Raw genomic sequence first — 55,703 nt, forward strand, 5'->3', positions numbered from 1 at the left:
GAAAAGGTAGTTGCCCTCTTCATTTGGAAAAATGGGAAAAAGATAGGAAACAGTTGCAAAGGACTTCCACTGTCACTCGTTGTGGTTTGAGGAGTTTTGGCCAAGTCCCAACACACACGAGAATTTTGGGAATACATAGAGGAAAACTTAAATGCAATTGTCAATTTAGAGGATGGTCAACATTGCCTTAAGATATTATAATGAGCTATAAATAAATGCCAGTTTATTTGAAACCATGTTTTCTCTATATGAAATTTTTTCGTGAAGTTGAGGAGATACGTCTCTCAAAGCTCATCAAATTATGGGTTGCTGAATGATTTATCAAACCAGTAAGTGGGAAAAGTTTGAAAGACATAGCGAAAGAGTACTTGGAGGATCTTATTGGTAGAAATCTCATTATGGGCATGAGTTGAGTGGTATTGGAAACATAAAAAAGTGCAAAATTCATGTCTTGTTGAGAGACTTGTGGTTGAGAGAAGCTCAAAAGGAAAGGTTTTATACTCTTACTCTTCAATGGATAGTAAATGTTGCCCAACGTCGCATTGTTATTTCAAACAATGAAGATATGAGTGCTTTGTCGTCTATGTCAGCATTAGAGTAGCTAACGTTGTTAGTTTGTTATATTGTTGAAATAGTTAGTTAAGCAGTTAGTTGCTGACGTGTAAGTTAAAATCTCAACCTTTGTAATCTCTATAAATAGAGAAGATCATAAAATAATAAGATTTGATTTTCCTTCGCATATCTTCTCTCTTATTATGCTTTGCTTGCTTCTCTCTCATCCAGACGTCTGAGAAACAAAGTGTCGTTTCTCGAAGCTCCACTGAAGCAGAGTACCACTCGTTGGCTGACACTTGAATGGAAATAGTTTGGATCAGATCGCTATTAACTGAACTTGGCTACTCTCTTCCTCAGCCACCCATCATCTGGTGTGATAATCAAAGCGCGGCTACCATGGCTTCAAATCCTGTACTTCATGCAAGGACGAAGCATATCGAGATTGACGTTCATTTCATCCGCGATAAAGTCATAAAGAAAGAAATGGATGTCCAACATATTTCCTCAAATGATCAACTTGCTGACATATTAATTAAACCAGTTTCCATTTCAAAGATTTCAGCTGCTGGCCCAAAAGCCACCGTTTGAGAAAGGATAGAACTTCTTTTTGGGGGGTTGTATTAGAGTATTGTATATTGTGATAATTAAAAGAAAAAATTATTGATTTGATGTGTGTTTTTAGGCAGTATAGTATGGTGGTTTGATGTGGTCTTGCAGTTGTACCAATTCCCTCGTAACAATATGGGGAAAAGTTTCCTGTTTTGAGGGAGTGGAAGAAAATGAAGACATTTAATTATTGATTTTGAGTTCTGATTCCATTGAAGTCATGATTTGTGTCCTTGAGTTTTCTAATTTCACTGCTTAATTATTGTTATTGATATGTATTCACTCTAGATTATGAATTTCTTATTAAACCTATTGTTTAAGTTTAATACCACATCAAAACAACATCGTTTTGCTGTCATTTTATTTTATTTTTTGCTTAGCTTTTGGCTTGCTACGTATTCTTTTCATGCCAGATTTTGATTAGCGTAACATAATTATCAAAATTTTGATAATTTGAGTATTGAATATTGTAATTTTCTTTATGTCAGTACATTTATGTTCAACTACGACGGTAGGTTAAAAATAGTTTTTTTCTTCTTCTGAAAAGATAAAGATGTGCCTTGGTTTTGAAATTTGAATTATCATAATTTTCATAATTAGATTTCGCAATTAAAATTATTAAATAAAAAATTGAATTTAATGAAGTCAACTTGTAGCAGAAGGAGGCCGACACTCACACGTGCAAATACGCTCACCCGTACACTAACTCGTTTGGTACGAGGTATGAGATAATGCGTGATATGTTTGTCTCAAATATTTTTTACTATATATCATATTAATATCATGTTTGATAGAATTCATTAAAATATCTGTAAAATGTAATATGTTGTTCGGTATGAGGTATTAAGATTATATAAAGTTAATAGTAGTTATAATTAAAATTTATATTACACATACCACCCACGAAGATGGTATACAAAATCCCTCAAATCAGTATAATGTTTCGGGCTTCTAATTTATAAAGAGTTGTATGTTTCGTATTATTTCTTACCAAACAAAATATTAGGGTGTCATACGCATATTATACACCTGAATCACCCGTAACAAACGACTTCTTAGATGATTGCTTAAGATAATATTAGTAGAGTAATAATTAGAGTTGAAAGATTCTTAGTTTTGTTTCAAGCTTTTATTTATTATCAATAATAAAAGAGTGAAAGACATAAGAACTTAAGAAGTCCATTTGAAATAGCAGGACTGTTATATAATCTACAACATAGAAAAAGGAGTTTTATGAAACATAATGTTTATACTAGTTGAATATGCAATCGCTACTATGAAATTCTAAACTTCCTTCTATATTTTGGTATTGTTTACTTAATAGCATACAATGGATTGATGGAAGACATTTTATAAATATAAAAAATCAATCAAAAACTTACAAAATACAAGCAATAGTATTTATACGTAAAAAAAATACACGCTTTTGGTAGAGAAATTGTTCAACTAGGAATTTCAGTCGAAAAATAAGAATGAATACATTAACACATATGTAATCAAAAAATAAATAAAAACTAAACCATAGTACTTAGAAGTAACAGCAGACTCCACAGTGTTTGCCAATTATTTAACATAAAATGATAAAATGAGGGTCGCCTTTAATAAGACTTCACCAATTTCCAGTGATCTACAAATGAGTATTCCTCCACAAATCTAAATACTATATGAGAGCCACAGCTTCATGTATGTATGTAGGTATCACTTTGATAACACATAGGCAGCTACAACAGCCCAAAAAAGGAGACATAAATAAAATAAACTCACATGGTTCCTCTGAAAGTATTGGAGACAAAACAGTGGCGATCATGGACGACAAAGCAAGAAAAAAATATGTGACCTGCACCCTCGGTTCAAGCAGCCGATGATTCATCCTAGAAATTTCAACAAGACTCCATCGTTCCCTAGTACAAATCCTTGTTTGTCGTTTATGAACCTGCATAAATAGAATCATTAACTCGTGAACTGATCCAAGCACAATCGATAACCAAGATAGCAGAATTAATATCGTTTAATGGAAAGTCTCCCTCCCTCCCTCCCTTTCTCTGTTATCTTTCTCATATGTGAAGGTTAGTTCATGAAGACATTATATAAATACTGAATATAAGTCAATAACTTAATAAAATAATCGAACTTACTTTACAGAGTAAAGATTGGCAGCAATGTTGTCAGCTGCTTTGTCACGGATCCATGTCTTCCCGCTGTTCGTGGTTTTCAGCAGAATACCACTGCCACCGGCAGCCCAAGCCTCATCCTGCAAGTTGCATTATCAAGTCTTAAATTCAGTGAGCTGAATTTTGCAAGAAGTTTGGAAGGCCTAGAAATCCTTTTGCCTATAGTGTACTCAACATGAATTCAGGTACATGAGACCAAATATTGGTTTATCCTTTACTGGAAAATCGGAGTTTATCTCAAAGATATATATCAAGCATACAACATTATATTCCATCATAAATGCAAAAAACACAAAGAAAAAGTTCTCAACAGGATTCAGATATACCTCTGATCGGTACCCAACATCAAGAATCCCAAATCCACGACTTTGCACTGGAATTTCCTCAAATTCCTCAGTTACCTGACAACATTGAGATTCATTACAATCGATAAAAACAAATGTCAAATCAAAGAAAACAGGGTCAACGGATACACAAGGCAGTAAGACCTAACTTGATAATATGATGTAATTATTCATTCAAGGAAAATAAACAGGCAGAAAAATTTGGTACGGCATATTAAATATTTAATCTCATTGGATTAGAAAGTTGAAACAATAGCTTCTAAGTTTAAATTTTACTATATATTGAATAGAAATAGACAAATTCAGAATTAAAATGGATTAAAGCAATATTTTGTGCTTAGTGAGAGACAAAAGTTATTATGCAGACAAATAAACTTATTTTCACTTGTGCAAATCAAAGTAATATTTACTTTAAATTTAATATTATACATAGTTAAGTGCATGAAAAATGAAAAATAAGAGGGTGAGGAAAGGAAGGCGAGTAGCTCCATCTCATGAATAAATTACGGAATTTACCAATAAATAATATCCCAACTTTCCAGCATGTCTGGTAGAAAAAGAACAAAATATGATCAAAAGCCACTTACCCCAGTGCCCTTGCTGAGATAAAGTCCCCCACCACGTGCTAGAAGCCAAAGACCACCGTCAGCTCTCCAGCCCATGTTCTGAATTCTTCTTGCAACAGCCCTATTATGAGGCTGCCAGTATGCCTGAGATGTTGCATACACATCAACAACATCATAAGTTTTTCTGGATTTTCTGAATTGGTATCCGAATGCAAAAGCCGTAGAAATATGAGCTTGGCAATAGAGTTGAATATCAGGATGAAGAAAGATAAAGAAAATCATTTTGGTGCATAGAGAAGCTAAGGGGCCTTTTAAAAGAAGCTTAATCACAGATTTAAGAAGTTACAGTTAATGCTGTTAGAAAATCTTACCTGACCTGGTTCCCATGTCAGGTAGAAGTTACCACGACTTGAAACAGCAACATATTTTCCTTCAGGTGAGCGATTCACAGTGCTAAATGTTCCTGTATAGTAGCTGGCACCACTGATACCACTAGAAACTGTTCTGCAACAGCAAGGGTGCACACTAGTAACTAGTACGCATGAAACCAAAATGAGGCATAGAATCTTGAGACAGTAATACAAATAACAGCTGTTCTGCTTCTGCCAGAGACTCAGGAAACCCCAAATCCTTTTTAAAATTTTTGGCATGATAACCAGATACATCTCATGACAATGTTAGCTCCATTAATCAACTAGTAAAGCTGCTCACTATACACAACACAGAGAAAGAAAATGCCCCACACAATGCAAAAGAATGAACACCAGATAGGGAAGGGGGGGGGGGGGGGGGGAGAGAGAGAGAGAGAGAGAGAACATGTAGTTGGTGAACCTGAGTAGGGCTTTAGCAAACCCTTTCACTTTAACCAGATATCTAGAGAAAATGACTATGGAAACACCACATCCATTAAGAGGTATTGGAGAAAGTTGCTATTACATGAGCACACAGGTAGCGGTCCTGAGAAGGATAGTAGCTACCAACCTATCACTTTATTAAATGACTTGGCCAAAGAAAACAGAGATAAGATAAAAGTAGGAATGCAAAAAAAGATAGCCTAGATTCACCGTTATTCAACCATATCAATAATTTAGGAGCACTTAATGTGCATGCTAGAATATGAACTTGGCTTCAAAAAAGTTATATGAAAACAGAAAAAGTGCGAATACTGTAGATTTTTGTAGCAGAAGATGGAATAATGACAGTTTTAGATGTAATAATGTAGTATATTTTTCCCGAATAAATGGGCTTTCTGGGAAAGTTACTTTTCCTGCCAAAAATGGAGAGAAAAAGTTGAGCACAAATGCCCATGGGAGTTCTTCATAGGTATTACTGTATAGATTTGGGTAGATTCAGTTACTTAGCCTAAATACGACTACATGATAACTGTCTTATATATAGAAAAAGTAAAAAAACACCTAAACCTAAGGATAGTAACACAAGTAATTCTCATATCGAGTAAAAAAGGTTAGGGTAGATTTATTTGAAAAAACAAGAAGGTACTTATATTAGAAGAAGGCAGGAGGTTTCAGGAGAGTGGAAAAATGTACTAAGAGCGCGAAGCTTATAGCATCTCTCCCTGAAAGGCCACCTCTAGAGAAATTAGAATCTCAGATGAAACTAACCTATTTAAAGTAGCTGAAACAGTCTCCTGAATAGCAGCCTTCCAGTTGTATCCTCCGTTTGATGTGACATAAATTGCACCCTGATCAGTTACCAATTCGGCACCCTTTTCTCCACTAGCCTTTATATATACCTGAAACAATCAACCAGTACAACCACCTTGTTTAGATTGAGGCATGCTTTCAAGGTTAAATTTAATACTTCTTATATACAATTTATTCTTAACAAGGTCCATTTGCAAAAAGAGGAAAAGAATGGTCATAGTAATTAATGATGACTATGATTTATTTATTTTTTACCAGAGATGAATTCCATCCTGTATCTTAAATTAATCTAGTTATAGTACACATTGAACACACTACTGAATCTAGCAATAAAATATAGGTCCATCCCTGCCTAATCTTGGTAATTTGGTAGTGCCCCCTCCTTGCACAGGCATAAGAGTGGACGGACCCAGTATCTAGGTTCCATCCTGGTGCTTGGACTTTTGGTATCTCACTAATCTGATGTCCATTATAGCATAGTTTCCAGATTTTTAAATGAAAGGACATGATCAGAAACAGAAAGAGTTCAAGGAGTTTTCACTTCTAAATATAACCTTCAATCACACAATTTCCGCTACGCCTATGTCTAGTCCTTCTGTCTCGTAAATGGTCCTTCACAGAAATGCATCTACCGAGATCTAGTAAATAATGCTTAATGGCGAGCTACCAACAGACTGGATACATCCAGATGAATGTAAATCCATTAACATAATTGCAGATCAAACCAGGGCATCAGAAGAGTAAATGAAATAAGAATTTTTCCATACACAAAACTAAAATTTACAAGAACCAAAACAAGAATATTACACACTTTATTAAGGCATAAGTTGTGGCTTATTGAATCAAATACATAATTAAAATGTGGTCTTGATCATTTATTCATTTTGTGCGTAGTTGCATGAGATCATATGATCTCTAGAGCTGTATTTCCCAATCAATGAACTAATACTTCCAACAATGCACTGCCTCCCTGGCCGAATAACACTGCCATAAACGGCCATTTCAATTATATCAAGTTGTTCCTCACTGAATTTAATGTCACAAGAGTAACCTTCCAGCAAGCTCTGGTTAGTACCATTCTTGTCAGACTTCAACCTATTTACCCTGGTTTGAAGAATTTGACAATTCTCGGCCACAGACTCACCACCTTTCGAAAAAGGGATAATATGATCATACTCATAGCAGAGGCAACCATTACAGGTGTGGAGACGTTTGCAGACAATATTACCGGCTGCATCTATTCGCCATCTTTCAGGGTCTCGACCTGGAAACTTTTTTGCATTGTCCCAGCAAATTTTCTTGGCCTTTGAGTCAAAGAATCGAGGTCTCTCCTCTTTGTTGCTGCTTCTGCTATAGCGAACCCAGTGATGCTGAATTTTAAAAAAATACAGTAAGCACCCTCCCTGCCATGTGTTTTCTTTGAGACTTTTCCTTTCTGTTATTTGTTTTGGTCATATTTATAGTTATTGCACTAGGTTGTGGAGTGGAAGTGGATAATCAGGACATAAATATAAGAAAAGCAATTTTTACATCTCTCAGATCCTCAAACATGCTCAATAGTAGTCAAGTTAGGCATCATGACATGAGAACTGGAAACAGAGGCATCTACAAATAAAATGTAGTAACAACTTGTAACGCAAGCATAGACACCAATGTGCATGAGATGTAACCACAGAGAAGAAATGCCATACATTACAGATCAGAAGACCCAAACTTGTATGCTTTAATCATACCTGGAAAATACATAAACACATTGAGGAAAAGAAATAAAGTGGGGCAAGCTAGAGAGCTGATGGTTACCATATCACCAGGAAGTTGAGAACTTAACGGTATGCGCTTCCAGGTGTCTCCAGCATCTGGAGTGTACAAAAGAATAGCTGGCTTGCCTATAATCCAACCTTCCTTTCCCTTGAAGCTGATGCAATTAAACCTATAGTTAAAATCCTCGTCTTCAGCAGACGGTATGGAACGTGGAGCCCAAGTGCTTCCTCCGTCTTTCGTCTCTAATAAAGTTTGTCTAGTCCCCAGTAGGAAACCTGCCAAACAATATCCAAATCAAAAGGGGTTAGTACTTTGCTGCATTTGCCACCACCTTAATTAGCTATTTCTTCGATCAGTGTGCAAATTAAACCAGCATGATTTCAATCTACTCGCACATATTCATCATCGCATAAAATCACATAAGCAATCTAACTAATTTTGACTTCAATTCCACGAAATCAGTAAGTAATATAAGTCTACTACAGAAAGCAACCGTGAGAGGGATCATCGGGGACGAAAGCAATATCGAGAAGGACGACGCCGGGGTCAATCGGAAGGAAAACTCTCTCCCACTCGGACAGCGGGTCCTCCGCGGCCAACGCCTTGCGGCCGAGCGGAGAGAGCGAAAATGCGGCTGCTGCTTGGAGTCCACCTATCAATTGACGGCGGGTAATAGCATTATCAGTTTGGTCGGGGTGAGGAGCGGCGGAGGCGGAAGGGAGGAGGCGGCAGCAGCGGCGGCGGAGATTGAAACGAGAGCGGAGCTGCGACGGCAGGGGAGCGATAATAGAGGAGGACAGGTGCTGAAGAGCCGCCATGGTTGAGCGTGTGGGTGGTGAAGGCGATGATGTGTCTATTCTCTCTCTCTAGATTGCGCGCAGTTGGGTTGTGCTGCGTCTTATCCGAAGGAATTTCAAATTGCGGTTGGCAATATCTCATCCAACGGTTGCCTGTCTCCCCCTTAACTAAACTATATTTCTATTTTCTTCCAATATTATTTTCAAAGATTAAATAATTAAAGTATATCCTAAATGTCTACTTACTATTAAAAGCTTAGAAACGTTGACATGTGCGTAGGATCTTTTTAACCTCACAGCGGAATAAGCCTCCGATTGATTTTATTTTACTTGTAATGATATACTAGTAATTAAATTTTACAAAAATACTCTGTATCTTAACACACTGTGACAATTTGACTACTAGAAAATAGTAAAATCAATAGTTAAAATTTAGAAAATAGTATATATATTTTCAATAGTTAAAAATATGTAATTAATAGTGTAAAAATAATTTGAGGTCTAAAATGATTTTTTATTTTTTTTAGAATAGCTCTAAAATGATACTTATTCTCAATAAAAAGTAAGTGTATATATACTGCACGCAATTACGATCTCTTGATTATTACCCTAAAAAAGAATGATAATTTAATTTACGTTTCATCTATTGCACTCGATTTATTGTCTTATAAATAACAAACCAAACATCAACGGCTGCGAATTTACCTCGTCATTCTATTGGTATTCTTCGTCGGACAAAGAGGATGATTAATATTTGTAAAGTAGATTCAGAATCTCAATAATGTATATATAATACCCGATATTTTTAAATTAAAACACTGCCCCTGTTAAGTTTTAACTTCATAAACTGCCATAAGATTGTTGTGAAGCAGAAAGAATATAAATGTATATATAAATATGTAAGTACAAATATATTTTTCTTTTCTTCTTCTTGTCGTCAAAACATAGGTCAGTATCCAATCCAATATACATGCTATCTATGAATGTTCAATAAAAGCATGTACACATGCTGCAGCAATTAACCAAAACCACAGCAAAATAAACCTTTTTTGTTCCCCATTCCTCAGTTGAATGAAGATCAACTTCTAGGGACGAATCCGTATCATTTCACCAAAACTGCTACGAATCCGTATCCGATGTCGTAAACATCTATACACATCTTTACTGATCTCAGTGTTGAATAATGCTTCTGCAAGATGTATGAAAGAATAGAGTGAGGAATAAGGGACTCACTAATCAAGCGCGGCTTTGCTTTTTCGACTCATTGGCTTAGGCAGACCATCAAAGATAGGCATGGCAGCAGCAGCGGAAGAAAGAGCCTGAAAATCTGGCTTCAAACTCCACTTGGATGTTGGCCATAATGATAATAATGCACTGCTATCTGGATCCATCAGACTCGATGTACTTGATGACTTCCGTACCCCAGTGACAGGGTCAGTTTGAGGTGATTCGCCCAAATTTAGAGGAATTGGGTTCAGCCCACCTGACTCAGCATCGACTCCGCTTGAGAAAGCTCGGGTGGCTGCTTTGGACCTGAGAGCCAAGCCTCCACTTGAAATGCCACTGCTACTACTGCTTTCCTCCTTAAGAAGCTTTTCTGGGGGACAAGAAGTTAATTCGGTTTCAGACTTTTGACGCCTCCCTAAAAGCTTCTCGATCCATTTGTTAGTACCACCATCTTCAGATTCTGGTGACAAGAGCGGATCATGCAGCCCACCATTTGCGTACATTAAATTATTAGCAACACTTCTCGATTTTCTTTGATGACTCAATGGATGTTTTGACGGTGTGTAAAATGACCCATCCTCGAGATATTTAGCTTTTCCATTCTGGTCTCCGGAGGTAGCCTTTTGATCTGGTTGCCTGAGACCATAATAACCTTGTAAGCTGTTCATGGCTGGCGAGACTTTATGCTCTGAAGAAGAACATAATTTTAAAGACTGAAACGAATCAAATAAATCAGAATGCTGACGGTTGGACGGGTCCTGCTCAGAGCTGCTTGGCCTGCAAAAAGCATTATAATCAGCCACCCATAGTCCCCCTAATTTAATGTCAGTACAACTATTTTGTCTAGTCTAGACAGTGGGATTTTGACTTGCACAAAATCAGGACACTAAGAAATTAGCCTGTCCTCAACAATATTAACTGGAGGAATGAAGCACAGCTATATCATATACAGATATGGCATCATAAGTCATAACTGAAAATCCCTGCCTGAAGAAAACTAAGTATTTGACTTTGAAGCAAGTAGATACATTTCCAACTCTACACTGCACCTTTGACGCAAGGATATGGTATGGAAACACCGACATGGTTCAACCATAAACACAACAGCCTGGTATTTCACATTAAAGTATTGTCCTGAGATAAGTGTTCAATGTTTAAAATTATAAATCTAATGTAGATGTTATTAGGAAGCAACCTGTAAGAACAATTCAGATAGTTTTCTTGGTAAACCTCCCTGAAGTTATTTGTATAATGTGTAGACTTCAATGTAATCCAGGGTAAGAAAGAGAGATTTTTGGCTTCCATAAGGAAATGCAAAGATGGGGTGATTTTGTGTGACACAAAGTTAACATTTTCCAGGTTTTCAGAAAAATATAAGTTTCAGTTGAAAACTTAATGTATCAGAATCATCATAGATAATCAGTCAAGGTTGTATTCGACAAGCCATCTGATCCGTCAAATGTTATTATTTTTGTTTAATTTATGAGAAAACCAAGTTGCATGTCACGCATTATCTGACAAGACAAATTATTTCCTATGGGGCATCACAAAATTTCACACAATCATGCATCATGGAGTAGTAATTATTTACATGTCTTGTATAACACCACCAGACAACCTCAAAAGTCTGAATCAGTAAACCAATTGATTGATGGTCAATTTGGAAACTCTAAATGAAAGTTGCCCACATGCAATTACTGCCTTTAGTTTCCAGATTAGCAGTATCTAACCACATGGAAGCACTCAATCCATGCAATTTCCTACAGTGCTTGAAAGTAAGTAGCACAAAGAAAGACAACTAAAATGAAGGCAGCAGCCATATTCAAAGGACATTTATCTGTTAGCATAAAACAATTATCCGCTAGTTTAATAATGAGAAATGAAGAAATGAGAGCGCAGGTATATCCTTCAGTTTTATCAGACAACAGTACTATACACATTCAAGATTTGATTTACAGCAGCATCAAAAGATTTAGTTAATCATAAATGACACCTGAACTTAGAACTCAATCCTCACCCTACATCAACTACTACTAGTTTCATTTGCATACACTAAAAGCTAGAAGACTTCAGTTTGTGATACCTATGTCCCAAGTCAACCGATCACTATTATAATACTGAAACCAGCCCTAAAATATGACTAACACTGACCGACCTTGAAATCAAAGCTAATATCAATAATCTCAAAGGTACCGACTACTTAAACATAGATGCTATGGTATCCCCAAATAAACAGGTTAGTTAGACTTGCTAAACAAATAAAGGAGCTTGGGAATGATAAGTAGCCTAAATCTCAACAGGTGCTAACATAGCCCAAACAAAAAAATGTGCATATTGAAGAGCACTGAGTAAGCAGCACGAAATAATAAGGTCATATCAGGTTTTATATATCAGACTTGGAAAAGGGACAAATGCCAACCAGCTGCTTCCTAACTTTTAGATTCATCTCCGACATAAAACAGAAAACTAATTTCAAGGATTTTCAATCTTATCAACCAACAATGACAAAACTAATAAATCAAATTGAGGGCACAAAGTACAAAATTTCAATGAATATCCTTTTGACATAATCCCATTCAGCACTTCTATCAAAGGAATGCTCAGAAGCATAATGCAGATGAGAATCAAAGCCAAGTACCGTTGAGTCTCTTGACCATTGCACAAGGTGGGGGATGGGGGATGCTTCCCTGGCAATGGTATTTTAAGGGTCTTCAAAGCAAACATTTGGAGATCAGTCACCAATCCATTTAACCTCTTAATATCTGCCACCTATCCCATTCCAAAATCAAGTAATCAGACACCAACTATCACATAACCCCAGAAGCTATAAAGTAAAAGACAAGCAGGTCCCGTTAACAGAAAACTATATGCACGATTTTACGTGCACCATCACAGATGATATGCAGACACAAATTTTGAACAAGTGAAGGCAATTAGCTAAGGTATAAGTATCGTATCATCTTCCTAATTTATAAACTGTTCTACACTAACGCAATAACAGAGAATAAAGTTCTCGAAATAAATGTGCATTACCCCAGCGAACTAGTAATATCTTCAGCTCATTTCTAAAATATAAATGGAATTGAAAACATATTATCAGCGTTATTCTTAGATAAATTAACCGACAATAGCGAATGGAATGCACAAAAACACAATAGAATAGGCTGGTAATACAATACTGAATTCTAAATGAGCACAACCAACTACAGAGAATTTAAATAAGATCAAAACAAATGCTTATCCAATCTCAACGGGTAAAATATCTGAAGTATTCTACCTCGACACCATATTTTATGGCAACGCCGGCGAGGGTGTCGTATTTGCCAACGGGGTGTATTATGTAATTATGCCCACCGTTTAGGCCTACACCGGCGGCATCGGACGGCGGCGTCGAAATCGGCAGTGATCTCGAGGGCGATGATGATCCCACCATTAATCTGGATTCAAATTCCACTTCGCCATTATCATAATCCAATATCCTGTATCTTTCCATCCGCGACCAAAGGAAAAATCAGAACCCCAAATTGATGAAGAAATTCATAGAAATGCGTTCAATTTAATAATTGCTAGTCAGAGAAGCTTTGATGGTGGGGTAACAGGACTGGCGGATCTGGGAGGGATTCCTCTCTCTCTCTCTCTCTAATTGGCATCTGCTAATCGACTGCAAAATTCTGCCCTTTTATATGTGCTTTGCAGTAATTTTAAAAGTAATTACCAAAATGTTTTTTCTTTTAGTTGGTAATTACTGAAATGTTAAGTTGGTTTTTATTTTCAATTCATTTATTATAACGAAAATCAGATTTCATCAAATAATAATAATAATAATAAAAACAGCAACAACCAGATTTTCATAAGAGGTACAATGCAGTAGAAAAACAAAACAAAAGGAGTAATCAACAACAATTCATGTATAGTTCCCAAGGGAGACATCTGTGCAAGCTTCTGTCATTAAATAGTGAAATTTAGAGTTTAAATTTCACCGCTCCTTCTTTTCAACTAAAATAAATAAATAAATAATTCATGTCATTTATGACAACGGTCTTGGATAAATTAATAATTGAATATTTTTAATATAATTTTTCATGTATAAAATGAAAATTTATTGATAATACAATATTTTATATATAATTAATCATTTTGAATAATGCACGCAATAGTAAATTGTTCGTTTTTTAACTGATGTTTGTTGTATTGCCTAATACCATTCAATTGAACAAATAATAGCGTTACACTTGTTTGATGTGGATGTTTGAAAATGGATTGATTAATAAAAATAAGATAAATAATACAGTGAATAATTACTGTTTCATTAAGATTAATTTTCTCAATGATGTTGTTTTTCAAAGACAAATAGTGAAATAAGATAAGAAATTGATTTCAACCCGGGCCCTCTTGATTAATAATTTGGAATATGAAGCACATAAACAATCCCATATTATTTAGCTATTCAAACTTATAAGTTCTACCAAACATAATACATTTTTTATCAGTAAATTTATTTTCAACCTTTAGTCCCCTGCCCAGTTATTTCATTTTTTTTTTTTTTTGATCGGGCAAAGTCATGTTAGATGTTAGTAATTAGTTCCCCATCCACTCCAAGAACCACCTTATCTCTCCCATTCACCAAAATCCACCTTATATCTCCAATCTCCAAATTCGCTCCCAAGAGGGATCGAACCCGGGTCACTTCACTTAAGTGAGGACCCGGTGGCCAGTGGGCTAAGCCCATTCAGACTTATTTTCCATCTTAGTCTAAAGATATATTTTTGTTGACATAATACTTAAATATGAATTTTTTTTTATGCAAAATTTGTTCCACAATTAATCTTAGCGAGTAAGAATAAGCAGCAATTTTGAGTTTGTTAGCAGATCGACATTTATCATTAGAAAATATTGATTTTCTGTAATACAGTGTTTCACTTCGGAAATATACTTTTGATTATTTCAAGGTATGATTTATTACTATTTTGTTTTGTCCAAGCTGACTTACGCCTAACTTTGTTTATTTAGAAGACTTTGATACCAGCAGGAGTAGCAACTACAAACTGTTTGACATTTTCTTCTTAACAACATTGCTATGTAAAAATTACCACTTTAAAGTTGAAAAAGTCTCCATCCAGAAAACCTAACTACAACCATTAATAATTAATACAGGATACTAGTCAACGAGAAGCCTATACAGCATATATATATATATATATATATATATATATATATATATATGGTGTGATTCTAGAGAGAACTACATTATTTGTGAGAACGGGAGAACCATCAAATCTAATGCATCCGCTGTTAAAATTAATGCACTAAAAAAAAATACTCCATTCAGGATTCGAACCCAGGATCTGCATTCATCCAACAAGATGATGCATCCACCGTAGATCTTGATGATCGAATGGCTGAAAATGGTTCTCCGGTCTTCTTTTATTTATGGTTCTTTCTTGAACCTCTCCCTATATATATATATATATATATATATAGGGAACCATAAATAAAAGAAGACCGGAGAACCATTTTCAGCCATTCGATCATCAAGATCTACGGTGGATGCATCATCTTGTTGGATGAATGCAGATCCTGGGTTCGAATCCTGAAGGGAGCATTTTTTTTAAATTTTTTTAGTGCATTAATTTTAACAGCGGATGCATTAATTTTTACAGTTGATGCATTAGATTTGATGGTTCTCCCGTTCTCACAAATAATGTAGTTCTCTCTAGAACCACACCCTATATATATATATATATATATATATATATACACAGAAATTCCAAAATTGTGGATAGTTTTCCTCATTTGTCATCACACGTTACAAGTTCCCAAAAGTATTGAAATCTCACTTGCAATGTTTATTCTGAATAAGTAACGATGGGATAGCAACGGATTCAACCGAGCCAGACTGCTTCAATTTCAAACAGTGTGCAAAACATAAATAAATATTTTTTCTTTTATTATGTAAAATATTACTCTATATTTGATTCGATTTTAAAATTAAAAGATAAAGAGCTTGTAGATAATACAAAGCTTAAAAAATAGACCTAAAGCTAAGATTTTTATGCCCTTAATTTATGGTTCGGAAATGCATAACGACCAAAAGACTTCCAATTTCAGGTGAAGCTTGCCACTATTTCTTTCAAAAAGGCAGAAACAGAATTTTCCAAATAAAAACAATCTTGCCACTATATTTTATACCCTGCACTATTTATATGTTCGGTTAATTACAGCAACAAATGCTACTAAAAAGGAATTGACTGACAACAATTTCCTTCAGACCAACGAAAAAAAGGAAACAAAAGTAACTTTTTACCTGCACTAATTAGAACATGATTTGAATCACCGGTCCCTGAAACAGAGATAACATGTTTCTAGTTCCTAAATTGAAATATATACACCTCAAATTTGATTGTCGTGAACCAATTCAACCAAATAAAAGACGAAATAGGATTTTTTTTATGTGGTATAAACATGGTTATAATAATGCAAAAGCACATAACAAACCGTAATTACTGCAAATAAAGTGAAGCTTACAATTGACACTTAAATGCACCAAAAACTAGTTCAAGAAAAACTCATGCCTAGACGTTATGTAGCAGATAGTGTGTTATATAGTACTATGAAACATGATGCCGTGTTTCACCTTCATGATGTATCCAAACCGGATATAATATGACATTAGTTGATGGATAGGAGACTGCACTACATCAGTTTTGTTCCAAAAGGTATATTTATCCATGAAATGTATTTTCACGATATTTCTAATGGTTGATCGCATCACATCAAATTGATTTTACTGTTAAAAATGTCAAGGATAATCATTTTGGAAAATATGCATGCCTTTTCCAAATACATAGAACCAAATGGAAGGAAAAAAATTCCAAGGACCTACGTTTAACTTTCCAAAAAGTTTAAGGTCATCAAGGGGAGTAAATACTCAACTTGCATCAATATATTCATATCTATAATGGTAGAAAATAGAAATGATTATATCGACCAATAAAGTACAAGATGTGTTGCAGAGAGCATATCCAGCAAAATTAAAGATCATAGCCTCGTTCTGTGATCCATAGAGGAGCAATCTCAAATCGATCAAGATGGTAAATGTATGTTCTTTCTTGTCGAACTTAAATTCACTCTATATATGCAAGAAAGAACAAAGCTTTTCCTCAAGGCTATCGGAAATCAAAGAAATAAAGACCAAATAAGACTGCAACTTAAAGAATGCTCATGTTATAAAACTTGTTTCCAAAAGAGTGTAAGATAGGCAACAAAGACATGATTTACAAATTGAATGTTGGATATGCTCTACTTGGTATGCACAAGTGCATCAGAAACAAAATACATGCACTCAAGATCTCTGTCAAAGAGATTAGAAATGTGATTGCAGGAAAAAAAGAAGAAAAAAAGTCAGAATTAGCAGGCTCTTTTAACTGTACTAGCCACTAACTTACTTCATGAGATGTATTGTATAATTACAAGCATTTGGTATAGCAAGCAAAAAAAGGGCTTACAGTTTAGTTGTGCACCCTTGAATGTATGTTGTCAGGAAATTTTCTAGTATACAGTCCCGTTGACAACTGCCCCACCAATTCCATTCTAACCCGATCAAAAGCCACCTCTCTGTTGGAGCACATTAGTGCCCATCGCACATTTATGTATGACTTGAAAATACCTGAAAGACAAGCAACAATTAATAACTGAACTATGAAAAAATCAGAAAAGTCGAATAGCATGCCGACAGTCTAACAAGTAAGTTTGAATCAGTTGTTTAAGACATGGATATGTGCGTGCACTGTTTTACTTTTACAAAATGGGATGTGAAAATGTTCAAAACTTTTGGCAGGCCGATTATGAGTAGAGCAAAAACTGCTAATAATCTCTACACCAATTGGCCTTTTGACTTTTACAGAAAGTAACAAGGAATTTCGAAACCAGTAACGAGACCAAAATCCATTTATTTGAAAGGCCAGTAATATTCAATGTCCTGGATTAGTATAGATATTCTTCAGACCTGCACCTACACCTGAAGCAACTAACAAGTACATTGTGATTATTAATCCATATGTTTAGTTCGTCAAATCCAACTATTTTGCCTGTACCTTAAGTAAACCTTCTTCTATGGTACCACAAATTTTCTGCTGATGATGGCTAGAACTACTTCCTCCAGCAACAATAGTTCTCAATCCTTTGCTCCTTCGAGGATTTTCCAGGATGATGCATCTTTCTGTGCTGTCAGACTTCAACCAATTTACTTGTACTTCCATTTGCTACAGACTCCAAATGACACAATAGTCTGCAAAGGTTCTCTATTAATTTTGACATCATGTGCTGAAAGTAAAGCTAGTTTATGCAATTCAGCATCCTCTCTCTGTCTCTCTCTGTCTCTCTCTCTCTCTCTCTCTCGCTCTCTCTCTCTCTAATAGATCTTTTCTGAACCAAATATATTTAGTATATTAGATAAATACTCTCAGCCAAATAAATTATTCCCACATAATAATTTAAAGATCATGATATCGTCCCATTAAATAGCTAAAAAATGAGATAAGAAAAAGTTCAAAACCTCACCATAAACCTTGAATTGGAATTCTATGTTGGCCTCCAGTTGGTGGACATGTTTGGTCTAGACGCCATTATTGGAACACCATGAACTAAAACAATCAGAGCACCAAATTATAATAACATAAGATAGAGAGTTATTCTAACAAAAATTATGTGATAACATATAAAAGTGATGTTATATGCAGCAAAAGGATCACCTGGCACTTGACCAGACGAAGGTAGAGTATTTGGGGCAGAGTGCTGATAACTTATGGTACTTGCAGGAGGCCTTTCGTGGTAACCTTCAAGAGATGACACCTTGTTACTGTTTAGAAAATGTGTTCTCACCCACTAAGTTCTTGGTGATACATAGCATCAGAACCAAGACTCCAACCATTTGGTTACTGAATTGAATAAGCATAGTGATGCCCTCATGCATGACTTACATATGCATTAGATGCCCTCATGCATGACTTACATATGCATTTGCTGAAATCCATCACTACACCAATTAATACTACAAACCCCCACATGCACAGACAAAGATTGAAATAGCCTAGCACTTGTCCATCAACACATACAATAAAATCAATTGAAGAAATTGCTTTTCGGTACACCACATCAACGGGTGCTCAGGAAAGCCACATAGACCACCTACTTCACCTCGCCAGTTAGAGTGACCTAAATCAGCCAGTTAACGATGTCTTAGAACTGAGCTAATTACGGGATATCTTGGATTGCCCTTACGTTTTTCATTTGAAATTATTGTTACGTACTATTTCGATTATTTTTTAATTGACTCAATCAGACTAAAACCCAAATATAATTTTATCAACACATTATGCATTAAACACATTATTTTAATTTGTACGAAAAGGGGAAGGGGACTACGATTTAGGGAGGGACCTAAACAAAATTGTTTACGGATTAAACACCTCTGCAGCACAGTTGACCACACACAATGCATATCATGTGCCTGCTGTAGCTGCTGCTCATGTGTAATTCATATTAGCCACCAGCAACAGACATAATGAAGATTTTAACAGCAATGCTTGAATATTACAATACTGGCTGAACTGGTCTAAAAGCCACAACTAGTACTGTAATTACACAGAAATCCTCCGCCCTATGTTTCACAAAGCAAGTTATACTAGAAGCATTTGTGGAGATGTACAAATAAAAAAAAAAAAACTCCGAAACACATATAATAGCACATAAATGACTCCTAGCTTAAAACGGTTGATTTGGCATTAGAAACAACAATAATGATTCGCACCTTCTTGTGAAAAAGATGGACCTGAACACGGCCTTCCTCCTGGCATCCACCCACCACGAGGATGATCCACTTTAAAGTCATTTCCTTGCTTCCGCCAGTGCTCATCAGCTATATATCTCCTTGGACCATCGGCAAAGTTTGGTAATGAATAAGAGGGGTATTGATGTTGTTGAGCTGAATTTGGATAAGGGAAATGGCTAGGTGGTCGTTGAGATGGGAGTTCAGGAAGCACAGGCCTTTGTGTGAAAGGCACACTACCAGGCAGATACTGCTGCCTATGCTGTGAAGCTTGGGGATTTATATAAGCATCATCCTCTCCATATTCCACATGCCTCGACGAATTATAGCCAACATGTTCGCGTGCAATGCTGACCCCAGACGGAGGAAAACAAGATGATTGTTTTGGCGGTACTTCACCTCTAGCAGATGGATCCATATGAGACCCATGAGTAGTAGAAACCATATGGGTCTGTTGATTTCCCTAAAAATCCAGGAGTTCCAATCTTCATATTCGACATGATAACAATGGTGTATATGCAAATTCACAAACATTTGGAACAGACAAGCTAGACAACTTACAGTGGGTGTGGCACCAACTTCATGTGGTAAAGGATGAGGTTGATAAGATGATCTTGGGGATAGTGGCAGTGACGGAAGTGGAGTCTTGTTATGAGAAACCAATGGAGGTTGAGAAGGAAATGATTGCTGGGAAATTACTGGTGCAGGAGGACCCAGATGGGGAGGAGGACCAAAAGGTGGAGGATGAGGTCCAAGAGGTGGTGGAGGAGGACGAAGATGTGGGGGAGGAGGTACAACAGGTGGAGAAGGACCGGCAGGTCTAAGTGGAGGTCCAATAGGAGGAGAAGGACCAGCAGGTCTCGGTGGAGGTCCAACAGGTGGAATTGGACCAGCTTGTGGTGGAGGACCAACAGGTGTCTGAGGTGGACCAACAGGTGCTTGTGGAAAAGGATGTTGGTATATGGTGGGTGGTGGAGGTGGAGGTGGGGGGGAAGATGGAGGTGGAGGTGGAGGTGGTGATGATGGAGGTGGTGAAGTTGGAAGCTGTGGAGTCAGAGGTGGAGATCCAGGTGGTAGTGGAGGAGAGCCGTCAGGAGATGGAAGCCACTCGGTGGAGGTGTTTGAAGATGATTCATGCATACTATCTGGATTGAGCTCCAATGAAGGAAGCTCAACAGAGCCATTGGTCATCACTGGTCTCTCATCCTTCTGGTGTCCAGAAACATCTTCCATTTCAAGCTCACCATCAACTTCCTCCAATATGCAATGGCGCCGATCACTAGGAGTAACAGAATGATTCTCAGGATCTCTGCTACCAGGTGTATGCTTGGAAGGTGACACATCATCATCTTTCAGGCATAAATTTATATTAGTAGCATCCTCATCTTCCTCTTCTTCAAACACACTTGCTGACAGAAATCCAGGTAACTGAAACATAGCATTGCTGAAACCAACACAAAACAAAAAGATGCAGGCATATGAGATCAAAGAAAACATAAAGTTCACAAAGTATGCCAGAAATGATTTACAATTCAGAGGCAAAGTGCCCAGATGTCAATTCCCACATTCACCACACAGGCCAGGCCCCAGACTGATGCACTTAAATACACTTCAAGAAATATGTCATTTTAATTACCACAAGTCGCAAAAACCTACGTTCAAAACAGATACCAACATAATAGACAAAGACCAAAAAATAAAAGGAAAAAAAGGATATAAGATTGTCCTCTTAAACACATTAAATATTGTGATGAGAAACCTAAAGCAACTCAAAGTCATATAAGCGTGCATTACAAACATATTGATTCTCACAATTATTTCTATTTTTCATTAAATGACAACCGACTAGCCATTAGCAACACAAATAGAAAGAGTTCTAGACCATGTACGAAACATAGCACAAGAGATTGCTATAACAGCTGTGGTTTTCAACAATCAGAGAGTCAAATTTGGGCAGATCAAAACATACAAAGCATGTTAGGCAATACAGAATTACCCATTTAGATCCTGTTATACAGGTTTAAGTTACAGAAAGAATAAAAAATATCACAGTAATCAGGTTATACATTAGCATTTAAATTAATGCTTCCAACTCAAGTCAGATAACTTATACTGGTTTTGCAGACAATGTCAGAATAGTTGTCAAAGTGTTACACCGGGTAAAACAGCAAAAAAAAAAAAAAAAGAACAAAAAATATCTACATTCTACTTTTTGATTAAATTTGTACTTTTTAGTGTGTTAAATGGTGGGCAAACCATGCTGAGTTGTTCCGTGTTGGAGCCTATGATGTCTAAAATCAGTAGAAACCAGTCTCCTGACTGCAGGCAGTTTATAGAACATGCCTAGCAACACTAACCACCACAACATTCAATTAGCTCTTTGGTCATCAGGTGCTAAAGGGACAGAATATGCCAAAGCTACCTACATAATAACCAGATCAGGCTAAAGAACAATTAAAAGAAAAAACAAAAGAACACATTACTTAAGGGAGCAACTAGTAAGTTCTAGACCTTCCATATTCATCAACAACCATGCCTTCCATTTCTCTAATAGGATCATCAATAGCTCGTTCAGCTCGGGAAGGCCGTCTTAGTGGGATTGATGTATCATCATTTACCACTCCAAAGTCATCCATGTAGCGGCGAAGAACGGATTCCGGCAAGATTTTCCTCTCGAGCCACAAGCGCAAGACCTGAAGGAAAATACTCAGTACTTTGTAACAAAGTCAGACGACTCACTTCTAGTTATAGTATAGTCACCTTACGACACTGACGACGATTTTCCTGAGCACCTGCACCAGTAGGAGCAGCAGCCCCAATGAGGCGGGGTAATGCAGCTTGAACAGTAGAGACGTATGAGGCCCCTGCAATTCATAAAGCGGATTCAGTAGAAAACAGGTTCATCAGAAAGAAACCCACCGTGACAATGATGAGTAGAAATGTAAAGGGAAATGGCCCCATATGTTTATTTTGATGTAAGGCTGGAGCAGGGTAGATCAGGGAAATAATAACAAAATATGAATTAAGATAGTTAGACAAATTCATATAGACGAGATATTTTAGAGGGCATCATTGTACAGAAGTGATCCGAGTCCCCCATATAAACTAGATAAAGCATCCACATAAACTAAACAATTCCTTTTTCTCTTTTGGTGCCCCCACCCCCGGGTCTCTGTGTGCGAGTGAGAGAGTATTCTGTGAACAGTTCAATTTCTAACTTCCTGTACCTCTCTGAGTGTGAGAGCACTGGGTTATTGAGTCAACAAGGAAAAAGAGATCCACTCTGCGATGTAAACTTGGCTCATTTTCTAATTTCTGTATAAGAAGCTCCACAACCTGCATGAGAATCAGGATTTCAGAATTTCTATTTACAAGGAAAATAACAGGTAAATTAATGGTGTAGAAAGTAAAAGATGCACATTCAGTAACTAAGCATAGACAAGTTAATTGCAAAGTACCTAAAATCAAGATTAGCAAACTTAAATAGTTGAAGCCCAAAAAAAGTTATAGTATAATATATTTCTAAAGGTGCAGATTTGCACCTGAATTATTGCATCCATACCGTAGCGGTGCACATGACATCTTGAACAAGTAGCATTTCATTTAGCATGGTATGGCTACTCAAAATGCTAAACATATATGTAGAGTGTAAGGGAAACCCGCAACCGCTAGGTCTTGGTCCACTACCTGAGGGTGTGTTCTTGGTAACTGCATTTGCGCAAAAGCACACGAACCACACAAAGGGTAAATTACACCAGGAAACTATGTGCAGTGGGCTTGGCCTATTTGTTATTTATCATTATAGTAGCAAAATGTTGTTATTTGGTAGTGCCTCATGCATCTTGAAACCAGTAGATAATTTTTTTCACTCTAAATAGCCACATGAACTGGCCATCTCAATTAGGAAATGGTATTATTTGTATTTTCGTCTGGGGCTTGAACGAGGTTATGCAAGGTATTCTTTGGAATTGGACCTAGTAGGAAATTTAATAAGTAATAAGTTCCAGAACATTCAGCAGCATGTGACATCCATAGGGTTGTGTTTCTGATTAAAGGATGGACCTCAAATGCATGGTAGAAAGTAAATTGGCGGCCATTTCATATGAACTTCAAATACATAAAGTCAGAAATCCCATTTTAAACTAATTTTTTAGTGACTTGGGTGGAGAGTGGAATCCTCTTCTGAGTGGATTTTTTAATATATTCATTTCAAATCCTTAAATCCAAACACAACCTAAAAGAATAAGCATGAGGATCTGGAAATTTTGATTTCACAGTATGGAACAAAGAAAAGGAAATTGCCTATAAATTACTGAATTTTCATCAAATTCTGGTATTGCGTGCAAACCTTAGTGCTTGACGTGGTGATTACTAGACTATTCATTTAATTTGATTTTCAATACCAACTTCAAAGTTTGGCGTGTTAATTACTGAAGTAGTGATTTAATCTGATTTTGCTACCAATTAGGATTCCGGCCAAACTTACTACTGACATCGCTAGCCGAATAAGAAACGGTGTCGTTACTACCAACAGATTACCACGCGATAACGATTATGCCACGTCAATTATTTTGCTAGTCATGTCAGCAGTAAATTTTGTCGGAATCCCAATTGGTAGCAAAATCAGATTAAATCAATAGTTCAATAATTACCACGCCAAACATTAAAGTTTGTATGCAAAACCAGAACTTGATGAAAAGGCAATTAACCCTAATAATTATGTCTTTCAACAAATATTAGATGACTCCTAAGCTGAAAAAAGTAAAACCGCCTGCAGCTACTAAGTGCACTTCTCAAATCATTTTATACACAACCTTTAAATTGGAATGCAACTTACAAGTATTTCAACAAAGTTTGACACATATACATGACTTCAAAGAAGAAACTCAAGGACAACATAAGAATGATTTACCACAAAAAAAAAACTCACACAACATATAAATGGGAATAGCATGACACAAAAAAAGGAGATAGAAAATACTTAAAATAAAACCAAAAGAATAATTGGATCAATTGAATAAAGTTGCCAGTTAGCTACCTCATTGGCGAGCCCATACTTTGCACAATCAATTGCAAGTCGAGTTGCACGTGCAATACTTTCTTTGGTCCTTGACAGTGTCTCTATCATCCCTTCAAATGCGTCACGAGCAACAGCTGCCTCAGTACCCCCGCTGAGAGAGCTCCCAGTGCCCTGATGACCAGAGCTTACCCTCCTCTCCTCAAGTTCATCATTCTCATGTTGATTATTAGGTGGGATTTGATGAAGATTAGAGCAAGGAGAAGTGGGATGAGCTCCTAGAACATCCAGTTGGAGTGTGTTGCTTGCTTCATACGCCAGCAGAGCAGGTGCAGGACTCGGTACCCGACCAGCCATGTCAATGTCAGGAATTGAGAAAAGAAAAGGGTTTCCATAAGTATTCTGAAAGTGTGTCTGTTTCTTTCTTGCCTGAGCGGCAGCAATAAGATGTTTCATTGACATCACGGAGTCTGAAGTTTTTGAGTCAACTGTGTGACTTGTTTTGTTGTCTTTGCTAGCACTCAGCCTGAGCAATGGGAAAAATAAACCATAAGAAATAAAGAAACACAATTACTAATCTCCATGATAACAAGCAATTTCATTACCTTTCCCGAACTGATGTGATGTTTTCATTTGAAGCCACAGCCACAGAGTCATTGATCCGTGAATCTAATTTTGGAGTTGTTTTCTTTTTATCTCCAGAAGATGGTTGCTTGCTTCTTTCACTTAGTGTTTGATTAGGAAATAAGTTTGACCTATCAGACGATGCTGAATTCTTGCTGTCTCCTACTGGAGTTTTTTTCCTAAAATCATTACTAGGTGCCTTGTTGGATTGCTTGCTTTCCAGTTCTCTCGACACTCTCCCACCACCAACAGATTGGGGGGACCTTTTAGGAGAAACTGAAACTGGTTTAACCTCCATTGAGGCTAACTTCTCAGAGTCCAACTGCCGTGGACTAGGAGATACATGTGCAGCTGATGATTCCCGCATCCTCTTCTCTATACCTTGTTGAGCAGCAGGAGATAACAGCTTATTCATCACTCGATTAGACTGTACCTGTTCTTTTAACCCATTATTATCAACTTCTCCTGGATTTCTTAACACCTGTGGATCATAGACAGATTTATCGCCATGCGTTATAGATTTCTTTTTTGAATCTGACACGCGTGGAATCGCAGACACCTTACTGGTAGTTCCTCCGTGAACTGGAGTTTTAGGCAACTCATCATCATCATCATCACATATGCGGACAGATCTACGCTTCATTGGCAACTGCGCAACTGGAGATATGACTTTACTAGGAAGTACCGAGTCGGTCTTATGTGATACAGAAATTCCCAATCTATTTTCAGAAATCAAGGCAGAGCCGGACATTGTTTCCAGTTCCCGGCGATGACGCTTTATTGGGGGAAGATCGTCCTCGTCGGATTCCGAGTTATTAATAATTGGTGGCCTAATGGGCTGTAAGACCTCAGGCTTCCCAACTGTTGTAAACCTTTTAGGCTCTTTACTAGCCATTTTGTCATCAAGACTATTAGGACTTCTAGAATCACTTTTGCAGTTTATTTGAGCTTTTATCATGTTAGTGTCCTTTCCAGTATCAGCGGTTTTTGATATTTTGGCAGGAGGAGATGATGCTCCATTTGTCCGAGACCCTGTCTTTTCACACCCATGGTGAACCTTCATCTTTTTCCGGGACATAGCATCATTTTGGGACTCAAAATGCACTTTAGCATCCTGTTGACCATCATGGGCTGCCTCAGAGTGCCTTTTTTCTTTCATCAACCTTTTTTCCCCCTTTTGACTACTAACATCTACACGTAACTTTGGAATATCAGGCGATGAAAGCTTCATGCTGCCACCTGAAGCAAATTTTCTTTTCATCACTTCACCATGATCATAAGAAACAGCTGATCCACCACTTCCAAGTCCTGCACCCGGAGATTTTTTCTTTGACCCCATTGCCAGCTTCGATCTGTGTCCATTTGTCAATTCATTCTGGCTACCATCAGAATATCTGCCCTTCACTTTGATATCAAGAGGATCTTCCTTCTTAAGGGAATGGTGTGAAGGGCTAGACACTGATAGTGAATCCTTGACAACATTGTTGTGGTCTGAAGAGAACTTATTCCTCTTTCGCAAAGATACAGGAGGGGACAACCTACGATTCACGTCATCTGACAAATAAGGCTTCACGTCTTGACATTCCACCTCATCTTGTTTGTGCGGACAATGCTCTAAGCCAGAGCCCAGATCATCAGACTCTTTCATCTCCAACTTGCATTCTGGCACAATCCCGTTGTTTTGATTAATATCCAAGGCCTCGTCTACCATTGGATCAACAGAATGTGCCTCGGGTGGATGAGTTTGTGTACAGTTATCATCTCTCACACCACTTGATCTTTTTTGCTGCAACTCTTCAAATTCCTCACATATTTCTTTCACCGCTTGGGCAAAGTATTTAACTGTCTTACCCAGGCATCGAGCTGACAATTTATTTTTCGCTTCATTCGTGAATGTCTGAATATCCCCAGGTGCAACAAAAGCTCTATAGATGGAGAAAAAACACCAAAAAAACATTTTTTTTATTCCCCAGCCAGTATGCCAGAAAAATATAATTAAGAACAAAATTGATCAAAAGAAGAAATAGCATTACTGAAATCACTTAAAAAAAATTGGTAAAATCTCTTTGGTCTTTCTTGAGTGTTCTTCTGCTGCAAACAAGTCAAGTGAATGTCTTTACATATCATATCAAATTTCTTTGATATGGTAATACTTTCAAGGGTTGCTAAAGATGCAAACCACATTCATACATATTATTGCAATCAGGAACACCCACCCACAGCACAACCAGCCAGTAACAACTTTCTAAATATGAGATGTCTAACCTTCCACATACAGACATGCTTATTAATGAATTTAAATTTTTTAATTAAGATACCTAAAAGAACCTACTTGCAGGACATGAAGCAAAACTTTTTGAACTTCTATGCTTACAGAAGAGTTGATCAAGGCAGCATGGGAAACCATTTCAAATTTTCAAGCATGGAGAAAGAATGTAGAAGCTGCCATGTTATTCTTCAATTTTTATTATTAGTATTATTTTACTTTTTTGTCATCTACTGTAAAATTGCAAAGCATAGACAATATTTTTCAAAGCACTATAACAACTCAAAAGGGTACCACGTACTCGGTACTCCCCCCATAGTAGTAACAGCTTTCTTTATGTTCTTAGCAGGCTAATAACAACTTTACCCACATACAAACAATGGCAATAAGTCCGTTCACCACTAGTAAAAGTAAGGGAAAAGATGGAAAGGAAGCACTCACATTTCTGCTGTACCAAAGAACTGGACGAAGCATTTTCTAGGATCAGGCACACGCTGCCAATCTTCAGGTCTGCTTATCTGAATTTTGAAACCATTAGAGGTTATGCATAAGTGAACAACTCACATGAGGTAAAAAAAAAAATCAATAAGAAACAAAGACATTATCATCATTCAGCCAACTTAAGCCAACTGAGGAACAATTAACCAAACATTGGAAAAGCAAGATAAGAGGCACCAAATTCTGATATCGTAGCTGCCAAGATTAATATTAATATGTTTGTTTGCCTTTAACAACTCTGTATCAGCAATCTGTCATTATGGGTGCGTCATAAGGGCACTAATGAAACCTTGAAATGGTGGCAGGACCAACAATTGGACACTAGTATATAACACATGTGGCTGTTTGAATTACTATGTATGCAAGACATATACAAGCCTGCCTAAACGTATAAATGCATGAAAATGGGGTATCCTTAATTATTGATCAAAAATGACCTAAAAGGTCCCATTCTAAACTAATACACAAGTCTCTAAACTGCCACCCCGCCCCCAAACCCCAACAAGATGGCTCGGGAATTGGATCTTTTACTAAGAGCCTACTTATCAGCAACAACAAGAAAATCAGATTCATCTTGTAGTTAAGAGTTAAAGATGCAAGGTTCTCGAAATAATAACCAGTTCAAATCAAACTTAGCAACTGAATGCAACTCCATGGAGCGACGACTTCCAGTCGATGCCAAACAAACAATTTGAATTTCCAAGAGTAGAGAAATTGACCACTCGCGGTAGCAGATAACGACTCCACAAGAAATCAAGCGAAAGCGGGCGAAGAAAAAAAGAGAGAACACGAATCAAGCAAAGCATCAAAGTGAAGAAGAATGTACCTTGGCAGGCCAAGCGGGGAAACCCTTAACTTTGGCGAGAACGAGCTCGCCCAAGCTCAACTCGGTCTTCGTCTTAACCCCCTTCGCTCCGCGCCTGCGCCCCGGAGCCATGCCCCTCCAATTCCAACTTATTTCCACCTATGGTTGAGCAATGGAAAAATCGGAAGAACCCTAGCGAAAACAACAGATGTCCGGGGGCAACAGGCCCCCTGAAACGGCGTCAGTCCGCGGCGGTCGGTAGCTGCGGCGATCACGGAGATAGAGCAGAAGAGAAGGCCAATTTGCATGCAGGATGCTGAGGCGGTGGTGGTGGTGGTGGAGGAGGTAGATGAGAGAGAGAGAGACGAATACAGTGCGCGCAAGCATGTATGTATTCTGTAATATCTCCTCTCAAAAATAAAAGAGAAAATATTTCTCCATGTGATGGGTACAATGGTACTTTCACTTGCTACTCCCTCGTCATCCCTCTTTTCAGCATCACTTAATTTTTACAAAAATCATAAACATTATAAACGAGTAACAACTATCCAGAGAATTCCAATAATACCCTTATCCCAAACCATACGAACCCCAAAATCCCTAGTAATTCACGCATTACTTTTTCTGCCCAAATATATTTAAATTTTAGGTCTTCTAACTCTCTCCGAAGAATAATGGTAGGAAGAAGTAAGAAATTGAGAGTTTGCAATGGATCCAAGCCTCCAAAAACATCAAAGCAATCAGCCCATTGAAAAAGGCCCAATTGATTAGCATTATTAGCACGAGTCCAGAGCTCATCACATAAAAAATAAAGGACAAACTCCGGAAAACACAGGGATGAGCCCATGAGGGATGACGTCTCATTACTAATATCTCACTACTTATAAAATTTAGAAAAAAAAAATAAAGTTAATGTATCTATTATATAATAGGATTAAGCCTTAACCTATGTGGCATATCTAAAATCTCACCATTTCAAAATTTACCATATATAATCTTCATCATTTATTAATTAATTAACTATTACATTCTATATAAAGATTCATTAATCGTAATAAATATAATTAATAATATATATATATATAATATTAACATTACATATAATCTAAATTAATAAATTTTATTATTTATTTTTTCTAGATAATAATTAGATTTACGTGTCTGATAAGAAAAAAAATTATAATCTTTATACGATAAATTATTTTAATTGGATGTTAGTGATTAGATGTATATTTGTTATTAATTTTATATTTCTCAATAGCGTACATATTATATGTATATGTTGCAATATATTATATTATATGAATATATATATATATATATATATATATATTCTTAATTTTCAATAAAATTAATTTTAAATTAAGTTTGAATTGAGACATGCACGTATATGTAAATTATAAACGGGTCCGGTCATTGATTTACATGTTTGCATAATAAGGCACAAATTCTATAAACTGATTACTTTAAAACAAAATCTTATTTTATGTCTATCAAAATAATTAAAATTTTATTTTTATTTTTTATAAAATAAATCCATACATTTTATTTATATAGGGAAGAAAAATATATTTTTCATTTCTGCAAACTTTATTTGTTTCTGTTCGCCCATTACTACAATAATAATAATAATAATAATAATAATAATAATAATAATAATAATAATAATAATAATAATAATAATAATAATAATAATAATAATAATAATAATAATAATAATAATAATAATAATAATAATAATAATAATAATAATAATAATAAAAATAATAGATAAATTATGAAATTAGTAATGCATAAATGAAGAATTTAGATAAAGAACAATAGAGGATATGATGTTAAAATATATTAGAAATCTTTAATCATGTATCAAATTTATAATAATCTCAATCGAGTGAAGAATTCATATAAATCACCTCATTTCACATTGAGTATTTTTATAAGATTTCACTAAAATAAAACTTATACAAGAATAAGCTCTTGCTCTCCAAATTAAAAATTTACATTTAATAGGCGGAATGATTGAGACTAATACAATTTGAATTGTTTTGTCAATTTAATTTGATAAAATTTATTTAATTAAATACACGGTCTAATTATTTTAATTTGAAAAAATAAATTGGTTCGATTAAGTAAATTACTTCTTCAATTTAATTTTATTATAAAATAATATGTTTTGTATAAAATTTTAAAAATAAAATTTGGATTCAACATAGATTTTTTTATGAAAATTTATCAATTAAATTACTAAATAAATTAATACAATTTGAATCTCATGTCAACTTTCTTAAGCTACACACGGGATGATTTTCAAAACTTAGTTATGGTCTTTCAAACTTCAAACAAGATAATGTTCACGAGTCAATTTTATTCTTTCAATTTTCAGACAGAATGATGCTCGAAACTCAAGATTTGAAGATAATTAATGTTCACGAGTCCATTTTATTCTTTCAAATTTCAAACGAAATGATGCTCGAAACTCAGTTATGATATTTCAAGCTCCAAATGAAATAATGCACAAAAAATTGTCAAGATTTTTCAAGCTGCATACAAGATGATGTTTAGAAGTTAGTTATGATCTTACTAGCTAAAGATGATAATGATCTTTAAAGCTATACACAAGATATAATTCTTGTAACTTAATTGTGGTCATTCAAAGTTCAAATGAGATGATACTCACAAGTTAAATTTATTTTTTTTAACTCCGAACGAGATGATTCTTGTAACCCAATTATAATATTTAGAACTAATAATGCATAAAAGTTTGTCAAAAAAATTTCAAGTTCCATACAAAATGATGTTTACAAGTTAGTTATGATGTTAGAAGCTCCAAATCATACAATTTCACAAGTCAACTTTGATTTTTAAAGCTTCAGATAGTGATGTTAAAAAAACTTGACGCATAAAAGTTCATTTTTTGTATTTTAAGGTCTAGACGAGATGATACTCAAAAGTCTGATGTTCAAACGTTAGTTGTCGTCTTCCGAAATTTAGATTATGATATGATCCTACAAGGTTCAGACGAGATGATGCTCAAATGAAATAAAATTTTCAATATCGATATATTTTTCAAAATATTATTAAATAAAAATCTACATAAAAAGAATATTTATTATTCTAACAAAAGGTTAATATTTAATTAAGAAATATGATTCAAATTAATATAATTTCAACTATATTATTTTAAATTAAATAAATTTAAAAATAATTTATATAATAAGTTGAAATAATTTCCCGTCGAATTTCGACGGGTTGCGCACTAGTAAAGTGAATTGATGAAAGATATTTAACAATTATTTTAAATGAGTTGTTGTATAAAGTAAAGTGAATCCACTATTAATAAAATTTAAATGATTAATTTTTTATTAAAAATAGTATGAGATATTACTAATGTAACTTCCCAATATAATAATTGAGATATTACTAATGGACATATATAGAATTATTTTCTCATTTAATAACTTAATTTCTTATATACCTAGTGGTACAAGATTGTGTGTATATCAAAACAATCCGAGGATTTTATTTTTGTATTTTAATTAAAACAATGATTAAATCCTAATCTATGATTACTAAATTCTAAATGTAAATTATTTTTAACAATAGACTACTTTCATATTAAAAATGATTAAAAATAATTAGTAAATTCTAGTTATAAGTTTCTAAATATTAGTTAAGAAATAATAAAAAAAAATTAATATTTCAAATTTGAGCTGCAGACTTTTGTACTACAAATATCACACATGCACACGATGAGGATTTATCCATACAAGGGGTACATACGATGAAAATCTCGTTATATATATATGAGAAATTAGAATAAATCTAAGCTCTTCATTTATCTTAATCTAATGTATGGAATTGAATAAGAATTAATAAAGATTAAAATGTTAGTATGGCCATTTTTCATAAGAATATAAGTTATATAGTCATCCTTTATATTCCTTTAGTTACTAGATTTTTTAATTCAAGCTCTCTCTCTCTCTCTCTCTCTCTCTCTCTCTCTCTCTCTATATATATATATATATATATATATATAGGGCTAGGATGAAAACACTCTTAAGTGTATAAATTATGGATGAAATCCATCCATCCATCACTCTTAAATCAACGGACGAGATCGTGAGTTTAATAGATTGTTGATTCTTAAGGTTTATACTTGTGATTCGTAGTGATAACTACAATAAGGGTATAATTGTCACAGCACAAATTTGGCCTTCCGTTTATCAGTGTCTTTTCCGATTCTGTCGCCGATTGATATGGTAAGATTTTATTTCAATATCTTAAATGATTTCTGATGGAATTGTGAAGATCGGATCTTTTAAATTAGGGGAAGATAAATTTGGTATACATTTACTCTAGTGTATTATGAATTTGCAATTATGTCATTGATATTATCAAAGTTCTCTCTCTCCCTTCAAAACTAGATTTGCGAAAATACAAAACTTTCATTCTTGCATTCACAGAGCTCTTCCATTAACGGCGCTCATCTATTCACGGCGCATAGTGAACGCGACGAACCGAGGGTTTTTGTGTGTCGTCATGGCGAAGACGAAGGGTGGTTCGGGAGGTTCGTAACTGTGAATTCTTTATGCTTAAAATTCTTTAAGATTGATGTGAAGAATTTGATTATTATGTCAAGAATCAGTTAGATATATGAAAGTTCCACTTTTAGTTATTCGATTCTGGGGTTTCTTATGTGTGTGTCGAATTTGGGTTTTTTTTTTTATTTGGGGGTATAGGTTTATATTGATGTAGGATTTATTTTTGCCATTGTGGTTGCGAATTGTTTTGGGGAGTAGTCGTGTGGAGAAAGACAGATTGGTTGGTTGCGATTGGTTACGATTTTTTTTGGCATGTGTCGTTTTTTCCATGTTGGGTGCGATTGGTTACGAATTTTTTTAGGATGTGTCGTTTTTTCCAATGTTGGGTTGCGATTATGTTACAAATAGTTCTGGGATTTGGCTTGTGGAGAAGGTCTTAAATTTTTATGAAATGTCTTTCGTTGTTAGTTCCTAGCACGTGCAAAATCTAATTTTAAATCGATAATGGCAGGAAACTTGAAGTCAAAGGGTAAAGAAAAACAAGGAGACCAACCAAATGAAGGTATCGTTTATGTTACGAATTTTATCAAATAGAATTTGTTACGAATTTTTTAAATACTGTTACGAATCTTTAAATTTTTCATACTTAATAGTTTTTCTTTGAATGTTGAACAGCGAACAAACTTAAAAGGAAAGCTCATGAAATTGGTGGTTCATCGGCTAATTTGCCTACTGTTGGAGGAATTCAGAGCGAATTACCTGCCGGTGCTGGATCACCTGTCGTCGTCGACGCGAAGGAGTTACGTAAGGTGAAAAGGAAGGCTGCATTGTTGAATTATAAACAACTTGAAGTGAAGCCTGCAGAGGATTACACATCCCTCTTTACGAGGAGCACGCCGTGTGTGTTGTACAAGGCTGTGGGGGAGATGAGTGATCTGCAATACTTTGGCGTTGCGCAGATGGGGTTTGACGACCTTCTTGAAATACTTATAAAAGATATGCCCGGGAAACTGAACTATTGGTTGCTCGATTGCTTCAATTACAAGAGATGCGAATTGGTACTTCCTTGCGGGTCAAGAATACCAGTTACTGCAGATGATGTCCATCGAGTTTTTGGTTTTCCAAAGGGTGGGAAGTCTATGCTAAATGCAAAGAAAGAGGATAATGCAGATCTGTATGAGCAATGGAAGGCTTTTTTTCCAAATACGAATCCAAGGCTCATTAAGATCAATGAACTGAAGGATGTGATGTTGTCATGTGAGGATGGCGGCAGATGGTTCAAGATCAATTTCCTCCTAATGGTAGCTCACTGCCTCATTGAGAGCACAACAAATGGCTGTATAAATCCGAGGATCCTTGGCTGCCTAGATGATTTGAATATTGTTAGAGAATGGAATTGGTGTGAATACGCCATTGACTCGTTGATTAGGAACAAGGAGGAATGGGAGAAGGACACGACTAGTTATTATATTGGACCTACTTTGTTCTTGACGGTGAGTTTTTTTTGCTTTATTGCCCTTGTAAAAAATATTAATTTTATGTGTACTGATGTATTCGGATGTGCTTACTGTGAGATTCGTGTACTATATGGTTCGTGGTTTGCTATGTGGAGAATAGTAATTTGTTTGTTTATGTAATTGTCAGATCTTCTATGTCGATAGGGTTCGTTGGGCAAATTGCAATGTGCGCAGGGATTTCCCATTATTTAAGAATTGGAGTAGCAAAGAGCTTAGAGATAGGGAGTCGAAAGAAATTAAATCTGCTGGATTTGGCGATGGCTTGTTGATGGACCCAATTCCTATGCCTGAGGTGAAGAGACTGTCTAAATCGGAAAGGTTGGCAAAGATGGTGGAGGTTTATGTGAAGAATAGAGATGATATTCTTCATTTTATAAACTCGGTTGATGTTGCGCTACTAGAGGATGAATCTTTCAAGGCAAGTTTAGATTATGCGAGGCGGCATTTGACCCACCCCCCATGCCTACTGACCAGCTTACCCGTGGAAAAGGTTAAAATTCCACGTAGATCAACTGATGACGTTATGAGAACGCCTAAAGGGGCAACAGACCGACTCGAGGATTACTGGTATGATAACGACTTCTATTCATCATCTGATGAATTAGTTGAAAAAATCATCAGCAAAACGAGTTTGATTGCTGATATTCCTTCATTCAGCCTTGGAGTTACTCAAATGCTTAAGGATGATTCTACCAATGCAAGGATGACAGGAGACAACGATGTTGGTTCAAAGGTATTTATTTTCTATATATAGTATTTTTGTGTAATTGATTATCTATTTAATATTGTTTCTTTATATACGTAGGGCAAAGAAGCTATTGGTGTTTCCAATAATGTTGGTGAAGTTCGTGATGGAAATTCCAAGTTTGCTTCTTCGAATGTCATTGAAAATGCTGATGTAAAAAATCAAAATATTAATTTTTTAATCTATTTATTGTTTATGTATTTGATTGAATGTTTTGGGTTTTATAGTATTATTTTTGTGGTGAATTTTTCAGATTGGGTGTGACTCGGGTGGATCACTAGATGCTGATGGGCAGCTTCATGGATCAGATGAGGTAAAGTGAGGGTGTGATTTATGCCTACAAGAGCTTTAATATCTCATCTTAAGGCATGAAGTTAGTAATGCATCAACCTGCTAAGTCTAGGTTTATTTCTTAACTAATACAAAGTGTTCTGAATTTATTATGTATAGTATATGAATTTTGAAAGAATTGTAGGTAGTGTGATCATGAATTACAAACAATAATATCATTTATGCGTTGGGGTTGTTTATAGAAGATATAATTTCGACATATTTATTTTTATATGTTATATAATCCAGAATAATGTTGGGAAGCCACCGGTATCCGTGATAGCAGCAACTAATTATGTATCGGGAGAAAGTTCGGTAAGTATATATTTTTATTATCACTTATCATTCATAGAAGTTATTAAGCATATTAGATTAATTTTCAAAGAATTGTAGGTAGTGTGATCATGGATTATTAAATATGTACTGGAGTTGTTTACAAAATATATATATTTTTTACATATTCTAGTGTATACGTTCTATAATCCAGATGAATGTTGTGAAGGCACCGGTATATGTGACTGCAGCAGCTAATTGTGAATCGGGAGAAAGACCGGTAAAAATATAACTTTACTATCAATTAAGATTTATAGAATGCTATATATTATAATTATATTTAATAAAATGCTAGATATTATAATTTACGTAGGGTGTTTTTAAAATTGAATAGGTTGGACTTGAGGTTACAGCACGCCAAGCAGACGTGGTTCCAGTCAGACGTGTGAGGACAAATATGGCAAGGACATTAAAGAATATCGAAAAGGAGAACGTGGTGTCTGAAAATCCGACGACTTTGGTAAAAAGGCTGCGTAGCGGTCGGATGTAAATTGATTCAATGTGGTTGTAATATATAAACTTTTGATTCAGGTTAAGGGTGCGTGCGTGGGTGGTGAAAATGGCAAACGACTGGTGTTGAAACCTATTCCGGAAAATGTACGTGTGTTTTTGGCTGACAATTGTGTGGAGGTAGATGTGTTTTGGTTTGAGTGAACGAGGTAGATGTGTTTTTTTGGCTGACAATTGCTAGGAGATGCATGTGTTTTTTGGCTGACATTTTGTGAATGTGAGTATTTATTAAGCATGATCATATATTTGCATGTCAAATTGTCTGAAATATGAGGTGGTATTCGGTTACGAATTTGAAATATGTTCATGTGAATTGATCTGTTGGTTGCTTATATTACGTTTTTCTAACGTTGGATGACGAATCATTTGCACAAGTTCACGAATTTGTAAGTTTATAATTTGATTTGCAGGGAATTTCTGAATTTTACGAATTATTTTTTTGAACTGCAATATGAATTTGGATTGTAGGTTTCTAATCTTACGATTTTGTAAGTTTGTAGTACGAATTCAAATGAATAATGAGTAAGTTTTAAATTTTTGGCATGAATAAAAAGATAAGAAAGGTTGCATGAATGACTTTAGTTGTTGAAACTAATCCCTTTTCGAGTTGGTTTAGGATATGGTGGATCATGTGGGAATGCGTTGCAGAAGCAAGGGACTGCTTAAGAAAACAAATTATAATTTGTCCCCTTTTATGGAGAGGAGTGTGAGTACGACCAAACGTCTCAATAAGAAAGAGAAGGCTTTGGCCCTATTTGGGATGTACAACCAGAAAGAGGACAAGTAAAAAAACTTATTCAATTTGTTTGTATAAAATTTATTTCGAATGTACATTATGTATAATGCACATTTTTTATTATTAATTACAGTGTCGAAGTGATGTTCCAGTATGATAATACAATTCTGCAACGAATGCACATGGCAACACTCTGCAGGGATAATGTTGTAGGTCCTGAAGTCATTACCGCGTGGGCGATATGCTTGAATATGAATGAGGAGTTCAGGTCGGATGCATCGCCAGCACGATTCTTTGCCTCAGTTGAAATTTGCGTAAGACACGTACCAGCTTTATTTTATACGTTAATTGAACTTGTATCTATGATCATATTATATTGAAATATATGTTGCTGGGCTTTGTGTTTGTAATCGGAGTCTATTGTTCAACCGCCAAGTACTTGGACATACAATAGACGTCGGGATATATTTTTTAGGCTTCTATCTAATGAACTATCAGGGCTTCAACAGATGGCTGTTTCAGACATAGATTTGGTTTGTTTTTTATGATATGCACTGGTATCATATATTGAAATCATAATAATTATATTATTAAAGTGTTTTATTTCAAAATTTGTTGCAGTTCTGCTTCCCTGTGTATAGAATAATGAATTTTTTCATGGTATGCGTCGACATAAGGAAAGAGAAGGCGTATGTTTTAGACAGTCGGAATGAGACCCCACTACAGTGCCGAGATGAAAAATATTTGTCAACGGTCAACGACGTGGTAAAAACAATTTCGTTTGTTTGTTTTGTGACTTCATTTTTATATGGTATATTGTTTAATGTTTATGTTGTTTTCTAATGCTTATTAATTACACAGAAACAAATGCTTGGAGACTACATGGGACATTTAGGTCATGTGCACAAGAGCAACGTTGTGAAACGATAAAAAATGTTGATACGGATTCAAAGAACATAAATGACTCTGGCGTATACATGATGCGACACATGGAGGCGTTTATGGGTGAGAATCCATCTTTATGGAGTTGTGGATTAGCGCCGAAGCTAAAGAAGCAACTAAACCTCTTACGTGCGAGGTACTGTGCAGTGCTTCTTGGATGGGAGAAAAATATTGCCAAAGATGCGGTTGCGGTTGGAGCTAATGCGTACTATGACGAGGTCTTCAATAACCCCGCACTAGACATTGATGCTACTTTGCTAGGATGATGAATTCAACAAATATATGGATCTTGTTTTGATGACGCATATCTACTTGCAGAGATAGACTTTATTTTTCTTTATTTTTCTTTATTGGCGAGTTGGATAATATTACGAGCATTTCGTAATTGTTGATTTCTGGATATTTGTTGGAAGTTTTGTTAAGTATCTTGCATAACTGTCTTGGTTTTATATTGAATAAACATGGTTGTTTTAATTATTGGTATGTGATTGGTTGGGGGCTTGCTCACTACAAAAAAACGCTAAATTTAGCTACGGAATTAGCTACGGATTTATTTCCGTAGCTATTTCGTGACGGATATATTTTGTTAAATTTCCCAACGGATTTGACAACGGATTTCCGTAGCAATTCTTTCGCTACGGATATAATCCGTCACTAAAGTTAAAAAAAATAGTAATTTTATTAAAAATTCTTAGCTACGGAATAACCGTAGCTAAAGCTGTAGCTAAACTGAAATTTTATCCTTAGCTACGGATTCTATCCGTAGCAAAATCTTTGTGACTTATTAGCTACGGAATTTCCGTAGCAAAATTGGATTTTCAAATCTAACATTCAAGCTTTTCCGCCCAATTAAAACCTAGTTTTTTCTCACTATTCCAGCCGCGCCTGGTCTTCCATTTCTCCCACCGCCGTCCTCTCACCGGCGTCGCCACCGTCCTTGCTCGGACGCTCACCGTCGCAGCCGCCGACAATTGGTAAGTTCTCTTCGATTTGAGGGGGTTCTCTTCTGGTTATGGTATGTTAATAACTAAGCTTTGTTATTTGATATTATACTCCCAATTTAGGGATTGCACTGCCCTCGCCCAGCCCTACCCCGTCCCGCGACTCCATAGCTGCAACAATTGGTAAGCTTCTTCGCTCAATTGGTAAGCTTCTTCGCCCAATTGACGACTCCATAGATGCCCTCTAACGTTCAAGCTTTTTCGCCCAATTAAAACCTAGTTTTTTTCTCACTATTCCAGCCGCGACTGGTCTTCCATTTCTCCCACCGCCGTCCTCTCACCGGCGTCGTCACCGTCCTTGCTCGGACGCTCACCGTCGCAGCCGCCGTCAATTGGTAAGTTCTCTTCGATTTGAGGGGGTTCTCTTCTGGTTATGGGATGTTAATAACTAAGCTTTGTTATTTGATATTATACTCCCAATTTAGGGATTGCACTGCCCTCGCCCAGCCCTACCCCGTCCCGCGACTCCATAGCTGCAACAATTGGTAAGCTTCGTTATCAATGCAGCATACTCTGTTTGTGATTTATGATGTTTTTGTTGATCTTGTGATATTGCTATCCGTCGTGTTTGAGTATATTAATTAGGAATCAGAGCATGCCTTATACAATGTATATTATGATCAAATTAGGAGTACAAGTGCGTGCTGGTGACCAATTTGTCCAACTGCTAAAGAATAAGTTACCAAGATTTGTTGTGGATTAACTCATAATTGTCAAAGTGCTATAGATAAGTTTTGTCTTGTGAAGTTGTGCTACTTAGTTGATGATAATATTTTTCAAGATTCCTAATGAGTTGTCAATCTGTACAGTTGTTGTTTCATCAAGACTTAAACTATGTTGATCTTGTTATTATTATTATTTTTAATTTATGTTTGTTTGTGATCTGTATGCTTAATTAAAGCGAATATATGTGTCCCCCACCTTGATTTGCCTATTTAACTAATCATCGATGCTTAGATGCTTAGACTGAGATTATGCATGCTTTCTGCTGATTCTGTATCTGCAAATAGTATTTAACAGATTAATTAAAACTTATTATTTTTGGTTAACATCACTTTACACTTCTGCTGCTATTATCCCAAGAACTGATCATTATGAGGATATGACATATGGATTCTGTTCTTATTTTTCTTTCAAGGGGTTGAAACAGTCAAGGTTTTCATTTATTGATACAAACATCTGCAGTTTTTATGGCAAACGAGGAATCTAAAAGGTATGTTTCCTGAAAAAAGAAAAAAACAGTAGATGACCAAGTAAAAAATATGATAAGATATATATATATATATATATATATATATCACAACATTAATGTGTTTAAGTGTATTGTTATATTTAAATTCTCCATTAAGACAATTACTGTATTGGTGAAATTGTTATTCTGCATATATATGAGAACATGCTGTGAATGTTAAATTAGTATTGTTAAAGATTATGCATATGATGTGATTTATATCTATATTAGTTAAAGTAGGATGGTTGGTTGCTGATATCTGTTTTTTCTCGACTATGAGGATTTTTGTTTCAGTCCACTATACAAGAATAAATGAAATTGTAATAGCTAACCTATTTTGTGGAATTCTTATTGTTGTAAAAAGTGATTGCCAACGTGATTGGCTGGATGATAAATCTGGCTTAATTTTGTTTAATAATCTGACTAATTATAATTTTGTTTATATAAATAAGTATAAATATTAAATAGAATTAAAATAAAATAATAAATAAGTTGTTAATCTGTTGAGATGTAATTCCAGCAGCCACATTAGCAGCACTATCATATATATGATCCCCTCCTCACATTCTCAATCTTTCCAGCTCCTTTCTTTCGTAGGACAGGAAGAATATTATTATTTATCGTATATAAATGTTTATTTATATCTTCATAAATAGGCTGCAGCGAAGGGAGTCCCAGTGTCGAGTGTGATATATGACTCTTTTCGAGCTTTACACGTGAAGAAGGATGGGACTTACACCGATAAAAAGTCTGAAAGAATCGATGTAAGTTATTTAAAATTCTTTAATATGAAAGAAGTTTTATCTCATTTTTATGGAATTAATAGCATTACAAACTTGTTTAATCTCACCATTCATTATCTTAAATTCTAAGACTTCAATCATTAGTAGATATGATGCAAGTCTTTTACATCAATACATGGAGTTATTCATCTTTTTTGGAGCTTAGTCTTTGCATTTCTTATCAAACATAGCCTTTCGTGTAAATGGGTTGGCAGCCTTGATTTGATAGAGTAGAGTGATTACCTGTCGAATCCACCAATAGACATAAGTAGAGATCTTAAATCCCTTGGAAGAATCAAATTTAGTGAATTAGCAATACTTTAATCATTTGAGTGTAGCTTATGGAATTTGTTGGTTGTAGATTGGTTGAAACAAGTATATGTCTTTAATAGTGTATATTTTAATATGTTTTATATAACATTTTATATCAATTAGGTGAAGGTACAAGAAATTGCTGCAGAGATGGGCCAATCTAATCCTGATACGCCCGTGGATATGAACAAGATTTATCTAGATGTCTTGGGAGGCGGTTTAGATAAAAAGCAAAGATTGTTCGGCACACGTAGTCTCGCATCGACCTTGAAGACCAATATATCGGGAGAGAGTAGTACTTCAGCTATGTCCGACATTGACAAAGAGCAGTATGCCACTCGCCTAGGAGATGTAGAGGAGCAGCTTCAAGCGGAGCGAGAAAGGACATCTCGATTAGAAGAACATGTTAAAGTTGCAATGGAGATTATCAAGCAGTTGCAAGGGCAATCAAGCAGCGCCACTAGCCATCCCAATCCACCATCACATGTTCCATGATTATACATGTGTTTTGATTTTGATATCGACTATCTCTAGGTGCTTGGTTTTGAAATACTTGTTAGATATGCGATTTTTAAACTATTTTGGTTTGTGACTATTATTTCTAGGTGTTTGATTTTGAAATACTTGTTAGATACGTGATTTCTAAACTATCTTGATTTATGACTATTTTGGTTTATGACTTTGATATTGACTATTTTGGGATAATGAGTATGTGTGTTGGATATTGAAATAATATTAATTGTTGTTAGTGCTGCTAGAAATCGAGTATATAACAGGTTGTATCTAGGTAAACAAAAATTAAAATAAAAATTACAAAATTTTAGCAACTTAGCTACGGATTAGCTACGGATTTTTCCGTAGCTAAATCCAAATAGCTGGTGAAGAAACTCCTGTCGCCGGATTCGGACTAGCTACGGATGTTTCCGTAGCCATTTAGCTACGGATTTTTTCGTAGCTAAGTTCGTTGGTGACTGTTAGACGACGATTACGGCGAGAGACTCCGGCGAGGGATATTTCCGTAGCTAAATCCGTAGCTAACATTAGCGAGGGATCGGATTTCCGTAGCTAAAAATTTAGCGACGAGCGAAATACCTACGGACGACATCCGTTTCCGATCCGTAGGTAAAACTGTTTAGCTACGGAATTAGTGTTTTTAGCTACGGAAATTTCCGTAGCTATTTTGCGCGAATTTTGTAGTGTTACTTATAATTCGTAATAGGTGTATGTGCAGTGTTACTTATAATTTGCACAAGTGTTACGAATTTTTTCAATCATGTTATGAACCTTTTCAATTCTGTTACGAATTTAGCTGAATGTGTAGTGTATATCAAATAGAATTTGTTACGAATTTTCTGAATACTGTTACGAATCTTTGATGAATTAGTATGTCAACTTTAAGGAATAAAATTTTTGAGAACTCAATGAGAATATGACTATAGATCGAAGCACTACAAAAAAGAATAACACAAATACATAAAAAATATAATTCATAGTTTTTAAAAAAATACTATAGAAATATAAGCAATGACTAAATAAAATACTATAGAAATGCACAAACTAAACGCAGACGTACGAATTGTTAAGCAAATTCATAATTAATTTCAAAAGTGTTACGAATTTTAAAATTTTTCTGTATGAATAAATATTTTTAAATAAGAGTAATACAAATACTAAAGATCGTAATTAATAGTTTAAAAAAAAAATTAAACCCACTATAGAATTTAGCTGAATGTGTAGTGTGTATCAAATAAATTTTGTTACGAATTTTTTAAATACTGTTGACAAACATGGTTTTCGTACCTCAATTCCACATGTTTTGTTGTCATTTCCCTTCATGTTTTGCTTGTGAATGCTTGTTTGTGCCCGAATATTTAGTATTTATGAAGTTTTGATTGCTTGGTATAGTTTTTGAGTTTTTTCAGGGCAAATCAAGAGTTGATTGGAGAATTGTGAGAGCATAGGATTGAAGTACGTCTCGAGAGGAATCCATGAGCGTGAACGGCGCCCGAATCGGAGCTCGGACGAGGGAGAACGGGACCGACAAAGTCAGCCGCGCACAGAGGCCGCGGCCGCGGTCACGCGTCCGTGGGGAAGGTATCGCCCGCGGTCACCACCCGCGGCCGCGGGGTGGGACCGCGGGCTAAGTGCTCCATTCCAGGGATGTACCGCGGTCACCACCCGCGGCCGCGGGCTGGGACCGCGGGTCCACCCACGGTCACCACCCGCGGCCGCGGGGCGGGACCGCGGGTTCCCTGAGTTTCGCCCACGTTTGAGCACCACGGGCGCGGGCCGTGACCGCGGGAAAAGAGCGGAGTCGCGTTTTTCAGCCCTTAAACCCCATTTTCCCCCTTTTTCTCTCATTATTCTTCTTCTTCTCCATCACTCATCTTCCCCAACACTCCACACACTAAACCCTAGCCTCCAACAACACACCCATCTACCATTGAAGACCATTGAAGAGAAGAGAAGGAAGAAGAAGCTCATAAATAGGATTTGTCATTTCTTACTCTCTCTTTCATTATGTACACCTTTAACTTTGATTTATTGTGTTTGAACATGTTAGGCTAAATTTCTCTTTGATTTGGGGATTAGGCTAGATGATTATTGTAATGGATTGATTATTTATGCTCAATATAAATCTTGTTTGTTCATTTGCACATTATCTTTTCAAACCCTTGATTTATTTCTTGTATGGATTGTTGGCCACATTCTATGCATTTCTAATTTGCACATTGAATCGGGAGAGGATAATTGCAATAGATAAGGTGTTTGAAACATATCAATTCGATAACCGGGAGGTTGAGAGTTGGGTGAGAGTATGTCGATCTTTGTGTGCTTTTGGGAGTTATAGGTTAGAAGTTGACCGGGGACGGCAACTATGACCCGTAATCTACCGCTCTAGTCGTCCGGGAGGGGGCTAGAACTAGTTGGGAGATCACTCTAGATAATTAGGATTGTCAAGATTAATATTGAGCTATAATTGAAGTCTTTTACTTAATCATCGATGCCTAGTCCCTAAATCGCCTTAATCATCTTATTAATCCACTTGCTTATTTGGTTTTATTTGTCTTTGCACTTGTTAAGTAATTAGTAGATAATCAAACCAATCACTCCATCGTTTAGTCTAAATAGCTATAGCATAATGACTTAGGATAATCACTAGATTGAACTACTAATCCTTGTGGATACGACCTTGCTTCCATATATTACAACTACCCGTATACTTGCGGCGTGGTGAAAATATTAGCGAACAAGTTTTTGGCGCCGTTGCCGGGGATTAGTTTAGTTTCTTTGCTTGTGATATTTTGCTTCATTGTGCTTAACTACTTTAGACATTTTACTTGCTTTAATTTTTGTTTTCTATTTTAAGATTGTGTTTTGACTTCTTGTTCTTGTTGGTTGATAGGTAGTGTATGAACACAAGATCTAAGGGTGCACCTCTTATACCTATAAACCTTGAGGTTGAAGCTTTTTGTAGACACAACAAAGCAAGAACAAGAAGAGATAGAGAGTTGGAGGAAGCTATGGCGGAAAATCACGACTTAATCCGTCAACTTCAAATGCAATTAGAAGCCATGCAAGGGAAAATCAATGAGCAAGAAGCTCTAAGAAATACACCTCCACCACCACCTATTAGCAATATGTTCCAACCCATTGTCCAACAAGGAGGAGTGAATGCCCCGAGAATCAACGCCACAAATTTTGAGCTCAAGCCGGCCCTCATAAATATGGTACAACAAAACCAATTCGCCGGTCTTTCCCAAGATGACCCGAATGGACATCTTGGAAACTTCTTGGAGATATGCGGCACCATCAAGATGAATGGAGTCCCGGAGGATGCCATTCGACTTCGACTCTTCCCCTTTTCGCTAAGGGGCATGGCCAAGACATGGTACCAATCTTTAGAGGGTGGTTCTATCACTACATGGGAGAACATGGCTCAAAAGTTTCTCAACAAGTTCTACCCTCCGGGTAGAACCATGAAGATGAAGAAAGACATAGTCCAATTTCACCAATTTGATGGAGAATCCTTCTACGAAGCTTGGGAGAGATTCAAAGAGATGCTAAGGAAGTGCCCTAACCATGGTTTAGATCAAAACACAATCATTTGTGTATTCTACACCGGGTGTAGTGGTGAGATGCAAAGAGACATGAATGCATCGGCCAATGGAGCATTGTTGGAGAAAAGCCACGCGGAGGCCGCTCACATCATAGAGAACTTGGCCACCAATTGCCATCAATTCCCAACGGAGAGGAGCATCTTGAAGAAGGTGGCGGCTACAACAAGCTCGGATCCGATAGCTCTTTTGACGGCTCAATTGACCGCCATGAATAGCAAGATTGATGCTATATCAATGTCAAGGGTAGAGCCCGTGGTTGAAGAACAAACTAGCTTCGAGGATGTGAACTACATCAACAACAACAACAACCGAGGCTATGCGAACTTCCGGCCCCAACAACAAGGTGGCTACCAAGGGCAAGGGCAATACACTCAAGGATTCCAACCTAACCGCCACCCTAACCTCTCCTATAGCAATCCAAACAATTTCTTGCAACCACCGCCCGGATTTGCGGTGAGCCATGGCATGATCAAGGAAGAGAAGAAGCTCAACCTTGAAGAAATATTGATGAAGTTCATGACCACGACTCAAGCTCACATGACAAGAACGGATGAGAAGTTAGAGGCTCAAGCCAAGCAATTGAAAATGCTTGAGATACAAGTGGGACAAATTGCCGAGTCTATAAACAATCAACACCAACAAGGGCAATTCCCAAGCAACACAATCGTGAATCCCAAGGAGCATTGCAAGGCCATTGCTCTAAGGAGTGGGACAACATATGAAGAGCCCAAGATGCCCGACGAAGAAGATAGAAGTGGTGTTGTGGTTGAAGTTGGAGATGGCAACCCTTCAAAGGAACAAGGAGATAGAGGAAAGAAGAAGGAGGTGTACGTGGCTCCACCACCTTATTGCCCACCAATCCCTTTTCCTCAAAGACATCAAAAGAAGAATGTGGAGAATGAATTCTCCAAATTTCTTGAGATTTTTCGAAAGGTGCACATCAACATTCCACTTATTGAAGCTTTGAAACAAATGCCCTCCTATGCAAAGTTCCTAAAGGAGGTCATATCAAACAAGAGGAAGATGGGAGAGAATGAGACGGTCAATCTAACCGAAGAATGTAGTGCCGTTCTCCAAAGAAAAATCCCCACCAAGATCAAGGACCCCGGGAGCTTCACAATCCCTTGTGATATTGGGAATGATCGTTTTGGGAAAGCTTTGTGTGATTTGGGAGCAAGTATAAATTTGATGCCGCTCTCAATCTTCAACAAGCTAGAGATTGGCACCATCAAGCCAACCACAATTGCCCTTCAAATGGCGGATCGTTCCGTTTCTTATCCAAAGGGGATAGTAGAAGATGTCCTCGTGAAAGTCAACAATTTCATCTTCCCGGTGGACTTTGTTGTTTTGGACATGGTGGAAGACAAAGATGTACCTTTAATTCTTGGGCGCCCCTTCTTGGCAACGGGGAGAGCCCTCATTGATGTTGCTAAGGGCGAACTCACCCTTAGAGTGAATGAAGAGAGCTTCACATTTTCAATCCACAAGGCTCTCAAGTACAAGGAGGAAGAAGAAAAGAGGGTTGGTGAATGCAAGATGATGCAAGTGATAGAGTCTTGCATCAACATGGAGGAGTACCACATCTACAACAATCCAATGGACACTTGCCTCCTAAACCCTCTATTCTCTTTTGTTGATAATGATGAGTTTAATGCTTCTAACTTATTTATTGAGGCTAATGAAATGAACTTTGTGCAGAAAATTTCACAAGGAGAGGCATGTTTCTTGGACTTGAGAAATGGAGAGCCGAAAGATGAAGGAGTGGAGAAGAAGACTCCCAGCTTGGAGTTAAAACCTCTCCCCGAACACTTGAAATACGCCTTCCTTGGTGAGGATGAGGCGTATCCGGTAATTGTATCATCCTACCTTTCTCCTCATGAGCTTGATCAATTGCTAAATGTTTTGAGGAAGTATAGGTCCGCTATAGGATGGTCAATTTCCGATTTAAAAGGGATTAGCCCATCCATTTGCATGCATAGGATTTTGATGGAAGATGATTTTAAACCTAGGAGGCAAGGCCAAAGACGGTTAAACCCTATTATGCAAGAAGTAGTAAGAAAAGAAGTTCTCAAATTGCTAGATGCGGGAATTATTTTTGCTATTTCGGATAGTGAGTGGGTTAGTCCCACTCAAGTTGTTGCTAAAAAGGGGGGGATAACCGTCATAAAAGATGAGCATAATGAGCTAATTGCAACTAGGTTAGTAAATGGATGGAGGATGTGTATTGACTATAGGATGTTGAACACAGCTACTCGAAAAGATCACTTTCCTCTTCCTTTTATTGACCAAATGCTTGATAGGTTGGCGGGGTATGAATTTTATTGTTTTCTTGATGGGTACTCCGGGTATAATCAAATCATGATTGCCCCGGAGGACCAAGAAAAGACCGCTTTCACTTGTCCTTATGGCATTTTTGCTTATAGACGCATTCCATTTGGTCTTTGCAATGCCCCCGCTACTTTTCAACGATGCATGATGGCCATTTTCCATGATTTAATTGAAAATGTAATGGAAGTTTTTATGGATGACTTTTCTATCTTTGGCAATTCTTTTGATCATTGTCTCCATAATCTATCTATTGTGTTGCAAAGGTGTGAGGAAACTAACCTTGTATTGAATTGGGAAAAATGTCATTTTATGGTTAGGGATGGAATTGTGCTTGGACACAAGGTCTCCAAAGCCGGATTGGAGGTGGATCGAGCAAAGATAGTGGCCATTGAGAAGCTTCCACCACCATCCAATGAGAAAGCCGTGAGAAGCTTCCTTGGACATGCCGGGTTTTATCGAAGATTCATCCAAGATTTCTCAAAGATCACCAAACCCTTATGTCACCTTCTTGAAAAAGATGCAAAGTTCAACTTTGATGAAGATTGTTTGGTGGCCTTTGAGAAACTCAAAAAGGCTTTAGTGAGTGCTCCCATCTTGATCACACCGGATTGGTCACAACCGTTTGAGCTCATGTGTGACGCAAGCGACATCGCCGTCGGGGCCGTGTTGGGGCAAAAGAAAGACAAGCTATTTAGAGTCATCTACTACGCTAGTAGGACTCTAGATAAGGCTCAATCAAACTACACCGTCACTGAAAAGGAACTTTTGGCGGTTGTGTATGCCTTCGACAAATTCCGCTCCTACCTCATTGGCACAAAATCTATTGTTCACACCGACCATGCGGCCATCCGTTATTTATTTGAGAAGAAAGATGCCAAGCCGAGGTTGATAAGGTGGATCCTCCTCCTTCAAGAGTTTAATATTGAAATCCGAGATAGGAGAGGATGTGAAAATGTTGTGGCGGATCACCTTTCAAGACTTGAGAATCCCGTGGAAGGGGAAAATGCCGATGTGCCCATCAATGAGAATTTTCCCGATGAGCAAATCTTGCAAGTCAAGACCCACACCCCATGGTATGCGGACTACGTCAACTATCTTGCATCCGGCATTCATCCACCACCCGAGTTGAATCGTTACCAAAGAAAAAAATTCTTTCATGATGTGAAATTCTTCTTATGGGATGAGCCGTTCTTGTATCGACGATGTGCCGACACCATCATCCGGCGGTGTGTACCCGAAGAGGAATGGGGAGCTATTATGAGGGAGTGTCATTCTTCTCCTAGTGGAGGGCACTTTGGCACCAACCGAACCGCTTTTAAGGTGCTTCAAAGTGGCTTCTATTGGCCAACTATTTTCAAGGATTGCCACTCATTTATTTTGAGTTGTGATCAATGCCAAAGAATGGGAGGAATATCAAAGAAGCACGAGATGCCCCTTAACAATGTGATTGAAGTTGAGCTCTTTGACGTATGGGGCATAGATTTTATGGGCCCATTCCCAATGTCTTTCGGCTTCCAATACATTTTGTTGGCCGTGGAGTATGTTTCAAGATGGGTGGAAGCAATTCCTACTCAAACCAATGACTCCAAAGTGGTGATCAAGTTCCTTCAAAAGAATATTTTAACAAGGCATGGAATTCCAAGGGCCTTGATAAGCGATGGAGGATCCCACTTTTGCAACAAGTGGATGGAAGGACTTCTCAAAAAGTACGGGGTGAAGCATAGAGTGACAACGGCTTATCATCCCCAAGCCAATGGTCAAACCGAGTTGGCAAACCGGGAGATTAAACAAGTGCTAGAGAAGACAGTGAATGGGAGCCGGAAGGATTGGTCTCTCTTGCTTGATGACGCACTTTGGGCATATCGAACGGCGTACAAGACACCGCTTGGCATGTCACCATACCAACTTGTATACGGGAAGTCATGTCATCTCCCCGTAGAGTTAGAGCACAGGGCATATTGGGCGGTCAAGAAGCTCAATTTTGATTTCAAGAAGGCTGGCCAAGCTAGAGTCTTTCAACTCAATGAGTTGGATGAATTTCGAAGTGAGGCATTTGCAAGCTCAAGCCTCTACAAAGAGAGGACCAAGAGGTTTCATGATAGGATGATCCACAAACGGGAATTTGCACCCGGGGATGAGGTCCTTCTCTTCAATTCCCGCCTTTCACTCTTTCCGGGAAAGCTCAAGTCCAAATGGTCGGGCCCATTCCTCATCAACAAGGTCTCCCCCAATGGAGCTATTGAATTGAAGGGCAACGATGGACGCACTTTTGTGGTGAATGGCCAACGCATTAAGGCATACTTTCGAGCCGAGCCACGAGAGAAAGTGTCCGTCATCATTCTCGCCGAACCAAAGACATGACACCATCATGAAGACGTCGAGCTCACGACGTTAAACTAAGCGCTAGTTGGGAGGCACCCCAACAAGGTATCTTTAATTTTTGCAAGTTCAATAAACACACATATACATAGGTATTATATATTCATCTATGTATATATTTTTATATGTGTGTGATTTCTTTTGTTTGTGAGTTTAATTCCCTTTATCTTAAAAAAAAAAAAAAAAAAAAAAAAAAAAAAATTGAATTTTTCAAAGGTGAAGACTCCCAGGGTGCCCGCGGTCACCACCCGCGGCCGCGGGGTGGGACCGCGGGCGAAACGCGCAATCCAGGGATGTCCCGCGGTCACCACCCGCGGCCGCGGGCGGGACCGCGGGCCTCCTGGGCACGCGTTGACCTGCTTTGACTCGGGGTTTTAACCCCTTTTTCACCCTTTTTTCCCTCACTTTTCACTCTCTACTCACACACCCACGAAAATTGCTTCATTCTCCTCTCACTTTCACTTCCAAATCCAACTACAAGGTATGTTTTACTTGCTCTCATTCCTTCATTTTTACATTCTAAGCATGATTTAGAAGATTTTTACCGATTATTTTGTGATATTTTGCATTCTACATGTTTATATGCAATTAGGGCTCAAAATTAGGATTTTTCCTACATTGTGCTACATTGTTGAATTGATGATTTTAATTGCTTCTATGCATGTCTAGGATGATGGGTCTTTCATTTAATTGCAATTTAATCGGTGAATTTATGCTTAATTGACATTATTGCTTAAGAATTTGCTTGTGTTGGGTGTAGATAAATGTCTAAGTTTGGGGGGGAGATTTTGGTGATTGTGGGATTGATTTTGATGCTATGTGTTGTTGTGAGATGCATTGTGATAGTGTGATAAATTTATGTGCTTTTAGAATAAGAATTCGCCCGTTTCCCGGGCTAATTTGCTTAGTTAAGTTGTTTTCTAGTATCTTGTTGTTGTCGTTTGTTGTGTCAAATAAAGACTCACACTTGGTTTTGTAGGCACATTTTGCTATGGCACCACGTGTAACAAAGGGCAAAGGAAAGGGGAAGGCCAGTACCTCCCGTGCCGATGAGGTGACTATCACTCGGCACACTCCTCAATTCTATGGGATTCGACTTCCTACTCCGGACTCCCGCGAACGTTGGGAGCAACTTTGTGCCATTCCTCACCGGCAATGCCGGTATATTTGCTCGGAAACTATCGAGGCCATGGGAATTGCCGAAGACATTTGGTCTTTGGCGGATAGAGGCGGATGGCGGCGAGTAATCACTGGGGGATGGTTAGCATACCGAGGGCTCACTCTTGAGTTCCTCTCCACATTCCAGCTCATCAAGTCCAACGGAGCTCCATCAAGAATCTCTTTCCAACTCGGGAATGAGCCCCGAGAGCTAACTATTGATGAGTTGGACGAGATTTTGGGTTGCCCCCAAGGAGGAGCATACGCCGGTGGATTAGAGTTCAATCCCACCCGTATGTGGGAACGATGTCACTTTCGAGGCGTGGAGGAGATTGCAGGCTATGACTCCCGGCGATCAAAGGCGGCGTCATTGCGCAACCCGGTTATCCGCCTTACCCAACGGGCCTTCGGGTTCACTTTCCTTGGTCGGGAGAATGTGGGCTTTTGTCGGTCGAATGAGCTCTTACTCATTCAAGGCGCCCTCACCAACATCTCCTTATCTCTTGGGTGTCTTTTGGCCGACCAATTCGAATCTCAAGCTCACACAAGAGGGGGCAAAATATGCATTGGAGGCATGATCACCCCTATAGCGACACATCTTGGGGTGGCTATTCAAGAAGACCCCATCTCCCGTGACATCCTCCTCGACCGACGTTGCCTAGTGCAACAACACTTTCTCGCCTCCGGGAGACAGCTTTTGTGGATCCTCAAGGGCGACAACGGCAATGTGTACTTCCCATTGCCCAATCCGGCCCTTACCACCATCATGGGCCCCGGGGAGGCCGCTAACCTAGGCATGCGTCAGCCCGCCCACTTTGCCGCCACCATTGCTCACCTCCAAGACGCACATGCACAACAACACGCCCCCGAGGGCGAGGAGGAAGAGCAAGCATTTGAACCAGGTGGTGAGATACCTCAACCACCCCCGGCGTATCCAGGAGGGGGTGTCGGATTTGAGGATAGGATGATGGGCCGCTTTGACTCCTTCCAAGCCGCAAACATGGCCCGCTTTGATGCAATCCAAGAAGAGCAAAGAAGGCAATATGAAGCCTTTATGCAATACCAAGAGGATGAGCGGCGCCGCTACGAAGAGCACATGCGCCACTTCCATGCCTTCCATGGCCCCTTCCCGCCACCGTAGTCGTGCCCGTACCATTGTGAGTCCGAGCCAACTTATCCTTCTCTTTTCCTCCATCCTTATTTCCACTTTGTGTGAAATAAGTTTGGGGGGAGGGGGAAGATGGATTAGTTGTCTCGTTTATCTTGTGTTTTTGCATGTTGTGTTTTTGTTATGTTTTGAATAATTGAAAGACTTTTTGATATTTTGTTTTTTTTGTTGGGATAATTGTAACAAATTTTGTGAGGATGATTTGTTTGTTATTGGGCTTATGATATGATTGTGTTTTTGAAAAGAAATTGTTATGTATCACTTGTTGATTTTGCATGAAGAGTTTGAACTTGTGATGATGAGCTAAATGTTGTACCTCCAAGAACTTGAAAAAGAAATGAGCTTGTGAGAATTGAGCCTTTGATTGTCATACATTTACAATCTCATTTTGTTCTTGAGTGTAAATCATTTGAGCATGTGTGTTGATCTCTAGAACTTGCCATGAGTCCTCTCTTGAAAATAAAAGTAGATGTGTTGTTAATATTGAAGTGATTTAAGGCCATCTTTGTTAGCCACTTAACTCAAATTGTGTCCAAATCTCATATGATCCTAGTTTACCCCTTTTGTGCCTTGTAGCCTTTCTTTGAATAACCAATAATAAAGGGGTAGAACCTAGAGTGTTGGTGGTTGCTTTGATGAAGAAAAGTTTGGGAAATGATTGAAAGTGCTTATCAAGCTTTGATTAAGTGAAAATCACTAGTCCCCTATAAGCTCAAAAAGAAAAAGAAATGAAAATGAATGTGAATAAAAGAGCATAAAGGGGAGTGATTTGCCTTTTGAATCATGGCCATGATAGATATCACTAAGGATGAAATGCAGGGATTGTGGTTTATGTTTGATAAGAGAAATAGTGAAGTCGATTTGTTCATTATGATTATTTGATCGTGGGATGAGTCACTTTGCCTAAAAATTTCTCACCTTACCAAAGAACCCTCATTACAACCCAAGGAAAGCCCTTTTTGATCTTTATTTATAACACATTGAAGTATAAAGAGTTAGGATAAATGGCAAGCTTATGGTAGATTGCATGCATTGTTTCAAGTTGAGTGCAAACACGTCCATTCTAAACACTTGAGAGTTGAGTGCACCATTGAAACATCCACCTTTGTGAGGATTCAAGCTTGGAGGCTCTAATGTTGAACTCTTTGACACTTGTGATTTCTTGAAATGCACATCTACTTGTGATACTCATTTGAAAAAAAAATTGTTGAAGCCTTTGAAATGACACCAATTCATGCTTACATGTTTGTTTACTTTTATTTCTCTTCTCTTCGTCGTTTGGGGACAAACAACACTTTAAGTTTGGGGGGTTGACAAACATGGTTTTCGTACCTCAATTCCACATGTTTTGTTGTCATTTCCCTTCATGTTTTGCTTGTGAATGCTTGTTTGTGCCCGAATATTTAGTATTTATGAAGTTTTGATTGCTTGGTATAGTTTTTGAGTTTTTTCAGGGCAAATCAAGAGTTGATTGGAGAATTGTGAGAGCATAGGATTGAAGTACGTCTCGAGAGGAATCCATGAGCGTGAACGGCGCCCGAATCGGAGCTCGGACGAGGGAGAACGGGACCGACAAAGTCAGCCGCGCACAGAGGCCGCGGCCGCGGTCACGCGTCCGTGGGGAAGGTATCGCCCGCGGTCACCACCCGCGGCCGCGGGGTGGGACCGCGGGCTAAGTGCTCCATTCCAGGGATGTACCGCGGTCACCACCCGCGGCCGCGGGCTGGGACCGCGGGTCCACCCACGGTCACCACCCGCGGCCGCGGGGCGGGACCGCGGGTTCCCTGAGTTTCGCCCACGTTTGAGCACCACGGGCGCGGGCCGTGACCGCGGGAAAAGAGCGGAGTCGCGTTTTTCAGCCCTTAAACCCCATTTTCCCCCTTTTTCTCTCATTATTCTTCTTCTTCTCCATCACTCATCTTCCCCAACACTCCACACACTAAACCCTAGCCTCCAACAACACACCCATCTACCATTGAAGACCATTGAAGAGAAGAGAAGGAAGAAGAAGCTCATAAATAGGATTTGTCATTTCTTACTCTCTCTTTCATTATGTACACCTTTAACTTTGATTTATTGTGTTTGAACATGTTAGGCTAAATTTCTCTTTGATTTGGGGATTAGGCTAGATGATTATTGTAATGGATTGATTATTTATGCTCAATATAAATCTTGTTTGTTCATTTGCACATTATCTTTTCAAACCCTTGATTTATTTCTTGTATGGATTGTTGGCCACATTCTATGCATTTCTAATTTGCACATTGAATCGGGAGAGGATAATTGCAATAGATAAGGTGTTTGAAACATATCAATTCGATAACCGGGAGGTTGAGAGTTGGGTGAGAGTATGTCGATCTTTGTGTGCTTTTGGGAGTTATAGGTTAGAAGTTGACCGGGGACGGCAACTATGACCCGTAATCTACCGCTCTAGTCGTCCGGGAGGGGGCTAGAACTAGTTGGGAGATCACTCTAGATAATTAGGATTGTCAAGATTAATATTGAGCTATAATTGAAGTCTTTTACTTAATCATCGATGCCTAGTCCCTAAATCGCCTTAATCATCTTATTAATCCACTTGCTTATTTGGTTTTATTTGTCTTTGCACTTGTTAAGTAATTAGTAGATAATCAAACCAATCACTCCATCGTTTAGTCTAAATAGCTATAGCATAATGACTTAGGATAATCACTAGATTGAACTACTAATCCTTGTGGATACGACCTTGCTTCCATATATTACAACTACCCGTATACTTGCGGCGTGGTGAAAATATTAGCGAACAACTGTTACGAATCTTTGTTGAATTAGTATGTTAACTGTAAGGAATAAAATTTTTGAG

The 55,703-nt window shown here is 37.4% G+C and overlaps 3 protein-coding genes, 1 long non-coding RNA gene and 1 other non-coding gene across 10 annotated transcripts; 1 reads left to right on the plus strand and 4 right to left on the minus strand.

The window, feature by feature from the left end:
• Positions 1-2,716: 2,716 nt before the first annotated feature.
• LOC130993205 (photosystem II stability/assembly factor HCF136, chloroplastic) lies at positions 2,717-8,934 on the minus strand. 2 transcript variants are annotated; one of them, XM_057918010.1, is made up of 8 exons: positions 8,161-8,934; positions 7,707-7,942; positions 5,865-5,995; positions 4,614-4,746; positions 4,264-4,386; positions 3,659-3,733; positions 3,297-3,412; positions 2,717-3,094 (listed from the first exon to the last, which is right to left on the minus strand). In XM_057918010.1, the coding sequence occupies exons 1-8, from the start codon at positions 8,483-8,485 to the stop codon at positions 3,028-3,030; spliced, it is 1,206 nt and encodes a 401-aa protein (XP_057773993.1). In that variant the 5' UTR covers positions 8,486-8,934; the 3' UTR covers positions 2,717-3,027. The 2 variants fall into 2 exon arrangements, with proteins under 2 accessions (XP_057773993.1, XP_057773994.1); XM_057918011.1 differs by lacking the exons at positions 2,717-3,094; positions 3,297-3,412; positions 3,659-3,733; ... (1 more) ...; positions 4,614-4,746; positions 5,865-5,995 and adding an exon at positions 6,648-7,276 and having other exon boundaries at positions 8,161-8,640.
• A 394-nt stretch (positions 8,935-9,328) lies between these two features.
• Positions 9,329-13,605, minus strand: LOC130993206 (uncharacterized). 2 transcript variants are annotated; one of them, XM_057918014.1, is made up of 3 exons: positions 12,969-13,605; positions 12,330-12,460; positions 9,329-10,327 (listed from the first exon to the last, which is right to left on the minus strand). In XM_057918014.1, the coding sequence occupies exons 1-3, from the start codon at positions 13,182-13,184 to the stop codon at positions 9,697-9,699; spliced, it is 978 nt and encodes a 325-aa protein (XP_057773997.1). In that variant the 5' UTR covers positions 13,185-13,605; the 3' UTR covers positions 9,329-9,696. The 2 variants fall into 2 exon arrangements, with proteins under 2 accessions (XP_057773997.1, XP_057773996.1); XM_057918013.1 differs by having other exon boundaries at positions 9,329-10,468; positions 12,969-13,563.
• Positions 13,606-15,841: 2,236 nt separating this feature from the next.
• Positions 15,842-29,308, minus strand: LOC130993207 (ENHANCER OF AG-4 protein 2-like). Of its 4 annotated transcripts, XR_009091597.1 has the most exons (14): positions 28,749-29,162; positions 27,866-27,942; positions 25,140-27,083; positions 24,556-25,060; positions 22,745-22,853; positions 22,278-22,381; positions 22,029-22,210; positions 20,079-20,961; positions 19,500-19,980; positions 18,442-18,525; positions 18,251-18,333; positions 17,785-17,978; positions 17,197-17,357; positions 15,842-16,031 (listed from the first exon to the last, which is right to left on the minus strand). XR_009091597.1 is itself a non-coding variant. In XM_057918015.1 (12 exons), exons 1-11 carry the CDS (start codon positions 28,857-28,859, stop codon positions 18,272-18,274), a joined length of 4,542 nt encoding a protein of 1,513 aa, XP_057773998.1. In that variant the 5' UTR covers positions 28,860-29,162; the 3' UTR covers positions 16,900-17,357; positions 18,251-18,271. The 4 variants fall into 4 exon arrangements, 1 of the variants encoding a protein (XP_057773998.1); XR_009091599.1 differs by lacking the exon at positions 17,785-17,978; XR_009091598.1 differs by lacking the exon at positions 15,842-16,031 and having other exon boundaries at positions 16,900-17,357; positions 28,749-29,308.
• Positions 29,309-39,186: 9,878 nt separating this feature from the next.
• On the plus strand, positions 39,187-42,389 carry LOC130993208 (uncharacterized). Its single transcript, XR_009091600.1, has 7 exons — positions 39,187-39,355; positions 39,446-39,505; positions 39,623-39,717; positions 39,808-39,867; positions 40,521-40,595; positions 41,270-41,377; positions 41,831-42,389. It is a non-coding gene; the product is annotated as an uncharacterized LOC130993208 (long non-coding RNA).
• A 3,301-nt stretch (positions 42,390-45,690) lies between these two features.
• On the minus strand, positions 45,691-45,797 carry LOC130996331 (small nucleolar RNA R71). Its single transcript, XR_009092515.1, has one exon. It is a non-coding gene; the product is annotated as a small nucleolar RNA R71 (small nucleolar RNA).
• Positions 45,798-55,703: the final 9,906 nt, after the last annotated feature.

Source organism: Salvia miltiorrhiza, chromosome 7, assembly GCF_028751815.1.
Source record: "Salvia miltiorrhiza cultivar Shanhuang (shh) chromosome 7, IMPLAD_Smil_shh, whole genome shotgun sequence".
Classification (NCBI taxonomy): Eukaryota; Viridiplantae; Streptophyta; class Magnoliopsida; order Lamiales; family Lamiaceae; genus Salvia; species Salvia miltiorrhiza.

Bases quoted from the DNA above. Each gene is read 5' to 3' on its own strand.
- LOC130993206 (XM_057918013.1), bottom strand. From the start codon at position 13,184: ATGGAAAGATACAGGATATTGGATTATGATAATGGCGAAGTGGAATTT. The intron at 12,461-12,968 runs GTAGAATACTTC...GGAATGGGATAG, and splicing joins CCATAAAATATGGTGTCGAG to GTGGCAGATATTAAGAGGTT. The intron at 10,469-12,329 runs GTACTTGGCTTT...TGCTTTTTGCAG, and splicing joins AATGGTCAAGAGACTCAACG to GCCAAGCAGCTCTGAGCAGG.
- LOC130993205 (XM_057918010.1), bottom strand. From the start codon at position 8,485: ATGGCGGCTCTTCAGCACCTGTCCTCCTCTATTATCGCTCCCCTGCCG. The intron at 3,413-3,658 runs GTATATCTGAAT...TGCAACTTGCAG, and splicing joins ATGTTGGGTACCGATCAGAG to GATGAGGCTTGGGCTGCCGG. The intron at 3,095-3,296 runs GTAAGTTCGATT...CTATTTATGCAG, and splicing joins GCCAATCTTTACTCTGTAAA to GTTCATAAACGACAAACAAG.
- LOC130993207 (XM_057918015.1), bottom strand. From the start codon at position 28,859: ATGGCTCCGGGGCGCAGGCGCGGAGCGAAGGGGGTTAAGACGAAGACC. The intron at 27,084-27,865 runs GTGAGTGCTTCC...CTCCATCTATAG, and splicing joins TTCTTTGGTACAGCAGAAAT to AGCTTTTGTTGCACCTGGGG. The intron at 22,854-24,555 runs GTAGCTAACTGG...ATTCTCATGCAG, and splicing joins AGTATGGGCTCGCCAATGAG to GTTGTGGAGCTTCTTATACA.